Source organism: Odocoileus virginianus, chromosome 1 (assembly GCF_023699985.2).
Source record: "Odocoileus virginianus isolate 20LAN1187 ecotype Illinois chromosome 1, Ovbor_1.2, whole genome shotgun sequence".
Lineage (NCBI taxonomy): Eukaryota > Metazoa > Chordata > Mammalia > Artiodactyla > Cervidae > Odocoileus > Odocoileus virginianus.
Window position 1 is genome coordinate 66,587,955 of NC_069674.1, and position 69,728 is coordinate 66,657,682.

General features: G+C 39.3%; 2 protein-coding genes across 6 annotated transcripts; one reads left to right on the top strand and one right to left on the bottom strand.

Moving 5' to 3' along the window:
* Positions 1–8,655: 8,655 nt before the first annotated feature.
* On the top strand, positions 8,656–33,075 carry SLC26A3 (solute carrier family 26 member 3). The gene is made up of 19 exons (XM_020882731.2): positions 8,656–8,839; positions 9,313–9,452; positions 10,688–10,798; positions 11,294–11,466; positions 13,248–13,412; positions 14,942–15,094; positions 15,825–15,907; positions 19,606–19,753; positions 19,864–19,977; positions 20,084–20,161; positions 23,296–23,391; positions 24,596–24,702; positions 25,985–26,054; positions 26,143–26,235; positions 27,822–27,917; positions 28,233–28,466; positions 29,960–30,014; positions 32,665–32,807; positions 32,931–33,075. Exons 1-19 carry the CDS (start codon positions 8,709–8,711, stop codon positions 33,030–33,032), a joined length of 2,292 nt encoding a protein of 763 aa, XP_020738390.1. The 5' UTR covers positions 8,656–8,708; the 3' UTR covers positions 33,033–33,075.
* A 6,093-nt stretch (positions 33,076–39,168) lies between these two features.
* Positions 39,169–56,414, bottom strand: CBLL1 (Cbl proto-oncogene like 1). 5 transcript variants are annotated; one of them, XM_020882736.2, is made up of 6 exons: positions 56,213–56,414; positions 50,297–50,464; positions 47,267–47,367; positions 46,795–46,878; positions 45,721–45,794; positions 39,169–43,436 (listed from the first exon to the last, which is right to left on the bottom strand). In XM_020882736.2, exons 1-6 carry the CDS (start codon positions 56,259–56,261, stop codon positions 42,398–42,400), a joined length of 1,515 nt encoding a protein of 504 aa, XP_020738395.1. In that variant the 5' UTR covers positions 56,262–56,414; the 3' UTR covers positions 39,169–42,397. The 5 variants fall into 5 exon arrangements, with proteins under 5 accessions (XP_020738395.1, XP_020738397.1, XP_020738396.1 ...); XM_020882738.2 differs by lacking the exon at positions 56,213–56,414 and adding an exon at positions 55,177–55,291 and having other exon boundaries at positions 47,267–47,364; XM_020882737.2 differs by lacking the exon at positions 56,213–56,414 and adding an exon at positions 55,177–55,291.
* Positions 56,415–69,728: the final 13,314 nt, after the last annotated feature.

The following is a 69,728-nucleotide window of genomic DNA, read 5'->3' on the forward strand; positions in this document are numbered from 1 at the left end:
CTCTTGTGAGAGATGGTGGTGACTGAGGCCAGGAGGCAAGAGTGAGATGAAAATTTGTAATCTATTTTGGAGGTAGATTCAGCAGGACTTGGTGACGATGCATTGGCTCGGGGTTAGGCGAGTGTTTGCACGAGAAAGTAGCAACATGACTCGGATTCCTGACATGAGTAGAGGGGGTGTTCTTTACTAGAGTGGGGAAGATTAGAGATGAAGCAGATTTGGGAGGAAAGATCAAGAGTTCAGATCCACACGTGTCAAGTGTGAGATGCCTGTGGGACTTCCAAAGAGAGATTACTGGGTACACAGTTTAAATATGTGGATCTGGAGGGCTGAAGTTAGAAACATGAAAGTCCCTCAGAGCCATGGGACTCTCATTTAGAGTAGAGAGAATGACATGCGGGTGGGGGGAGGACCTGGAACTCTCTACAGAGAGCTTGCACTTGCACCTGAACAAATGCCTCCAAGTGGCAGAATACAAAGAAAAGGAACTAAAAATAAGTACATGCATGCACAGTTGGGGCAAATGATGAACAATAAGATACAAAGAAAGGCCACAAACCAACTGCCACTTCCAAGGTGCTGGGAATAAAAGCAGGGTACTACTATGCATGATCCCTGCAATAGCACCACCAACGGGGTGGGCAGACCACCATAGCCAGCCCTCTGGTCTGACCCAGATGCACCAACTCACCCCTGCCTTCACCCCACTTAAGGAACCAGCCCACCCTCCTCAGGGAGCAAGCAAAGGAACCCGTTATTTGTTCTCACTCCCTCGTGCAGCAGCACGAATCCCAGTAAAGTTTGCCTGAATTTCTCACCTTGCCTCTTATCCATTTCTATTGATTCCAGAGTCCAAGGACTCCAACTGGTAACAAGAAGAAAAGGGAGTCTAGGACAGAAGGGAATGACAAGCAAGGAGATGGATAAAGGTGGAGTTGGCAAAGACACATCAGCTGAAAAATGGAGACAGGTATGATGGAAAGAATTAACATTTTAAAAAGCGAGAATTCCTTGGAAGAGTAGTCAGTACAATCAAATACTAAGAAGAGGTTGAGTAAGATGAGGATTCAAAATACCCACTGGGTTCAGCAACGTAGGGTTTGCTGCTCTTAGTAGGAGCAATGGGCTGGACATATGTTAGAGCCAAAACAGAGGGCTGCTGCCTGGAGTTGGGAGAGCTTCCTAACAAGGGCCTTTATCACACCACAAGTTAGCCTGTACACCACTCTCTTGCAGCTCATGAACATTCCATGGAGTGACCCAGCCAAGAAGTAATACCTCTGAACTCCCATCCAAACTGCTAGGAAAAGTGTCAGGAAGATAACCCTCACTGAGATTTTTTTTTTTTTTAACTTCTACATACACATCTGCTGTGCAAATCTCTGCAAACCAATGAAATGCACACACATGCATATAAGTGCAATGAGAGGTATAATCTCACAAGGAACTTGAGAAAGCTGTTGTAATCATCCCATCTGCTGATCAGAGTCTCAAAGGTCAAGACTACATTGGAGTCTTTCCATTGTTGTAAAAGTTAATGAAAGTTAATTATTAAAGCTGACAGAAAGGTGATTTCCCCACTGCCTTACATAACCTATATATAGTCATCAATATACATATGGATGCATGCAGAACCTATAAAACTAAGTGGATGGACACTGCCTCTTAGAACTGGGCTATATTCCACCATCGCTGAAGGGCCTCAATGACTATGCATCAGGTAGGAAATACATTTATGATTATTTTACTCAAATTGGTTTTCTATTTCTTGCAAATGGTATATTTTCTGACTGAAACATATTCAAAAGTTAGGGTGGCATTCTTGAGTTAGTTTCATGATCAGGAATATTTTAAATCATACCTAACTATAGGCTTATGGATAAGGAAGTGGCAACACACTCCAGTATTCTTGCTTTAAAAATTACATGGACAGAGGAGACTAGCGGGTTGCAGTCCATGGGGTTACATGACTGAGTATGCATGTATGAGGAGGGTGGAGGTAGATGGGTTGGTAGCAGTAAACTGGTAGAACTAAAAAAAAAAAAAATTATACCTAACAATAGGCTTAAAAATGTTAGCCTGGAGCCATAGCAATGTGATGTAAATATTTAAGTAGATTTTGATATGACATTTGAGTAAACACTTGTATGCATTTTTAGGACTTAAAATAGCCCTTTCAATGATAGCAGGGTTTTTGTATTCGTTATTCCCATATTCCTTTTGTTCTACACCCTAATCTGATTTTATTAGTAGACCATCTGTTCTGCAGTTTAGCAAATAAAGCAAGCTTTTAGGAACGATTTTTCCAGGAGATAGGATGATCTATTAGAAGGTGTTCAGAGAAGTCTTTTGGTCCAGAAGTGAGGGTTTTAAGTGCCAAACTCCCCAGAAAGTCCAAGAAGGGAAAACGGGAGTTGAGCTGCTGCTGCTGCTAAGTCGCTTCAGTCGTGTCTGACTCTGTGCGACCCCATAGACGGCAGCCCACCAGGCTCCCCCGTCCCTAGGATTCTCCAGGCAAGAACACTGGAGTGGGTTGCCATTTCCTTCTCCAATGCATGCATGCATGCTAAGTCACTTCAGTCATGTCCGACTCTATGCGACCCTATGGACAGCAGCCCACCAGGCTCCTCTGTCCACAGGATCCTCTGGGCAAGAATACTGGAGTGGGTTGCCATTTCCTTCTCCAATGGGAGTGGGGGGGGGTGGTGCAAAATGGAAAGAGAAACAAGTAGGACAGATAGTAAAAAGGAAGAGAGAGGGAAAAAAATTGCCACTGGAAAGCAGCATAGTGTCATATGCCACGATTAATACTATACTGTGCAGCAGTATTTTTCCTATGGATTACCAGCCCTAACAAAAAATTCACTTCATTCTTTAAAATGTCAGAAGATTACACAATATTCTCCTAAATGTGAGCATGAGAAACAACTTGTTAAATTTCTGGGTTAAATAATTTTCTTTTCCAAAGAAAATTTGTCATTCAGAAAAGCAGTGTAATGAAAGTTGGCCACTTAAAGATCATTTTTACTGAGAAATGAGGAAGCAACTATTCTATTTCAGACAAAATTCGTTTTACATTGGGTTAGTTTTACAGTAGGTTAACACATATCTTGCCTCCTCCATCTTGATAAATGAATGAGTAAGTCTATAAATAAATGAACAAATGTCTCAATGTCTACTAAACAGCTTATATTTGACTAAGGAACAAAATTCACAAAATCAGAATGGATGTTTTTAAATTCTTAAATAAATGAGTAATAACCTGGTTCAGCTTCTCTCCATGACGGAGGTCCTTGGTTCTCCAAAAAAGAAGAAAAGAGCCTCCCTCCAACCTCTGTTTCGCTTTATTGGGGAGCGAAGGGGAGAATAATCAGGTTCACTTCAATGAGATTGAACTCCAGGCTACCCAGGCTCACATTTTGTGTATGTGATATTGAGAGCGGGAGCGTGGCAGAGGGGCTCTTCTGGACAAGGACAGGAGCACTGTATGTGTCTCATCTGGAACTCTGTCCTCTTGTCTCTCAGTGATTCAGGGCTCATGGACACTCCTACATCAAAGGCAGAGAAGAGCATAAGACCTGGCTTCTTGTCCGAGCCCTGTCACTTGCTTAGCTATGAAACTTGGGAAGTCTTCTATCTTCTCTGATCTCAATTTCTTGATCTGTAAGTTAACGATAATAATTTCTACCTCCTCTGCTCAAGGGAGAAAAGTGAAAGTGCTTAGAAAAATGCAAAGCCTTAGAGAAAGTCAAGGGATTCTCTTTAATTTTGTCAGCTTCATGGGTCTGAGATGCCTTCTTAACAACTTAACATTTTTCCTAATAGTTCATCCTTTTAGCCTACAAAATCCTCTGTTTCTGTATTTGTCTCACTGGTCTTTGAACATGATGTCTTAATTCTCCATTGCTTCCTTATCTCTTTTAAACTTATCTGTTCTTTAAGGTCTAACACAATTCCTAGATGAAATCTTTCTCAATGCCAGTGCACACTCACATCCCTTCTTCTTACAATTTGTTATCTGTATCACTCATATTGGGCACTCCTTCTATGCAAGTAAACTTTGGAATTTAGAACTACATCATTTCTATATCTTTTGTTTATAGTTCAATTTATCTCAAAAAATCTTCCTGAGTAATGACTGCTTTACAGGTGCTCTGCAAAAGGGAAAGATATGATTAAGTTTGGGCTTTGTCCTTGAGGAACTGAGTCTTACTGGCAAGAGAAACTTACAAACAAATAATGATGACACAGTATACTATGGGAGAGAAAAACATACCAGGTGTGTACAGAAGGAAATGATTAACTCTTTTTAGAGGATTCCATGAAGGCTTTACAGCATCATCTTATCTTATACAGTTATGTTAGGAAGTTTTCCTAACAAACAATAGAATAATAAATGCTTGTTGAAGGAACAAATCATTGGTCATTGACAGCCAAGTATTTTAAAGGATGAATTGGAATTTACCAGGTGTTGAAGGAGAAAAACACAGGTAAAGGAAATGGAAAGGAAATGGGGGGGAAGTGATGTTAAATATCATTTGTTTGTTAAGAAACTGCTGTAATTATGAAGGAGTGAAGAAGCTTGTGAGATAGGCCAGAACCAAAATACACAGGGCCTTGTATACCATGCTAGGAAGCTTAGATAGTTAGACACTTTAACATTACATTGAAATAAATGGATGAGAATGGAAAACTGCCAATTCTGGAGAAGTTCAGAATAAATATGAAGTCCTAGAAAAGGTGGTAGCACTAATGTTTTCAGACAGGTTCCAGCTGACTGTGTCATGTAGAGTCTACTGGTCAATATTAAACTCAGTCCTGAAACTATTACCACTTAAAGCTAAGAAGGCTCTCCTTAAACACCTTAATTTCAGTCTTTACAATGGCCCTTTGTTATTGTTGTTTAGTCGCTAAGTACTGTCTGACTGTTTTGCAACCCCATGGATTGTAGCCCACCACGCTCCTCTGTCCATGGCATTTCCCAGGCGAGAATACTGGAGTGGGTTGCCATTTCCTTCTCTAGGGAATCTTCCCCACCCAGGGATCGAATCTGCATCTCCCACCTTGGCAGGCTGATTCTTTACCACTGAGCTGTCTGGGAATGCCCCTACAATGTCTTACAATGCCCCTACAAGGAAGGTAATGACATCCCCTTTCACCATGAGAAAAACTGAAGATTGAAGCGTTTGCCCAGAGCAACTCAAACTATGGCCAAGTAATGATGTGAAGGCAGGTCTACTTAGCTGCCAAATTCTCACTCCTTTCTGCTGCACCTCCTGACTGAATTAGGCTTGACTTAGTTTCTCAGCAATAAGACTGATAATAATGATTGCCAGTAATCATTATTGGCAATAATAATAATGATCTGTCAATAATAATAATGTTTAGTGCCTGAACTAAGTTTCTAGAAGGTATTATAAGACCACTGTAAAGCAGTAACATAAGCGAACTACTTGACTAATACAGGATGCTCTTACATTCTTGCCCACTGAACTACAGTTGTGTGCATCATCCATATTATTTTAGCAGAAAAGACATCCAAAATATTTTTCTATAGCCATTTGCTTTGGGACTCTTTAGAGATACTGCCCCACACCCTCTGGATCCTCATTCCAGTCCCATTGCCTTTTTTTTTTTTTAAATAATATTTATTATTTTTGTTTGTGCTAGGTCCTCACTGCTGTGTGTAGGCTCTAGTTGAGGTGAATGGGGAGCTATTCTCTAGTTGGGATGCAAGGGCTTCTCATTGCAGTGGCTTCTTTTTGTTGCGCAGCACAGGCTCTGGGACGTGCAGTCTTTAGCAGCTGTGGCTTAGGATCAGTAGTTGCAGATGTTCCAGATTGCAGGCTCATTAGTTCTGGCGCACTGGCTCCTCTTTGGCTGTGGATTGGGGTCCCTCTGAAAGTGTTCACTGGACCCATATTCTGCTTGTTCTCCCACCTCTCACCCAGGTGTAGCTAGCAAGACACGGCTGTATTTCCCATTGTCCAACGACCAATTCATGAAATAAGGCTGGCTTACCTCTGGTTTTCCGCTGACTGGCACAGCGGTATTTTGAGATCTGGCTCAGGGTGGAGTCAATGACAGTCAACTTTGTGCAAGGGTGGTGGAGGTATCTACCGTGACTGGGGAGAGGCCAGGAAATATTCAGCACACCTGCTTGCCTCCTGGATTCAAATGACCACCAATTAAAGAAAAATACTAGCATGACTTATGCGCATCTTGGTTCAAATTAGTTTCCCACAGGAAGGGCAGACGCTGAAAGAATAGAACACCGAATGGATAAATGTATAAATGCTGAGATATGCAAAGCTTAGGGCTATGGACACTTTTCAGAGGAGCGGGGCAGGCAGCATGGAGGTGTCCAGGTAGCTGGAAGCCCAGTGGTGACACTTCGTTTTGCATAGCCCGTTGTGGATGGGTGGAGTTTAGGGGGGGTGGAGGGGAATTCCTATAAACACCAGTGTTATTAATAAATCAAAATAGTTAAACTGGAAAAAACTGAACTCTATAAAATAACCCCAGGACTAAATTTGTGCTTGGGGTGGGGGATTGGTGGTGTGGAACGCTGAGAAAGACAAACTTGTATGCCTAAGTCACAGGCCCAAAGAATGTAGATATATGTATATATGTGTATGTGTGTCTGTGTATGTAATCGGTATGAAATAAAAGCCAAAAAATTAAAAAGAACACATTATAGGGAAGGAGGTAAGAGTGGAAATGTATACAAATGAGACTTAAAGTTCAAAAATCATTAGGAGGAAAAGTGCCTGAGAATGAATTTCAATCCCCCAAAACCACTGACACCTTAACGAACCCGGAGAAAAATCTGAGGCATGAAGATAAAACAGAACATGGAAAGGTTGTACATTAATATGGGTGTCATATTTGAAACTGGAATTGTGACTCTAGGCACCAATCAAAAAAGTTTTCCAGGAATTTCTGAGGTAAAGGCAACATGTTCAGGTTGTTTTGTTTTTAAATTAAGGAAAATCACTTTTGAATTCCTAACTAAATTAGGTCATTCTCAAGAATCCCAGAAATGATGGACTGAGGAATGACATTAATTTATGAGTGTCAGGAGCTTTTTTCAGCAGAGGCACCACAGGGGTGGATGATTCAGCGGCTCAGATGGTTGGTTACACGTGGACTAAGACAGCTGCTTCCGGGAGCAGCAATGGCCGCCTAGGGAAGAACCACAAGATCGGAATTGTGGCCCTCAAGCTCTCTCACCCTAAATTCTGTAAAGATTTCTTAAGCAACCCTGACTCTTGCCCTCAAGCACTCCCTTTGTAGTCTGAGCCTTTGACCTACAAAAGAGCCAGACATGGTCCTCCTTAGGTAGGGAAGGAAGCTTCATGGAGATGGAGATGTAATCATATCTGCCATCCTTGTCACTGGCAAAGAAAGATTAGACCGTGACGTAACAGAAAGAAAACGTACATCAAAAGGAAGGAGGGGAAAAAAAAAAAACGACTAAGGGAAAGAACTAATGTGTTTCCGTCAACAACCTGGTGAAAATATGAGTAAAGCAACAAAATGGTGGCTTTTTGTTGTTGTTGTCCATGGCAGCATCTGCCATAAATAGAATGCACAGTACTTGAGTCATCTTCATTCTAAAGTTGGCTAGACTGGGGACATTCCTGGCAACCCAGTGGTTAAGACTTGGGGCTTCCCGCATAGCGGGTGTTGGTTCAATCCCCGGTTGGGGAGCAAAGATCCCAAATGCCTCGTGGGGCAGCCAAAAAGAAAAGAGAGAGAAAATTTATTTATGGGACTTCCTTCCTTGCTGCAGTCCACAGGGTCGCAAAGAGTCATACACGACTGACTGACTGAACTGAACAGAACTTGGTGGTCCAGTGGTTAAGACTTTGACTTCCAATGCCGGGGCGCGGGTTTAATCCCTGGTCAGGAAACTAAGAGCTCACATGCCTTGCAGCCAAAAAATTCAAAACATAAAACAGAAGGAATACTGTAACAAATTCAATAAAGATTTTTAAAATGGTCCGCATAAAGAAAGAATAGCGAAGCAGGTCTCACAGTCATAACAAAATTCACAGGGACTCAAATGCTAGAGGTCAAGCCAGAACTTGGGGCAGAAATGATAAGAAAATAACTTAAATGGGCAATATGCCTTGAATTTCACAGATTAAAAGCATTTTAAATGATACTACAAAAATTCTGATGGATAAAATGGAATAGCCTTGGCTCGAGTTAGCACCAATGAATAGACTTTGATTTTAAATCTTATCTGTCCCAGTACCCACATGCCATAACTTGGGAAACTTTACTGAAAAAAAAAATTGAGTAAATTCTTTTCTTGAGATCTTGCTTTACAAATCAAAAATGCACCAACTGGTTAGTAAACTGAGTCACTTCCTATTGTTCTTTGGCAATCTTTTAAAAATCAATCAATCAAAACCCTTGTTTACTTACCCAATGAATCCATGTCCAGCTCATTGCAGTAAAAAGAGATATCACTGTCACAAAACACGGTCTAGGTCCCTTAATCCAGCCTCTTTTGATCTCAAAAGGTGGTAACATTCAGTTCAGAGCTCACTCATCTGTAAATTGCATCACATTATCTCTGAGTTATTTAAGAAGCAAGCTCTGTTTGGTTTCAGGCATTTTAACCTGCTAAAGGCAAGGAGGGTTTGCCACATAATTTCAAAGGTCTTCCACTTACTACAACCGTCAGAGAAAGCAAAATGATCGAACCCATCGGGAATCAGTACGTTGTGGCCAGGCCAGTGTATTCTGCAAACGCTTTTGGGGAAGAACATAAGAAGAAAGAAAGACATCATAAGACACCTCTGGACCATCTCAAAAAGTTGTGCGGGTAAGATATTTTCTGAAGTACTGGCATTAGGACTAAGTGAAGCACTTTCTCTGAAATTTTTAAGCTTCCAAGTTCTTTCTAGTCCAGTCTCCAGAATCAGGCTTTTTCATCTTTGATTTCGAAACCTCCTACTCCAGGGCTAGAAAGGTAGTCTCTGAACACCATCTCAGCTCTCGACACAACCTTTCCGTATCAGACAACTGATAGATGAGGACAGAGGAAAATTTTCTGCCAAGTGCTGTACAAGTCAAGCTGAGGATGACAAATAAGTTCTATTGTGGCTAAAAGAAATATTTTTCTTAAGAAAACAAAAGTCCTTTGGTGGCAGTCAGGGCAGCTAGTATGTGTAAAGAGGTGAATATTAGTGGGAAGATTAGTGAAATGATAGCATCTTTACCCAATTTCCATCTACAATAGGTAGTAAACTTAAAATTGGATATTAATTAACTGACCTACGGTTTTCATTGTTTCAGCTGTTCTGCACAAAAGGCCAAGAAAATTGCCTTCTCTTTGTTCCCCATAGCATCCTGGCTGCCAGCATATCGCATAAAGGAATGGCTCCTCAGTGACATTGTTTCTGGAATCAGCACAGGGCTGGTGGCTGTGCTGCAAGGTAACTTTATTTTGAGATGTAATTTATATATCATAGAATTCATCCTTTTAATGTGTAAATTCAGCATTGGGTTTGTTTGTTTGTTTTGGATATTTACAAGGTTGTGCAACTATCATGGCTAATTCTGAGACATTTTCACCATATCCATCCCCCCCAAATCTCTTGCAAATCACTTTCCAACCTCCCTCCACCCAGCCCCTTGACAACAATTTTCTGTCTCATGGGAGTTATCTATACTGGACGTTTCATGCAAACAGAATCACAGAATATATCAGTCTTCTGTGTCTCGTTTCTTTCACTTAGCATAATGTTTGCAAGTTTCTCCCATGATGTACAAATCCTTCATGCACTTTTATGGATGAATAAGATCCTGCTCTATAGATACACCACATTTTGTTTGTCCATTCATGAGTTGATGGACATTGGGTTGTCTCCACCCTGTGGCTTTTATGAATAACATTGATACTATTATGAACACTTGCACACAACTTTTTGTGTGAATGTATGTTTTAATCCTCTTGGGTATATACCTAGGAGTATAATTGCTGTGTCATATAATAATTCACTAGCAATGGTGAAGATTCAAATTCCTCCACATCCTTGTGAACACTTTTTACTGTCTGCCTTTGTTATTTTAGCAATCGTACTGAGTATGAAATGGTATCTCTTTGTGGTTTTGATTTGCATTCTCCTAATGACTAATGACGTTGAGCATCTTTTCATGTGCTTACTGGCCATTTGTATATCTTTGGAGAAATGTCTATTTAAATCTTTTGTATATTTACAAAAATCTTTTGTATATTTTAAAATTAGGTTATGTGTCTTTTATTTTTGAGTTGCAATGGTTGCTTACACATTATGGATAATAGACCTTTATCCAACATATGATTTGCAGATAATTTCTCCCTTTCTGAGGGATGTCATTTCCCTTTTTCATAGTATCTTTGAAGTACCCATTTTTACATTTTGATGGAGTCCAGTTTATGCGTTTTAAATTTGGCCGTTTATGCTATAGGTGTCACTAAGAAACCCTTGCTTAATTCAAGGACACAAAGGTTTGTACCTAAGTTTTCTTGCAATAGTTTTATAGCTTTAGCTCTTACATTTACATCTTTGATACATTTGAGTTAATAAAACAAGTTTTAAGGTGCAATCTTAAATAGTAGAAGACCTTAATGAAAACTTCTATGATCCCTTTGCATGAAATAAAAACACTGATGCTTGTATATTTACAGGTTTAGCATTTGCTCTGCTAGTCACCATCCCCCCAGGCTATGGGCTATATGCAGCCTTTTTCCCAGTCATCATCTACTTTTTCTTGGGCACTTCTAGACACATATCTGTGGGTAAGTGAATTACTGGGCTGATTAATGCTCATTGCTTTTTCTTTATGAATGACATTAGCCATGCATTTGTGTATGCGTGCTAAGTTGCTTCAGTTGTGTCCAACTCTTTGCAACTGGACAAATGGACTGTAGCCTGCCAGGTTCCTCTGTCCATGGGATTCTCCAGGCAAGAATACTGGAGTGGGATGCCGTGCCCTCCTCCAGGGGATCTTGTCAACCCAGGGATCAAACCCACGTCACTTATGTCTCCTGCACTGGCAGGGGGTCTCTTCACCACTGGTGCCACCTGGGAAGCCCCAGTCATGAATTGTATCAGTTCCACATTGTGCAGCATCCAGAAGAGGAGTCATAACTTCTTGTAATCACAAAGTAGAACTGGGACTTGGGAAGGAGACCAGAACTCCAGATGGTAGTCCTTCTACATGCTGCATTTTGGTTGAAAGACAACTGTGCAATGGGGAGCACAATGACTACAACTCACCCTCTCTTTATTAGGTCCGTTTCCAGTTCTGAGTATGATGGTGGGAGCAATAGTTGTCAGATTAACCCCAACAGACAATACAGCTGATTCAGCAATCGCGAATAGCACAATGACTAATGATTCATCAATAGATGAGCAGAAGGTGATGGTGGCTGCCACAGTTACAATTCTTTCTGGAATCATCCAGGTGAGCATTTTGTCACATAATCTACCCTCCCCCATCTGTGTGCCCTGACTGGTACACATCTTTCTGGTTTTTCTCCTTCTTGCCACCCCTCCCAACTCTTTCTGTTAGTTTGTGTGCCTCCTTCAGTGGCCCACTGGAAATAATTTAAGAAGAGTCACTCATGGCAACCATAAGAGGAGGGACAGATTTACTTTGCAAAGAGGAATGAACGTGGGTCTGGAGAGTAGGAAGAATGAGAACATGGAGGCACATGTGATGACAAGTAAATGCTGAATTCAATAAAATACCTGGGAATTGATACACTCACAGTTCTTACTAAACAGAACTGCATGCAAGTAATAGAGAAACTGGCAGCCTGGAAATTTTTTCTCATTTCACATTGTGTGAGTGCTCAGTCACTTCATTTGTGTCTGACTCTTTGCCACCCCATGGACTATAGGCCGCCAGGCTCCTCCATGGGACTATCCCAGCAAGAATACTGGAGGGGGTTGCCATTTCCTACTCCAAGGGATCTTCCCAACCCAAGGATAGAACTGGTGGCTTCTGCATTGGCAGGCAAGTTCTTTACCACCGAGTCAACTGGGAAGCCCAATTTCTTATTGAAAGTGAAAGTGTTAGTTGCTCAGTCATGTCCAACTCTTTGTGACCCCATGGACTCTGTCCATGGAATTCTCTAGGCAAGAATACTGGAGTGGCTTGCCATTTCCTTCTCCAGGGGATCTTCCTGACCCAGAGATAGAACCCAGGTCTCCCACATTGCAGGCAGATTCTTTATCATTTCAGTCACCAGGGAAGCCCTGAAGCTTACCATCTGAGCCACCAGGAAAGCCCCAGCTGGTAAAGAATCTGCAAGGTAGGATAACTGGGTTCGATCCTTGGGTCGGGAAGATACCCTGGAGAAGAGAATGGCTATGTACCCCAATATTCTTAACTGGAGAATTCTATAGTTCACATAGATTAGGGAGGGGCTTAAAGACTTACTCCCAAGCCACACCCCCACCACCATGACTGGCTTGTAAAAAATGTACCTGTTCTCAAGATGTTAGATAGTGATAATGTCAAACTCTTCAAGGTGTTGCCTAAAGACAAAAGGGTAAAAAAAGTCAATTCAAACCAAGACATAGTGGTATGTCAGTTCGATGATGGGGTCCGAGTGCATCTCCGATTCTAGTGCTTTTGCAAACTCACAGCTCAGGTTGCATTCTGGTGACAGGAGTGGAGAGTCAGGTCAACTTTCTATATCCATTTACATTATTGCAAAATCCTAATTCTTTGGGGGAATGAACCAGTTTTGCTCTCAGTTAAAATCAAGCAGTTTTGATGTCATAAACAGTTATGTATTTTCCAACAAAAGTTGACCAACTTGTTTGAGGGAATCTGAATGGATGCTTGTCCATGCATTCGACAGCAACCAAAAAACTGAAAAATTTATGAGGGCTGGTGTTAGATAAAATTTTGCTATGAAAAGTTTATGGGTGAGTCTCCTAAAAATACCTTGCCTTCAAAAGAGGGAAGAAAAGAAACATGCTAGTTCTTGGAGGTGTACTGAAATGATGTGCTATTTGAACACCATGCAACATTTGGGGTGGGGGCAAGGATGAGGGACGCAGAGGGAGGTACCTTAATGGGAGGTGTTCCAAGGAGGTTGAGACACTTTTTTCTTCCAGACCCAAGAATAGAGGCTGAATCTCCACAGTTTGAACCATTTCAGTGGTTGATCTTTCAGACTGCCGAGGTGTATTGTGAATCTACACTAACAAGGCTCTGCCTTCTCTTTGCAGTTGCTGATGGGGGTTCTACGGCTGGGCTTCGTGGTGATTTATCTATCCGAGTCCCTTATCAGTGGCTTCACCACCGCTGCCGCTATTCATGTTTTGGTTTCCCAGCTCAAATTTATGTTTCAGCTGACAGTCCCGGCACACACCGATCCATTTTCACTTTTTAAAGTGAGTATTTTTTTTGCCTCAGAGATAAGGAAGGAATACATGAAATTCACTATCATGTTTCCCAAAGAACTTTCCTTTTGTGTCTTTGCTGCCAGGCTTATCTAACAACTTCCAGGAAATCAACAGGCTGTGAAATGTATTCATAGGAAGAAAAAAGTTAGTGGCAAAGAGAACAACCCTGAAAATCTATCACAATTCCCATGCAGCTGATGTAAACAACAGAAATTAAGTACCACTTCTTTTAGATTTGACTCTTCCGTATATTTTAAAAGAAAAAAAAATGATGGTGCACATGATGAAAAGCTTTGTCCCGAGTTTGAAAATCTTTCTTAAAATCTTATGCTGAAAGAAATGTGCTAATTGGATAGTACTGCTTCCCTATTCCTAAAAAAGCAGGTTTTGTTTTTTAGAATTAAAATTCTTCTGACTCTTATGTATCCTTGTTTATAAAGCAAAAGGAAATTGGCCAATATGTAAATAGAACAGTGGTTCTTCTCTCCTCTAGAGCATGTACTATAGAACAGTGTTATTAGCGCCTCTAAATTTATATATTTATGTCCTCACTCTTTTTTTTCTTTTGAGAGTCTAGCTAAAGGTTTGTCTCCTTTGTTTATCTTTTCAAAAAGCCAGCTTTTAATTCCATTGAACTTTTCTTTCTTTCTTTCTTTCTTTCTTTTTTCAGTCTCAGCTTCAATTCTTCCCCCTCTGTTCTTTGTTATTGCTTCTTTTTCCTGACTTTGGGGCTTGTTAGTGCTTCTATCAAGACAGTGTTTGGGAGTCTGAGACAAAACTTGCTCCAAGTTGGAACCAGACCTCTCTCACTCCCATTCAGAGCTATTCCAGAAGTATAATCTTTCGGGAGTAATTTGGGATCCTGTCTGGGCCTGCTTGAGCTGTCCAGATACCATAGGTATGGAATCCAACTGGCCTTGAGAATTAAGACTATAAACAGTGCACAGCTAGCCAGGAAACTATTTTCCAAAGTGACAGAGAGAGTCGATGAAGCAATATAAGGGGTCTGAACCTTAAAAAAAAAAGCCAGGGATTAAGGGGATACATGCTAAGAAAGACTATCAGAGGTGAAAGGTGACAGAGCAATAGTGTTGATTATGAAATTAAAAATGAAGTATACATACAGCTGATTCACCTTGTTGTACAGGAGAAACTAACAGCATTGTAAAGCAATTTTACTCCAATAATAAAAACAAGAAACAAAAAAAATTATGGCAATGAGACCTAAGAGTAGAAGAGACCAGTTATAAAAATGTGAAAAGCATTCCAGAAAATTTGACACTAGATGAAGAGCATCGCTAAACCAGTGTGATGATAATGCTATGCTAACTTCCTCTTCTCATCATCTCCATGCTAGTCTCTACAATTACTAGTGTTTAACATGAGCACTATGGCAATGCTATCCATCTATCAGTCCTTTCATGTCTTACATTTATTTTTATGTATTTGGAATTAACTGTTGTATCCAAATTACACATTAATGTAGCACTTGGGTTTTTCAATTTTTATACTTCCAGGTCCTAGAGTCCGTATTCTCACAAATAGAGAAAACTAATATTGCAGACCTTGTGACATCCTTGATTATCCTGTTGGTGGTATTTGTGGTTAAAGAAATAAATCAGCGCTTCAAAGCCAAGCTTCCAGTGCCCATCCCAATTGAACTCATTGTGGTAAGTGATCATCTTAAGGTTTCAGTTCATAATTCGTTTGCCTTGTGTTTTTTTTCTTTTTTTTAATTAACTAATTTATTTTAACTGTAGGCTAATTACTTTACAATATTGTGGTGGTTTTTGCAATACATTGACATGAATCAGCCACGGGTGTACATGTGTCCCCCATCCCGAACCCCTCTCCCACCTCCCTCTGGGTAGTCCCAGGACACGGGCTTTGAGTGCCCTGTTTCATGCATCAAACTTGGACTGGTGATCTATTTCACATATGGTAATATACATGTTCCAATGCTATTCTCTCTAATCATCCCACCCTCACCTTCTGCCTTGTGTTTTTCTGTTGAAAGCCCTTCCCTCTCTGTAAATTAGGAGGTTTTAGTGAGACAGGCGATCTCTCTGCAGTTTCTGGTATGACATTTAGTATGGTATTTCTCTTCATTCATAATTTAATAACTTGCTTTGATGATTTGGGGTTTATTCTTTCCATGTAAGGCAAGAGAGCAGCCCTCTGAGAAGCCTGGTGGTAGACTCATTGGAGTGAAGCTGTGGTTCTGCTTCAGTAGTACATTAGAATTGCCTTGGGACTTTTCAAAAAGTAGCCAAACCTGAGCTTGAGATTTCTATGTAATAGGTCAAAGGGTGGCCTTTGGCAATGGTACTTTTTCTTTTTTTTAAAGCAAGACTCCTAGTGACTTTTCCCATTTCTAACGGGCAATTTGCAACTTTGCAGACTGTGATCGCAGCAGGTGTGTCCTATGGCTTTGACTTCAAAACCAGGTTTAATGTGGCTGTGATTGGGGAGATGAAACCTGGGTAAGTGTCTTTCTCATGATGGCATCTCCAAGCACCAATTGGAGAGTTAGCAGTAGTGACAGAGGACTCTAAGTTGAAATGCATTAACCCAGCTCAGCACTCTCCCTGTATCTGGCATCCATCACATATCCAGGAGGAAGGCTCAGTTCTGTCCTAGGAATAAGTCACGAAGGACATCAGGTCTGCAGTTCTTAATATCAGAAAGCGTCTCCATGTGAAAGAACTCACAAATAGAGAAGGGACTCACATGCACGTAAAAGCGAGATAGTAAAAGTAGAAAAAGAGGTTAAACTTGTTTCTTCTCGTAAAAAAGAACCGAGAGAAACCAGATTTCCCTAGCCATTAATTACCATAAACATTATGTAGTGTTTTGTTTGAAGTTACTGGAGCCAAGTTCCAATAGTTCAAAGGAGACGCCGAAGGAATACCTGCCACAAACTGCTTGAGCAATCCAGATGGGCACACTCTGTCCTTTCTCAAGATCAAGTTCAAAACAAGCCCAGAGGAACTCGTACGGCTCCAAAAGTCTGGGAGGTGCAGTTTGTACAAGGAGTTTGAAAATGTAGCCCATTGCCTTTATTCAGTTGTCGAGGGAGATCCAGTTTTGTGCTCTTTCCTCTCTCTGCCTTCTGACCATCGCAGCAGTTTCTTCCAGCTTACTTACCAAGGAAACATTGTATTCCTGGTAATGAAACAAAATGAAAACAAACCAAAAATGAAAACCTTCCCTCCTTCCCATACCTAGGAATATTTAAGAATTATTCTAGGAATAAGAATTTATATGCATTGCATTGTTGACTTAAAAATAGCTAACTTCTAATAGAAAGTGAAAAGTGAAAGTGAAGTCACTCAGTCGTGTCTGACTCTTTGGGACCCCATGGGCTGCAGCCTACCAGGTTCCTCCGTCCATGGGATTTTCCAGGCAAGAGTACTGGAGTGGGTTGCCATTTCCTTCTCCAGGAGATCTTCTGGACCCAGGGATTGAACCTGGGTCTCCTGCATTGTAGGCAGATGCTTTACCATCTGAGCCACCAGGGAATTTCTATTAGAAGCAAATATATATTTTAAAGCAAAAAATATTTTTATCACCAGATAAAAACATGTTATACTTGTAATATTTAGATCACAAATATCACTTTATTTTTTATTTTTGGTTGTGAATTCTTTTTTTTTGTTTGTTTAGAAGTGTTTTTTAATATCAAGCATAAGGATATTTTATTTATTTATTTTTTGTCATACATTGACATGAATCAGCCATGGATATACATGTATTCCCCATCCCGATCCCCCCTCCCACCTCCCTCTCCACCCGATCCCTCTGGGTCTTCCCAGTGCACCAGGTCCGAGAGCTTGTCTCACGCATCCACAAATATCACTTTAAATGGTAGAATTAGGCTGAAGTTGAAAGACTGTTTCTAGGGTTTCTCTCCACTCTGTAACTTTCAAGTGATTATACTTTATCTTATCAGAAGGATTTGGGAAATAAAAGATAAACTTAAGATCACTGAGCTACAGTGACATTACTGAGTAAATGTATTTTAAATGTCAGTGGACCTCTCTCCACAGCATGCGTGGGTGAAGAAGGGGCTGACATATTTATAGATCATCACACTCTAAAGAGAGGCAGTGTAGCCCAGTAAGCAAATTCATGCTTTCTAGAGGCAGAGTGCCTGGAATTTACTCCAGACTCCCTTGCTGACCTTAGGCAAATAATTAAACTCTGTGACTTAACATCTTCGGCTGTATAAAATGGGGTAAACATAGTAGTTATTACATAGGATTCTTGTAAGGATTAAGTGAGTTAATACATGTGATGTCCTGAAGTGCCTGGCCACTGCAAGTGTTCAAATGCAGTACTGCTATTCTTACTTTATCACTTTACATGCTTTTTACACTCCCACTTTTTCTGAGTGATGATTGAGTGAACATTTTAAATGCCCAATGGTGTTTGCAAATAGAATATAAGTGAAAGATAATGATTATTAATTATTGCTAATATGCTATTAATGAATATGACATCTTAGAAGTGACTTTGTAAAGTCATGTACACTGAATGCAAATACTTGGCTAAAGGAGAGAGATCATTGAAATGTTCAACAGAACACAAAGGATATATTCAGATTCAGAGGGACACTGTAATAGTAGCTAAGAGGCACTTTGTACTTTACAGTGTGTGAATAGTATTCACATTCATTGTTTTATTTGACCCTTCCACAAAAATTATGAAGAAAAGGGAACAAGTGTTATTATCATCACTTTACGATTGAGGAACCTGGGTAAGTAATAAGTGAGGAAATCAATCCAGTTTTCGGACTGCAAATCCCCATCACATCATTCTGCCTATGGCATTTAGAGGCTAGAACAAAATAATAATAGCAGGCTTCTGGGTATTTTGGTATAAAATGCAAATTGTATCACTCATTTTATATTTTACATATATAATATTCCCAGCTAACTTTCTGATTTATAAAAGCTGCAGAATACAAAATAATAGTACTCCTTCAAAATTAGAGCTAAAACTGTATTAACACTTACAAAACATGAACAGCAATTAAAAAGAATTGAATGGACCCAGTTAACCCAGTTGTAATAAGTTTTACATCAGAAACAGATGTTTATAGGAGCTGAACATTTTAGTAAATATTATTTAACTGCTCTAAGTCCATGCAGACATAAACACAGACATATCATCTGTGACTTCAATGTTTCCCTGACACAATCTCACTTTAACTGAAACCCACCCTCCATCACAGCCACAGTTGGCTATAGCCAATAGTGGAGCTCAGGGCAGAGTCCAGCATTTGTTTGCTAAGAGTTTTCCGTGAGAGGTTATTGTTATCAATGGAGGAAAGAATATCTTGCTTTCCTTGTCTCAGAACTGTGTTTGTTCAAAGAGCCTTCATCCATGGATAACTATTGGAGGCATCATGAGCTTTGCTTTGTAACCCAATGTAACAATACAACTGGGATCTGAGATGTTTTGCTGGAAGCTTATATTGATCTCAACGTACACTGTAATATAGCTATCATAGCAAAATCATACCAGATTTATCACTATCATTAGACTAGTTTTACAATCTTTTATCAAATCCAGGCAGCATTGCTTTTCAACATTAAGATAAAAGATTGCAAGGTATTCAGTGGTGTTAAATTCTTGCTAGTCACACTTGAAAGGCACAACTCAGCCTAGAATGCATTCGTTCAATCACTGACTTGCTCAACAAATACTGACTACCTGATACATGCTGTGAAAAGTGTTTGTTTGATCATGATCATAGAACCGTGAACTAGTCATTGTCCCTGCTCTGGGTCTGGGTGGAGAGTTTTCTGCTGGAGGGAGGATGGAAAGAGGAGGTATCAAAAACTGGAGAAGCACAGACAATCTCGCCTAACCCTGACCTTAGGGATGAGAAATGACTTTCTGGAGGGAAGGCTGGGAATGAAGGGAATAGTTCAGGCAGAGGGAACAGCAAATTAGAAGCTTCCAAGGTGGGAGATGATGGGTGATGAGAAACAAAGGAAACTTGGTATAGCTGGAGTCTAAATTCTGAGAAATGGTAGCAATTAAGCAAGATGTGGGGGAAGGGGCCACTGGGGCCTTGCTAAGGAATTTGGACTTTTTCCTGAGGATACATGGATGCTGTCGAAGGCTTCTAACCAGGTGGGCAACATTCTGACTTGCTTAATTTCAATTTCAGGTTTCAGGCCCCTATCACACCTAGCAGGCAGACTTTCCAAGATATCATCGGAGACTGCTTTGGTGTTGCCATTGTTGGCTTTGCAGTGGCCTTTTCTGTGGCCAGCGTCTACTCCCTCAAGTATGATTATCCCATCGATGGCAATCAGGTAAGTATACAACTGACAATGGGTCTAGTTAGGCAATTTGAAATACTACTTTGCATATATAATATTGAGGTGCTGTGTCTAAAAAAGACTCCTCCTTGCTCTCCTGTCAGGAGCTGATCGCCTTGGGAGTGAGCAACATATTCGGTGGATCGTTCAGAGGATTCGCAGCAAGCACCGCTCTCTCCAGATCGGGGGTCCAGGAGAGTACAGGAGGCAAAACTCAGGTCCTGGAGGGTCTTCGCTAAGAGGCCCATCCTCGCATGAGCCACTGGGGGTTCGGAACCCTGGGGGGAAGTTGAGTTTGTGATGAGAATGTCCTCCTCTCCACAGATAGCTGGCCTTATCTCTGCTATCATTGTGCTGATTGTCATCGTCGCCATCGGATTTCTCCTGGAGCCTCTACAAAAGGTAGCACTCCCCGTTGGGCTGACATCTCTATCCTTTGGGTGATGAATCGAGGACCCTGGTCCTTAACTCAGGAGGCATAAACTAAACTAGGGAAAATGAGTATCTACAAACTCTCAAGTACTCTTCTTAGCCAATATTCTACGGGCCAAAAATATTTTTTTCTCTCCTGGCACTATTTTATAAATGTTAGGAATGCAAATACCCAACAACACTACTCTTAAAACTCTACACTGCCTTATCAGTTCTACTCCGCTGATCAACTCAACCCTTCAGTCTCTATGTGTTTACCCCAGATATGATTAATGTTTAGGTTGGAAGGCACCCTGGCACTGAACCTTCCATATGGGTTGACTAAAGTGAAGATTTTCTTAAAGGTCGATGCCATTGAGGCCTGTATGGAATTCAGAGAATGGTACTACCAACCACACAACTCGTTCTTAGGGTACGCCCTGCAGCTCCCAGAGTGTGGTTTGACTCCAAGACCAAAATTGTCAGATTGATGGATGCGAGCAAACAGATAGACTTTGACCTTGCACCTTTACCCTCCTGCTCCTCCGCCTGTTTCTCCAGAACTGTAATTTTTGAGGGTGTAGTTTTATGCTTTCTCCACCACTGCAGTACCTAGGTTACAAAAATAATAGAGGGCCCTAGGAAACACAGGATCTGTAGGAAACCAAATGATGGTCAATATATTGTTCTTTGTGGTGTTAATGTGATCATGAGGTAGTACAGAGGGCACTGGCTCTAGTCCTGTAGACCTTCTCCCAATCTTGCTCTGCTGCTTATTATCTCTGTGCTTTAGGCAGATTACTTAACCTCTCTGAACCTCAAGTTGCCCATTTGTAAAATAGAGAGGGAAATAGTACCCACTTCACAGAGTTGTTGTGAAAATTAAATGAAATAGGGCATGAGAAGTTTTAATATTTAGTCCAGGGTGTGGCACATGATAAACACTTAACCAATGATACCCTTTATTGGGAAGACTATTATTGTTGTTATTCTACTAACATCCAATCACACCTCTGACTACAGAGGACAGAGACATAGGACACAGTCCATCAAAGTCTGTTGGACTTTTTCTTTGTTGGTTGGTAGCTGGAACATGAGTTTTATCCCAGGTTTCTGGTGTCCTGATATGGTTATCCCAAACCTGGCCAAACAATGCACAGTACTTGTTGTCAAAACTATGCATTCTTACTATGCTAACCTGATTTCCAAAGGAATGGCATAAAAGGAGTCAAAAAGTCACCCCTGAAGAAATATTATGTGTAAGAATGTATATATCAATAAAAATAAATGCACACACAACCCCCCTACATAGAGAATTCAGCCCGGTGTACTTCTTCCTCTGTATATCCTTGGTCTATACTTCACCCACTTCAATTTGGAGAAACTATAAAAAAAAAAAAAAAAGCAATTGCCACTTAATTCCTCTCTCCTTCATGAATAAACAACACCAACAACCCTGGCCAGGATGTTAATCAAAGGCCCTACTTTGTAAAGGATCCATCTGACAATTACTTCTTCGATCACTGTGTCTATAATGTTTTTGTTTCATCTAAATAACTGGTCTGCTTTTATCATATGAAGGCAAAATAACCTTTCATGATAGCTAAGAATGAATACTCCTTTAGCACTTACTAAGTATCAGCAGAGTTCTAACGGTTTTTTTTATAGTTAATCCTTAGTATCAGTTACAGTCTGGAGAGCTGGTTCCTGGTAAAATGATCCCCCTTTTCCTGCCTATGGCTTCTCAATGCTTTGTAATCTTTATTTTTTTTAAGGAGTTATTGTGTATGTGTTTCATTGTAAACTGTTACAAATTTTTTTAACTTAGAAAAATTTTAATCGAAGTATAGTTAATTTACAATGCTGTGTTAGTTTCATGTGTGTAGCAAAGTGATTCAATTATACATATATGTTCTTTTTCAGATTCTTCTCCCTTATTAGAAGATACTGATATAGTTCCCTGTGCTATACAGTAGGTCCTTGTTATTTGTGGGTGTTTAGTCACTAACTAGTACTAAGTAGTTTAAGTCTGACTCTTTTGAGACCCCCATGGATTGTAGCCTGCCAGCCTCCTCTGTCCATCGGATTTCCCAGGCAAGAATACTGGAGTGGGTTACCATTTCCTTCTCCAGGGAATCATCCTGATCCAGGGTTCGAACCTGAGTCTTCTCATTGGCAAGCAGATTCTTTGCCACTGAGCCACCAGGGAAGCCCCTTTGTTATTTACCTAGTTTCAGATTTTGTTTTTCCATGGAATACTGACTAGGTACGAATGAAAAGATAAAAATAACATCTCTTTTGCAAGTTACACTTGACTTGTTTTATACTAAAGTTTCCCAAAGCAGGAGGTTTATTGTACAGAATTCTATGAACCCTTCATCCAGATCCCACAGAGGTGGCATCTTACACAGCTACACTGCAATATCAAAACCAGTACATTGACACTGGAAGGACAGGTGCTGAAGCTGAAGCTCCAGTATTTTGGCCACCTGATGCAAACAACTGACTCGTTGGAAAAGACCCTGATGCTGGGAAAGGTTGAGGGCAGGAGGAGAAGGGGATCACAGAGGATGAGATGGTTGGATGGCATCACCGACACAATGGACATGAGTTTGAACAAGTTCCAGGAGTTGGTGATGGACAGGGAAGCCTGGTGTGCTGCAGTCCATGGGGTCGAAAAGAGTTGGACATGACTGAGTGACTGAAGTGAAGCTTTGAATTCTATTCTAAGACCCCCAAGCTCCCTGAGGTTTTGTTTTTTTTTTAAACAAAGAGCAACACCCACTCCCTACTTCAGTAAATAGACACACACTAGACTATCTCTGATTAGAAAGAATTGCTTTCAGTCACAGGTCTTCAGATCTGCCTTTCTCTGTCTCCAGGTACAGATGAGTAAGTGCTATCAGATGGGCATGTCCCTGTCACTGTGGTGGAGGCAAAATCATACCTCGGGATAGGTCAGAGATCCAGGGCTGCTGTGCTGTGCATGGCATTGCACGCCGGAAAAGGGTGTGCTTTGATAGGCTTTGAGGCCCTTGAAAGGATTCACTATCTACAGCCTTCACCTTTGCTTCTATATGGTGATTGGATTATCTCAAAGTACATCTGCTCTTCTGTCTCCTCAGTCTGTCCTGGCAGCTTTAGCACTTGGAAACTTGAAAGGAATGCTGATGCAGTTTGCCGAAATACGAAGATTGTGGCGAAAGGATAAGTATGATTGTGTGAGTAGTGGTGATATTATCTGAGAGAGGAACTGGAATTGCATTTTCATGCTGATGTAAAATGTACATTTATATTGTAAACAAAGGGAAATTTTGTTTCTATCTACCTGTTCAAATAACCTGAGTTTGTTTCATTTGCTATCTTGAAACTGCACACTCTAATGATTATTCTCTGGGATTTTAATGTAAAAGGATGAGTTACTTACAAGTAGGAAATAGTCCATGAAGCACAAAGAGAGAACTTCTTAGATCTCTTCTAAAAATTCTTGTAGTCATCTCTAATGCCACAGAAACTCTCTGAATCTTAGGGTATTCATTGCTTCTATTCTTCATTACCTTATATGGCAGTGTCCAAAGAATCTATGAAGAACTCAAATTCTGAACATTCCTTTTGGAAACACTCTGTAAAGGCTCCGCTCACTCTCAACAAACCTTGCTCTGAGAAGCTGTGTCCCTAATTATATCAGGGTCAAAGTCTGTGGTGTAAAAAGGCTTGTTAACATAGCTTATGGTTCTTAACAAGCATAAAGTAATAAGCCAGGTTTAGTTTTGCTGCTGCAAGATCAGTGTTAGGGACTTTTACAGTTTTGGGGCATGCCAGGAGTCTGGTAGAGATGAAAGTGTTAGTCGCTCAGTCATGTCTAACTTTTTGTGACCTTATAGACTATAGCCCACCCACTAGGCTCCTCTGTCCATGGAATTCTTCAGGCAAGAATACTGAAGTGGGTAGCCATTCTCTTCTCCAGGGCATCTTCCTGACTCAGAAATCGAACCCTGGTCTCCTGCATTGCAGGCAGATTCTTTACTAGCTGGGCCCCCCAGGGAAGCCCCCAGCAGAGATAGTAGCCTTAATTAAATCAGCAGACTAAGTAAGATATTAGTCCAGAGTCTACCGATTGATAACAAACAGCAACTGATTCTGGAATTTTAGCTGGGACAGATTCAGTCATTCCCTTAACTGGTTCAGGGGTGGGATTAGAAAATGGATACACTCTCTTGGGATTTTTGAAAAGATTTGCTTGTGCTTCTGCAGCTTCTGAACCTGAGCCAGCAGAATGACCAGAAGGCAGATCCCTTCTGCTATGTACTCCTGACCTCTGCTTTAGCCCTAGAAGTTCATGCTTTCTTATAGCTCTGAACCCAGGACACTGTATTTGAATCAGAGTAGTAAATGGTAGTGTATGTGTTGCTTGTTTTTTGACAGCTAATCTGGGTCATGACCTTCATCTTTGCCGTTGTCCTGGGGCTCGGTTTAGGCCTGGCAGCTAGCGTGGCATTTCAGCTCCTGACTATCGTCTTCAGGACTCAGTTGTAAGTGCTCATTGTGGTCTGCATCCTTGCAGGCTTTGACTTGCCTGGGTCAGAGGAGAAAAATACCTGTCACTGGTTAGGGGGAAAGCAGTTTAGTTGATAGGTATGCAAATCTATCAAGACTGGCCAGAGGGGACTGCCCTGGTGGTCCAGCGGTTGACTCTGCACTTTCAATGCAGGGAGTGTGGGTTTGATTCTTGGTTGGGGAACTAAGATCCCACAAGCCTTACAATGCAAACCCCACCCCTCTAAAAGAAAAGAAAAGAAGATTGGCCAGTCTATTCTGCCTCACTCCAAGGCCTGAAGGCAAAAGATGGCCCAACCTTACATTAGCTGAATCCCACCAGTTGTTGGTCTGCTTCCTTCTTTGACAACAATTCAAAGAAATCATAAATCTCTGTTTACCCAGCTGTAAACTGGAAGTAATTCTGAGCAAGTTTACTGTCTTTGCCTCAGACTTGTTAAACACAGGGCAAGTGTTCCTGAGAAGATTCTGAGATTCTCTGTGTCCAAGGGAGGGTTGTTCCTCTGGGCAGGTTGTTAGATTGGACTCCCACCTGGAAATCATGGAGCTGGATTAGAGAACTTTTGAAAGGCCCCTTTCAACCTAAAATGCCACAAAAGTCACTTAGAAGTCTTGATTTTTTAACAGAATTCAAACAGATTTCCCATCCAAACACCTTCTGGATTCTTAAATCTGTTATATAATATCACCACCATGTGGTCACTCAGGCTTTGATGGATTATATGACGTGACAGAAAGAGAAGGCTTCTTGGGATCTAAGGTGTTCTAGAAGAGAAGGTGTTATCATACTTAAGTTTGATGGACTGATGGAATACATTTACATTGAGATGTTCCCACACTCTTCTATTCACTTATATTTTCATTCATTTCTTTGGGACTCATCAAACCTAAGAGACAAATTGAGTGGTTGTAGGCAAGTCATAATACTTCTCCATGTCCTCATCTATACAACAAGGTGATTGTATCTGCCTTATTTCACCCAATAACTGTAATATTCAGAATCAAAATGTCAAAGGCATATTGAAGTGCTTTGTAAACTGGATGTGGGAGATGGGAGAGGAGGCACAGTTTCGGAGCTGTGGGAGGGTCAGTCAAACAAGGTGTTTGCCCTCCAGGGCATGACGGCATGAGAATTCTCCAATCTTTAAATTTTGGATAAGTGAGCCTGTTTTGGGATGCTAGGAAAACACCAGCATTAGCCTTATAGGCCTAATAAATATGCATGAATGATTCACTTGGTGTTGATTTTCCCTACAGTCCCAAATGCAGCACACTGGCCAATGTTGGAAGGAGCAACATCTATAAGAATAGAAAAGATTATTCTGAAGTAAGGTTCATTTTTTCACTCTAATTTGCTAAGTAATATTAACATAAATCTAATGGGCACCATCTAATATGATTTATCTGCCTTACAGATATATGAACCAGAAGGCGTGAAGATTTTCAGATGTCCATCTCCTATCTACTTTGCAAACATTAGTTTCTTTAAGCAGAAACTTATCGATGCTGTAAGGTTTGGGGTTATTAATTTTTTTTTTAACTTCACTGAATAATTAGGAATGAAATGCTTGTTCTACAACAAGGAGGAGGGTCACTGATTTCACATATACTGCAGATGGTTAGTGTTCACATTTTTGTATCCTTTGTCCCAGGTGGAACAAGCAGGTGGAACTATCTTATAAGGGGTCCATTAACATGTTAGGAAATGAGACTTTTTATATAAGGTCCAATATAGAGACTCTTTTTGTTATATATTGCTGTAAAGTAAAAAGATTTACCATAAGATAGATGGTCTCCTATAGATTTGCCTTGGGAATCAACTTCAGAAACAATAGGAGTCTTTAATATTTGACTGCATCATTGAAGAGATTCAGGAAAGCAAGTGAATACTTATAAGAGAAATTAATAAATAAAATATAAATGAATATTTAACACTAAATAACAACTAGTGTCCCTGGTGGACTGGAAAGAAGCTGACAAAAAAGCAGACTTTAAGGTTAAGAAACAAAAGCTCAGCACTCTTTCACGTTCCTTCTGGTCCACTCTATCCCTCACATAGAGCTTGCCTTAAGCCCTAACTATTTTTAGTCATCGGTTATGCATCAATTATCTTTCCACCCAACTCTTTTTTTTACAAAAATGGGATCAGATTGTCTATCTGGCTTTAGATACTGTTCTTTTCACTTAATCTAGTATCTTTTCATTTCACTACATTTTTTGGTCAAGGGTTTTTTATTATATAATTTGATCCTCCTTATTACTCTGGGCTTCCCAGGTGGTGGTAGTGGTAAAGAACTCTCCTGCCAATGCAGGAGACATAAGAGATGAGGATTTGATCCCTGGGTCGGAAAGATCCTCTGGAGGAGGAAATGGCAACCCACTCCAGTATTCTTGCCTGGAAAATCCCATGGACAGAGGAGCCTGGTGGGCTACAGTCCATGGAGTTGCAAAGTCAGACAAGACTGAAGCGACTTAGCACGCACACACTTATTACTCTGGAGCTAAATATTACTGCAGTAAGACCACATTTGTTTTGGAAAGGAAAAAAATGAAGGTTACCCTCAGATCTAATACTAAAATTATAAGAGTTCATATAATAGATATTATAAAGTATAATTGTATAAATTCTAATAGAATAAAAATATCTAGAAGCAGGATACTAATTAGATTCCACTCATATTTAACAAATGGAAAAAAATAAAGTGAAATTCCCTAAGGGTAGTGCGGAATAAAAACAAAAACTTCAAATACAGTTTAGATCCATTTGTGGATACTCTAGGGATAAAACCTGGATGGTACAGAGGTTTTTGAATGTTAGTTAACTGCATACAGAGTAGCAGACCATGGATAGGTCTGGTACAATGCCCTCAACGATGATGTGAAATTTTGAATTTCAATGCAAATTTAAATTTTAATGTAAATATCTTTCATATATGTCCCAGTCCCTCAACCCATCCCATTTAATTATGCTATAATTATCCCATTTAATTAAGTGGAATTATGCTATAGCTAGAATTAGGTTATATGAGTAGAATTATGCTATGCAAGTAGCAGAATATTCAGCATTCTTGTAACACAGCAATGGGTTTTTCAGATTGGCTTTCGTCCACTTCGAATTCTTCGCAAGCGGAACAAGGCTTTGAAGAAAATCCGAAAACTGCAGAAGAAAGGCCTGCTACAAGTGACACCAGTAAGCTTCTTTCCCACATTTCTACGTATTACAGCTAAAAGCTGAGTAAAATGTAGTTCAAGTGGTTGGTTCCATTCCTTTTAATGAAGTGGCAGATAAACATGGTACTTCGTGTATCAATTAGTGTCACGTTTTTAGGGGTCTCTTTAAAATTGTATTCTCCAGGGAAAATTTTTATTCTCCAAATAAAAGAATTTATAATCCCATCACTTGAGCCAACTTTGGCTCTATGTTTCAGAAATTCACTGGTTAACCTTGACATTCAGTGCTTTTCTTGGTCAGAGTTTTTATGCATGTTAGTATCCTCTCTTGCAGAAAGGATTTATATGTACTGTTGATGGCTTTAAAGATTCTGATGAAGAGCTGGACAATGATAGGATAGAAGAGCTGGATCAGCCCATCAATACCACAGACCTGCCTTTCCAAATAGACTGGAATGCTAATCTTCCTCTCAACATTGCGGTCCCTAAAATCAACCTCCACAGCCTCATTCTTGACTTTTCAGCAGTGTCATTTCTTGATGTTTCTTCAATGAGGGGTCTCAAAACGGTAATTTCTTTTTTCTGAATGAAAGCAATGAATCAGTGACTAAAGGTTAAAAAAAAAAGTTGTATTTGTGGATGGATGATCCTTTAGATAACACATGCATGCTCAAGCAGAAATAAAATTTAATCTTAGAATATTTCATGGAGGGAGTGCAGGTGGGGTGTGTTTGGCCAACACTTTAATAGTGCATTTCCCATGAGACTGCATATAATTTCTAATATAGACTTATAGACAATACTGCTCACATATTAAATCACATATAACATCTTCTCATACTATTAAATTCCAATTCTATTGTGCTTCAAATCCTTGTGGGTGTTCTATCTAAACTGTCCTGAAATAGAGATCTTGCAAGAAAGTAGAATAGTGGTCCTTTTATTTTTATCCTCATCTGCCATAAGCCAATGAACTTTAACTTGGCTATATAACAATTTGTCTTTTTTTTTTAAGTTAGGTATATGAAAGAATATATGTCACGTATGATTTTAAAAAACAGAACTATAACAATCTGGTTGCAGGCTGTTTTCTTACCACAGGTTTGTCAACGTTTCTAAAAGAGTTTTTAACAGACATGCAGAAATAGATATAAAGAAAATTTAAGAACGCCACATCCCCCTCTTTTGCTTTTTTTTAAAAACAGAAATCTGCCTACATAAAAACTGAGCTAAGATCTATTAAGTATAGGTGAACTGGATATAAAATTAGAAAACAGGATTAATTTCATCTCCTTCAAAGTTAAATTTTTTAAAAAATCTTAGTATCACATGACCTTTGAGACTGTTTTCTTTGCTTTTGTCTATTTATTTTTGTTTTGGAGGAGAAAATACACATAACATTTCTTTTTTGATCTTGGCATATAGCACAAAGGACAGGGACTCTGCCTTAGGTTTCCTGAAGGTCCTAATTCTTACTTCAGCCCAGTAGAGCCTCCAAAAGTTTATACTGATGGTAATAGTGATATTAATGATCACTACTGATATTAATGTAAATGGGACAAGCTACTTTCCTTACCTTTTATAACCTTACTCATATCACCACTGGCATTTGTTCTGAGCCTACAGACCAGGAAAATGGATAAAGGTTCTTTGGTGCTAGACACATTCAGGCACTGTGGACAGAAATAATGAACAACATATGGGTTATGGGTTTTTTAAACTTTTTATAGATAGAAAGCTCTAGTAAAGATCATTCCATAGAAGAAACTTTAAAAATTACATCAGATTTCCTCTGGTGAGTCAGAGCAGACATTTTTTCATTATACTTCCTTCAAGAATGATTGTCTTTTTAACTTTTTACTGAAGAGGAGAGTTCTTTCCTTTAGATTTCTGTCATAGAGCCTTGTTATTAATTTTAGTATCTCTATAGTATTATCTCTTTTCAAAATGTAAAGGGCTCTGAAAGCAACATATTACCATAAGACACAATTATGATAGTTTTCTTTACGTTTCTGACAAGTGAAATTGCTCCGTAAGGAAGATCTGCTTTCTTTTTAACAGATTCTGCAAGAATTTATCAGGATCCAGGTAGATGTGTATATTGTTGGAACTGACGGTAAGTTGTTTTATTTTTATTTTCTGACAATCCCTTTACTGCTAGCTCTCAATCTAGACAGCTTCTCCAAAGAACAGGCATTTTTTATGACCACCAAGGTCTAATTTGTAGATTTCCAACAGGAATCTCCAGGGAAACAGCACCTTTATATTTGAGTTGTGTTGACACATAATTAACTTTACAATTTGAATCCTAGTTTAACAGGCAGCAAAGGAGTGAATATGTAACCACAGTTTACTCTAAACTTCCTAAAAAAGTAGGTTTGTTTACTCTCTTCCTTGCCTCCATTGAATTAGCAGCCCATAATTACCTGGTTTCCGCTTCACTTCACTGATGAGGCTGCCCTTGCCAAGGTCATCAATGATATCCCCATTGTCAAATATCAACCACCCCCATCCCAGCCTTATTCTCTTTGCGCTTTAACAGTGGGCTCTTTCTTTGGCCTCTGTCTCCCTGACTTTGGAAAGACCTTTCTTCTGAGTCCCTTCTCACCACTCTCAGAGTTCTACAGTATCTCACATTGGTTCCTATCCACACTGCTATCTATATGTTAATGAACCCACAAACTGTTATCTCCAGCTCAGACCTTTTTTCTGAGCAGCAGACCCATGTATTCAACCATCTGTATGTCCTCCTTACCTAAGATACACACATTCTAAACTAAATATATACATCCCCCCAACTACCTCTCCTTTTCTATCTTGGTCACTACATCTCCACATACCCACCCAGTTGCCCAAAGTACAAACTTTGGAGCCATCTTTAATCTCTCCTCCCCATTCCTCTATATTCGGGGAGTCACCATTAATATTTCATAGTGAATCAGTCTCTTCCTCTCCATTTCTACAGCCTTAATCCAGCTCCTTATCATTTCTCATCTAAGTCCTCTGAAAGAACTAATCAGTGTCCTTGTCCATCCCTAGAATGTTCTGCCATCCCATTTTCTGACTCATCCCATTAATCTTTCTCATGAAGCTTATAGTCCAGTGGGAAAGCCTGGTAATAAACATAGATATTTCAGGTAATGATAAATGCTGTGAAGAAAAAAAATCAGGGTTGAGACATAGAGCAACAGGGGTAATGCTGTTTTACAAGGATGTCAAGGATGTCCAGAAACTCAACATTTGAGCAGAGATTGGAATGAAGTGAAGGAATCAATCGTGACAGTGTCTTGGGAGGAAACATTTTAGGGAGGGGAGGACAAGTGAAATTGAGGGAGGTGTGAAATTGGCATTAATTTTTGCTCTGTACTGGCTCCTATCCATAAAATCTACAGATATACTCTAGTTTCAAGGGTTCCTTATAATTAAAAATATCCTCTTTCTCAGTAATCCTTTAATCTTAAACAATTTTACTCCTCCATCATCCCAAGTCTCTTGAAAGCATCTCATCCTGCTGCCTCTGCTGCCTGGCATCCCTCTGCTGCTGCTGCTAAGTCGCTTCAGCCGTGTCCGACTCTGTGCGACCCCATAGACGGCAGCCCACCAGGCTCTCCCGTCCCTGGGGTTCTCCAGGCAAGAGCACTGGAGTGGGTTGCCATTTCCTTCTCCAGGTATCCTTTTAGGTCCTTAACTAAGATCATCACCCTTGCTCACTGAGTGCCCCCTGTATCCTGACAACCACAATTCCCTCATCTCCCTCCACTGCAGCTATTGCTAGGTCTTGTCCATGTTGAAAGTTTCCCTGTGAACAGACTTCCCCACCTCCACGCTTTCACACCTCTTCTTCCTCCTCTCCTTTCTCCAAATCCTAGGCATTCTTTTAAATGGTATCTGCTTCATTAACTTTCCCAGAATCCTGCCAAGAGGAAACAATCTTTACCCTTCTCTCTCTAAATTTCCATAGCACATGATCTGTGCCCCTCTTATTCATTTGACAACAATGTGAGGACCTACTATATGCTAGGCATTATTTTAAGAACCAAGAAGACATTAATTTAAAAAATTAGATTGCTTCCTGCCTCTGAGATTCTACAACACTTTTCATTAAGATAGTATATATGTGCTCTGTGTTCCTTTTTTTTTTTTTTCTGTCTTCCTCAAGGGCAAGATTCATGTCTAATTTATCTTTTGATCCTACCCAGCCAGAGCTTTGCATATAACAGACATGAGGCAATAACTGATTGACTGATCTGAGCCAACGATGATGGTTAGTTCTTCCAAGAATAGTAATTCCTCAATTACTGGAGAGGTAATGGAGGGAGCCAAGGAAGATGTTTTCCGATGGTACCCAGAAGCTTTGGTAAAATGGACTACAGTAAGCTAATTGGTAAATCCAGAGCCATGACATTGGTCCATGACTATATGTTCTATTTTGGCAGAATCTCCATTTTTAGTGATAAGCCACCTTTGAAGCTCCAGTTATTAACAAGAGAAATTAACCCACAAGGCTCCTGCCTAAAACTGTTTCTCATTTCATCCTTTTTGTTTACATGAAGGTATTCTACATGTAATTTTATTAGAAAGATGCCCTTCAGTTCCAGAAGACATTCTACTAATGGTGCACTAATATTGTACTGCTGCAACTCCCACTTTACAGAACATCAGTGAAATGCACATTTGCAAATAGAAGTTCAAGTCCCCAACCTCAAGGAGAAACCCATGGTCAAACACTTAACTTCTTTCTGTTATTCTTTCTTTCCTCTCTTCAGATGACTTCATTGAGAAGCTTACACGGTGTGAATTTTTTGATGATGAAGTCAAGGACTCAATATTTTTCTTAACAATCCATGATGCTGTTTTGCATATTTTGATGAAGAAAGATTACAGTACTTCAAAGTTTAACCCCAGTCAGGTATCAACTTTTTGGCAACTTTCACATTTGTATAAATAACCACCTGTACTTCTTAAATTTCTCTTTATTTTTCAACATTAAAAAGCATATTCCTAATTCTTAATTCCGTCCTGGTTTTCTCAGGAAGTAGAAGCAAAATTTGATGATTTCACCATCAATACAGATGGAGGATTACGTAATCGGGAATGTCAGGTAAGAATCTTCAGCAGGTTTATGTATACATAGACAGTATGACGATGAACTTTCAAAAATGCTGAGGCCTCTTCCAGCACGCTACAGAAAGTCCAGGACCTGTTTGAGCCTCTGTGCCTCATTCCGAGAAAACGGAAGCAATCCCAATCTAGTAGGGACATTGGGGGAAAATAAACTCAGATCAATACAAAAACAGACGGAAAACAGTGATACTAGACCTCTTAGTGTAATACTGAGCATATAGAGAGAGGATGTTTTATGTTTTCAAAGTATTTACAACCAAGATCTTATTCTGGTCTTGTCATAATCCATGATGCAGAGAAGGAAATAACTATTTCTACCTACAGATGAATTCGTGATGGAGCTGAGAAGCTAAGTACACCTCCTGACCCCTAGAGGCATGGGAAGCCCCTAGCCAGTATCCTAGCTCAGTGCTGAATGTTAGTTCCTTCACCTCCTTACTAGAAAGAGTTGCCGAATCATTTAACTGTATAGTGCCATTTCATTCTAGAACATTCATTTCTAGAATATTCGGTCCTTTAAAGGTCTGTCCCTAGTTTAGGAAAAGCAGAACTACAAATCAAAATGAGTATCCCCTATAAAGCAAGTATATGGTAGGTACATTACATTCATGATCTCAATCTTTACGACATGCAAAGAAGATATCTTCATTTCACAAATGAGGAAATTAGAAGGGCTCAGAGAGTTAAACTAATTTGTTTAGGGTCATGCACCAAATTGACAGGAACAGGATTTGAAGCAAGATCTGTCTGATGTCAAGATCTATGCTCTACAGACTATATTATACTGGCTCTATCCTTTGGTGAAAAACTATCAGAAGTGAGGGTCCCAAGGAAGAATCCAATGCTTTTCTTCTTCTCTCATATGAAGAAAGGTCTAAGAAGAGTATCACAAAGGAATTTAAATTAGAAGCAATGTATAGCATAAGATAACCCTGCATGATTATTTAGAGTTCAAATAGAAAAACCTTAGATAAAAAAGGCATTCCAGAAATTTAGACATACCTGAGGGGTGAGGGGAACCATGATTCTGCTTCCCAGGCCTGTTTTCCAGGGAAATGCACACCTAGCACCTTGTCTGAGGACTCTATAAAGACAGCCTCACCAGAAACCCTCTGCCCAGCAGCTGGACTCAGAATTGTCACCAAGTTTTAAGGGATAAAGTAAAGGAACAGAATATCAATCCAATGTCTGATCAAAGCTTTAGAACCAACTGTCAGACAGAATGTAGTCAATACCATCCTGTATCTGTTTCCCTATATTAAAACAAAAACAAGCATTTAACACAAGCCCCTTGCATTACTTAGAGGAAGATAAATCGACGGTTGTGGTTAGGCCACCAGTGGTGATTCATGTAAAAGCTGAGTGTCCCTGGCCAGCACACATAAGCCCTTGGAGTTTGTGTGGCCCCTGAAACAAATGTGAAGAAATAATTATTACAACACATTATATTATTTTGGTTAAATTAGGCCTTTGAAATATACACTTCTACAACAACATAGTATCACATGGGTCTACATTAATCAAATATCCCTGGAAGATGTTTGATCATTAAAATTGAAGACAAATTTGTTGGTGAATCTGGTAAATTCTAGCCCCCAATTTTAATCAGATTTATCATATTTACTCCTTTTAAATACAAGATATGATTATTAAAAGGGAGAGAACTTAACAAGTCTTTTAAAACATGAACTTTCTCTCTTCTTCCAGGTATCAATTGAAACAAAATTCTAAACAAAATATAATTCAGAGAGATCCTCATCTGTCACATAAAGAAGAACTTTATACCCAGAAAGTTATTGATAAGTTCATACATTGTATGAAGAGTATTTCTGACAGAAATTATGTTTCAAACTTTGGAACGAGATTGTTCTAGCATGGTATATTTTTCACATATCTAGTAACCAATTATGTAAATACTTTTAATTTTCTACCTTGTAGATTTATCAAAAGAAAATTATTTTGTTTATAAGTATTTTTATAGCACTGACAGATTTCCATCCAAGTCACTACTTCTGTGCCTATTTTGCAGTGCACTTGCACCATTGCTTTGAATCTTGTAATTTATATAGTTCACACTAATATATATTCATTTTAAAAAATCAATTGTATAATAGGTGTGTCTTGCTTTATTAAGTTTCTTATTAGCTTTCTGATACATGCTTGCTGAGTCCTCTTTACAGTGATCTGACTGGAAACCTGCTACATGAGAATCCTTCTAACCTTTCTGCAATGAGACTTGTATTTTATAAATCTGTTATTTATGTAACAGAAATTAAACATCATCACCAACAGTAAAGGATTCAGTGGCCTCTGTTCAACATAAAGCCACTCTGTTAATGGGAAAAGTTGTCCCAATTGTTTTAGATCTCACTTCTAATGTTTATTGTCAAAGTACTCTTTCATCCTTTATTAATAGTCTTACTGAGAGGGCTTGTCTACTTAAACCAATTACAGGAAGATAAAAGAAAGGATTATTTACATATCTTCTCTTAATTAAAAACTAGAATCTCAGCACTGTTTACAGCAACGTATCTTAAGCTTTTTGAGTCATGGACATCTTATAGAGTCTCATGTACCCTATGAACTTTGGGGAAAAAATACACATACACATTTGTGTATGATGCTCTATGAATCTCAGGTTAAGAGCTCTTCCTTTAGAGAGGGAGGGAGTAGAAATTGAAAACATGAGCCTATTTAATTGATCATTTGCCTTGGGAGTGGGACAAATGCCTTACATAGAATTGACATAATGTCTGCATCTTCCCAGGTAAAGGTGCCCTCTATGCTCTACTTGCCAACCAAAATATCATAGAGAAGGAACAAGCATTCCAATTACCACACCCCCATCACAACCCATTCAACCATAACATCCTGAGGTTCACTTACTTCATCCTTAAATGTTTTATTTTTTCCAAGGCCTCTAAGGTGAATATGCTTTGAGTAAGGGGTATGCATGGAGCCAGGCCTTGACTTGCCTGCCTCAGAGCAAATACTGGAAATTGACTAGGATAAAAACTCTGATCTTTGGTTTAGGAAGAGGCCAAGAGATTGGTGCTGGGAGATAAAAATAAAACTTACACACACACAAAAGAAAAAAACAAAACTTACACAAATCAGAGCAAGACTGAAGGGGAGAGGACATCCAATGATCAACTGGGAGACAGAACCACTTGTCAAGAAGCAGCTGTATTACTGAAATCAAGAAAGGTTGGACCTCATACATGCCAAGCAGGTTTATCTTCAAAATCATTTTCTAATACTAACTTGTGTATGTGATACATATTCTTGTTTAAACACAGTAATTTCTCACTGAGAAACATAATGTCTTAAATGTAAGCTTGACCACCCACTGCATAAACAAGAACAGAGAAGAGGAATATTTCATATTTACCTGCCATCTTCACCTGGACATCTACATGCCAAAACTGATCTACTGATCTTCTCCCCCTCATCACCTCTACTAGCATCTTTCCACCCCAGTTAATGCCAACTCCACAGTCTTCCAGCTGGTCAAGCTGAAAAATCTGTCAGGAAACTCAACTGACTCTACCCTACATCTAGAATCAACTCATTTAATTATCAAAAAAGTCCCCATAAGGTAGGTTCTATGTTTATCCTCATTTTTCAGAAAAGCAAAATAAATCAAGGCTTAAAGATTAAATAATTAGTCTAAATTGCATATACTTGCTAGTTCTATAGGTAGTAGAACCAGAATTCAGTCCAGACAGTTTTGACTCCAGAGCTCAGGCTCTTAATCTTTAGGAAATATCTCTCCAGAGAAAACAAAAACTTATCTAAAATCTGATCTAGCACAAGGCAGGACTAAACTCAGGAACAAAATAGATGCATTCTACAGATATGTTCCAAAGTCACTTATTTAGCATTGCACAATTAAATATACCCAGAAAAGCAATTAGAAAACATTAATTCCAGAATCAAATAAATTATATCATTATGGTTGTATATATGTAATATTACATTTTTGTTTTTTTTCAACCTGGACACTGTATTTTGAAAAAGAACATAAAATTTTTTGAGGAAAACTGAGGGGCTACTAAATGTAGGGGTTAGAATATAAGCTCCTAATTGGCAGGGGTCATATCTATTTTGTTCATCATTATATACCCATGTCCATCATATAGGTGTTTAATTTACATGTAGAAATTGAACCTGATCATTACATTCCTTTGCTCAGAACTTCACAATGGCTTGCTATGTCAGAGCAATAACGTCCAAGTCTTTACAATGGCCTAGGAAGCCTGAGATGTTTCCATTCCGCTGTCATTACCTCTGACCTCTTCTTACTACTCACTCATTTCAGTCCAATCTCCTTGCTATTCCTCAGATAATGCCAGGCTTCTTTAAAGCCTTCATAGATTCTGTCCTCTGCTTGGAAAGTTCTTCCACACATAATATATGTGGTTAACTCTTACCTACTTCAAATCTTTGCTCAAATGTCAACTTTTCAATGACTTTTATCCAGACTGTTCAATTTAAAATCGCAAACCTATCAACACCACATTATTCTTACTTTCACTTTATTATTTTCCTGACAAGTGTGATTTTACCACTTCTAGCATGTTACATAATTTAATGAAATTTATTGGTCATCTGTCTCTAAAGACTTGTGCATCCCAAGTGACTAGAATGGTGTCTGATCAAATATCACACATATCATGTATCACTTATATGCAAAACCTAAAAATAGAAAAAATGAATTTATAAATCAGAAAGAGAACAAATTTAGTTACCAGTGAGGAAGGGCAGTGAAAGCTGCTCAGTCGTGTCTGAGTCTTTGCTACCCCATAGACTATACAGTCCATGGAATTCTCCAGGCCAGAATACCGAGAGTGGGTAGCCATTTCCCTCCTCCAGGGGATCTCCCCAACCCAGTGATTGAACCTGGGTCTCCCGCATTGCAGGCGGATACTTTACCAGCTGAGCCACCAGGGAAACCCAGGAAGGGTAGGGGTACGTACAGACTGGGAGCTTAGATCAACAGGTACACACCGCTATACTTAAAACAGATAACTAACGAGGACCTACTGTATAGCACAGGAGCTCTGCTCAACATTCTGTAATAACATAAATGGGAAAAGAATTTGAAAATGGATATATGTATATATGTAACTGAATCACTTAACTGAATCACTTTGCTGTATACTCAAAACTAACGTAACACTATTAATCAACAATACTCCAATATAAAATTTTTAAAATTTGAAATGGCATCTAGTATATAATGAATGAATATATTTCACATGGTGGATGTTCAGTACATATCTGAGTATAGGCCACAAAATACTACGTTTACCATGGATTATTAAGGTGCTTAACCAGAGCATGAAGCCTATTATTTAGTTGTCAGCTCTGCAACTAACATGATTTGTACACCAAAGTTTTAACAGGGGTTATCTCTGGAAGGGAAAATTGTGGTAGTGGTCAAGGGGGTCTTTATTTGTAATATGACATATTTCTCCCCAAAGCTTACTGCTTTTATAAATGAAATGAATAGAAATTTTAAAACAAACCAAAAAATTAAAAGATTTTGAAAGCAACACATAGGAAGAAAAGCAAAAGGGAGTAAGATTTTCCAATCTGAAGACAGAGAACAATTTCAAAGGTAGATTAATAGGAAAAAGTGAAAGTGTTAAGTCACTCAGTCTGTCCAACTCTTTGTGACTTCACAGACTGTAGCCCACCAGGTTCCTCTGTCCATGGGATTTTCCAGGCAAGAATACTGGAGTGGGTTGCCATTTCCTTCTCCAAGGAATCTTCCCAACCCAGGGATTGAACCTGGGTCTCCCGCATTGTAGGCAGACTCTTTATTGACTGAGCCACCAAGGAAGACTAGATTAATAAGAAACGGACTTAAATACAGTATTAAAGTTAGTGCTTACAACTAACTTAGAATAGAACTAAGATATTCTGAAGACATAGGCTAGCTTTTTAGAAAGACTTGGTCCTGCCCAAGTGATAAAAACTCATGACCCATTTAACTCCTGTGATCCTGTAATGCCTAAAAATTCAAATGGGAGATGAGGAAATTAAAGTTTAATATTAAAATGTTGCTTTAACAATTCTGCCGTAACGCTTTTCCCCTCAAAAATAGAAAACTGAAGGGGCATGAATCAAAACAAAAAATGTTTGAAAATTCAAATGTTTTTATTAGTATCATTACCAAGTATTTTAACTGGCTTACCTCTCTTTCCCCTTTAAGTCTAGTATATCCAATATTGCTTTATTAGATTGTGCATGTATTATAGTAAGTAAAGTCTGCTTGGTCTAGGCCACAACTGAACAGATTACAATTACAAACCAGTAAAGAAAAATAAATCCACTTCAGTTAGAATATAGTATGATTGTGTCAAGCCTCAATTAACATCAATATACCAAATTTGATGGTTAATCTAATAATCAGAAAAGTGTATTTTTGTTTCAGGTACTTGAGATTTTTCCACATACTTTTTTTTTCCATTAATACTTTTTCAAAAATAAGTTTACATGGTTTTTCCAAAAAGATGTATGAAAGATACTCTTCCAGTACATCAGAACAAAGCCAAGAGCAGGTCTGTATACTTCATATCATAAAATGGCCTATTTCAAGTTTAAAAATATGGTCAAATTATCTTTTCCATTTGTATTTTAGTGTTAGTCTCTTATACAATAACTTGAGCAAGTGGTTTTTTACAGGGCAAAATGAATATTAAGTAGTTTCTTACAATCTTTGCAGCTGATAATTTTCCCCAATACTATACATTATACTCTGAACAAGCATGTCCCTTTAGAAATATTAATGTTCACCTTGCTGGTTTTAATCTCCAAATATGTGAAATTTTGCTGTAGAAGTTGTATCGATGTGAAAAATTCTGCATTCTCCCAAATGTGTCATCATTAGGTAAAAATTCATCTAGGCAAAATAGTATTTATGCTTTCATTTTATTGTTTTTAAGAATTAAACTGCCACCTCAGTAGTCTTTTAAGAGCAATATAATGAAACATACATACATTTAATTTAGACTTATGTCCATCATAGCTTCAAAGGCTTCCCTGAAATAAGGCTGGGATTCACATCTTTTTCCTTAAGGAAAGAAACACTAACAATAATTTTGTTATCCTTCTACCCACCCACCCTCATTCAAACAATAACTGGATGAATTCAAGTCTAACACCATTTTTAAAAAAAACTGTCTGCTACAACACATTCATCTGAACTGCCTCCCTGCGTAACACATATTTCTTAAACCTAACCAAAAAATTTTAAAGCCTACGAGACTTAACATGTGGAATTTTACCGTGATAACATTTTTTGTTCAATACATTCAATTCTAGTGAATTTCATTTAAATCAGGTGAGCTCTTCATAAATAGCTGAGAAGCTTTAAAGTGAGTTTTGTTATTTCCTATTACATGAAACCAAAATATTGGTACTGAATTTTCAACAATATTTTAACAGCTCCTAAAGAGGGCCATTAAAGGTAATCAAGTTTGCACCAGTCCAAGTACCTACAGTAATATGATAGACACACTCACCACCATTTCACACTATTTCACTCCTATGCATCTAATAACCATTTCTCATTAGAAACACCGAATTAACACTGAACTCTCAAATTGCTAGGTGTGAAAAATCACGTACTTTCACTTAAAAAAAAAGTGTATTATTTTCAGCTGGTCATGGTTGAAAGGGCCATTTATATTATTTCAGCTCTAAATTTATAGATGACTTTGTATCAGATTATCCAAAGTGAGAAACTGCTTTGCCTGTTCCTGACAGAATTAAATGGTAAATTAGCCATCAGTTCACCTCTTGTCAAAAAGAAATGTTCTAAAATTTATATACTACAAACTATTTAATAATAAATGGTATCTGTATACTACACATTTCATGTTTATGTTATGCACCATTTTAGGGGGGAGGAAGTACTTCACAGGGGTGTATTCAAAGGATATATAGTAATATCCTAAGAATGTTGATTTATACATATGAATTCTGTATAAACTGTAAGTGGTCATCTTAGCTGGACTGTAACAAGCCCCTATAATGCAAAAGCTGACTCTGAAGGCACCTTATAATGCACTGAAATTCACAATTTAGACATTACTTTTCTCTTCAATACAAAATCATCTGGTAGTCTTCACTGTTGACTCTATGCTAAAAAAACGTTCCAAGTTTTAGACTGCTTAACCAATAAAAGAAACAGGAAGTCAGTAATAGTTTTTAAATGTCAAGTTAGAGAAAAACACCTTATCATACAGTAATGAAACCTGAGCAATGCAAGTATGTGATTACAAGAACATCCTTCATTAATACAGTATTCAAATTCCTCCATGGCATTCAAATTATACTTTAAAACCCAATAAACAAGAAACCACTTAAGCACAGGATCAAATTCTACCATGAAATGAGGAATTACATAAAGCCTATTCAACCCTAAATATTTAGTTTCAGACAATGAGCAGAGAGGAACACACTTCATCTAAAGAATACCACTGATACAGTTCTATAAAATGTTACTTAAGGTTAATAAGTGTGATGCATCATGTGACTCCAACCATTCAGTAAAAAGCATTAATGAGTAACAGCATCCCCAACAGCTTGGAGCCTATAGAGTTGATTACTTTGGCCCTATCTTTCCAAAAATACAAGCAATGCCTCTTAACATTACAGACATAAATATTTTTAGACTGGAATTTCAATGTATTTTGGTGCTCCTGAGGCTGCCTATAAATGAAAAGGCATCCAAGTGAAGTGCATTATATACCTAATATACCTCAAAATTTCAGTGCCTAAAATGTGAAATAATTTTCTACCATTTAACAGTCTGCCTTACAGTTAATTCTATTAGATTTTTACTTTTAGGATTTTATTGTAACTTTGGGAAATTAGTGGTAAAACATATGGTTTAAAAAACAGTATGTGGCTGCACTTAAGTTCACATAAAAATAGCATTTTACAACCATATTGAAATTTAATCCTTTTACACAGGTTAACAAAATGTATCACAAGAAAAACTTAAACATTGGGTTTAACAAAAGACGTACTTTTGAAAGTGGAACGATGGAAAAATGTTTTCAATTTTTTTTTTTTTTTTACAAACGGTCACCTCTGGGTCAATTTACCACACTAGGGGAACAAAGTTCTTAAAATATAGCCGTGCTCAACCGAGCCACTTCACTGTGCTACAGTATAGTACTTGAAATCAATCCTAAGGTCAAGGTTTAAAACCATTTTAGGAGACAAGACCCTAAGTGTTGTACAGCCACCTCAGCAAGAGGTGCTTTTCCTTCCCCGAACAGTCAAAGCTTAAAGAAAAGATTGACTATACGTATAAGTTTTGTTTCCTCATCATATCATCAGTTCAGAATACTATTATCATTGGTAATACGGTCTGTATCTTGTCTGATCTGGATGATGTGGTCCAGGTAGTGGGGTTTGAGAAGGCGGACCCTGCATTCGTGGAGGAGGAGGTGGCCCTCTCGGCGCAGGCCATATACCAGGACTCATTCCCCCTGGCTGTGTAAATGGAGGGCTCAGAGTTCCTTGATCTTCAGTGAACTGGGGTAAAGAGTTGGGGTTGTAATGGTGAGGAGGGGGTGCAGTTACAGGTGGACCACCATGCTGAGGTGGGGGAGGTCCTGGAGGAGGATGATTCATATAAGGTGGCATCTGGGCAATAATATGTCCAGGGGGAGGGGTAATTGGTGGTGGAGCAGAGGTCATTGGTGGAGGTGGAGCCTGGCTGTACACCAAGTGAGGAGTGCCTGCAGCCTGGGGAGGATGTGGCATTGGATGGCTTATTGGTGGTGGAGGAGGTGGGGGTGGTGCATAATGTTGCTGTGGAGGCATAATATGATGAGGGTGCGAGACCACTGGTTGACCCTGATATTCAGGATGATGGTGAGCAGGTGCGGGGGCAGGAGGTGGTGGTTCTCTAGCACCTGGATTTGAGTCATCCTGAATAGGGACAGTTATTAAATTGCTGTGTTTTCTTGTTGAAATGCGAAAGGTTTCCTGACTGACTGAGCGAGGTGGAGGTGGAGCCATGGACAATTCAGCTGGAGGAGCACGAATATCCTCATGTGGCTGATTATAGTGCTCGTGGGGCACATGTTGCAAAGGAGGAGGTGGCATCATGATGTGCTGCTTTGGCGGAATATGGCTCATATGGTGCTTGTCTGGCGGCATGATAAAACGATCGGGGATTTCAGCTGGTGGTGGGGCAATAGGAGGAGGATGAACATTTTCAAGTGAAGCCCGGGTAACAGGTTTTCCAGCTCTCATATGGCGGTGGTTGATATGAGCCTGTAAGTCTCTCTGAGACAAGTATGTTCTCTTGCACCCTTGAACAATGCTACACATGAAGAGAGAACCTCGTGTACACTGCTCAATTCGCTGCACAGGATCACTACAGCTAAATTAGAAGGGGAAAAAAGTTTGATTTACTAAAAACAGACTATAAAAAGAATGCACTAAATTTCAAAGATGACTAGTTTTAAATTTTATTATGGAAAACACTGTAAAAAGTTCACAATTAAAAGTTATAGTTAATGTAAGTGAACCTTTAATCTTTTCCACTTTGTGGTCTGTTTGCTATTAAGCATCAGCATTTCTGTCAACATCAAAACTCTTAAGAAAAAAATTTAAACTGTTTATCAAACAGAGTATGTTTGAAGCAAAGACCTTTTCTTACCAAGATAAAGAACTTATCTGATTTCACAAACAATTCTATATTTTGCAACCCAAACAATTCTACATTTTGCATCCATGTGCAAAAACCCCCCAAAATCCAGGAAGGGTAAACCAAAGGATCTGTCAGGATCAGAGAATGCAAGCTTGTAGAATATTTATTGACTAGTAAGCAATTTTCTGAGCAAATAATACTAAGTAGAAGATACTAAGTGAAAGGTGTTGTAAGAACTACAAAAATAAACAGCATCATCCTAATCATCAAGGTTCTTAATATTAAACAATATTTTAAATTCAAACCATGAATGCCAAGAGTCCTTTCAAGGAGGGGGTCTTCCTGAATTGTCAGACAAATTTACTACTACAAAGTATTACTCACTCCTATTTTTCTAAATTAAAAACACTAAATTTAACTCAATTATTTTCTGAATGAGTCAGGATCAAATTGTAACTATTCTCCTTCATTCACTGTTTTTTAATCCACTTTTGCCTTTAGAAGGCTTCTTGAAACAGTAGAAAGAAGACTGAACTAGGAATTGGAACTGGGATCTAGTATTGGCTCTGAGATCTTGAAGAAGTCATTTAAACTTTCTTTATCTGTAAAATGGGTCATAACATCTAACCTAACTCATAATTTTTTATACACACTTCAGCCTACTTAAAAGAACATTTGAAACATCAAAGAAACAGTGAAAATGACAGGACTTAATGAGTAGTTAAGCACTAAACATGTATAAGCTATCATCATTGAATATGTGGGTCAGGTCATATGCCCTGTATCAAATGGCTCCATATTCTTGATTTTGAGTGGTGGCTGGTGTTCCTTCCTCACTGTAGGCTGGTACTACTTCTTCATACTTGGGAGGCTTCCCTTTAGTGGCCATTTGGCACACTTCTCATTTTTTGCTTCTAATTTGCTGTAAACTCTGAAATAGTTTACAGGATGGCAGGGGGAGAACATTTCTTTGGGTGATGCTTAAGCATTAGTATAGAATATTTACATTAATTTGGATTGTCATTTCTTCACTTGCTGATCCAGCTCTATTAATCCAGATAAGCTTATGTTTTAATATACCTAACAGCCAACCAGAGATATGCTTACTGAAGTTACACTGAAAAACTTGAAAACTAAATTCCCTTTTATATGCTAAGACAAGAATTAGTTCTTACTGGTTTGTTAATTCATTCTCTCCCACAGATGCCAATCTTCCTACACCATAAAAGAAAATTATCCCTTACAACTGTCCACAATTTTGTTATCAACTAATACTACAACCCTTGGGATAGGTTTTAACTTAGGTTATAAGTAACGCAGAAAGCGTACAGTTGTTCCAAAGAAGTTTCTCTCAAAGTTTTTCTTAAATCTTCTATCAGGGGTTCTGAATTGATATAAAAAGTCATAGTTTATTCTGGATCCTTTAAGACCATCCCCAAATAGATCACTATCAATCAACACCTCCCGATGGTCTTAACTTGTCTGAGCCTGTCTTAGACCATGAAGGTGTTCTAAGATGTACTCAAGACATAATCAGAGTTTATACTTACATAGTACTTGCTATCTGCTACTCATTTACTTCTAATAACAAGCCAGGGAGGTAAGTACTATTATTAGCTCCATTTTACAGATAAAGAAATCGCCTATGTGACATAGCTAATAAATCACAAAACAGAGATTTGAATCCAGGAATTCTAATTCCAGAGTCTTTGCTCTAAATCACTACATGACACTACCTCTCTAGCATCCCATTAAAATAAGAAAATATTTTTGGATTATAATGCTAACTTTGTGATGTGTTTATTATTGTTATTTTGGCCAATGTAAATTAACTGATAATAGCTAATTAGCCCCATCCTAAGGAGAAGGTCACAGTCAACTCTAGGCTCACACATAAACATTAGTCAGGTCTACACACTTGCCATCTTGCCAATGGTCTATATCATATCATCACCTTTAACCTAGATTATAAATCATTATATCACAATCCTTAAAAATTTAAGGATGATCTTACCCTGGACACATCTTATCTCCCTTTTTTTCATGTAAAATAGCACAGTCATAGCAAAAAACATGCTTGCATGGAATCTGTGAACAGAAACATGTTACAGTTAAGTATTCTAGAACAAATTAAAATACTTCTATAAAAAGCAACAGTAAGCACAGTGACCTAGACATAGAAGGCACTTGAGAACTGTTTGTTAAAATGAACATTTATTAAGTACTGATTACATAAAAACAACAGTTAACCTTTTTCAGTCACAAAGCTCTTTGTGAGAATGCAATGAAAACTTTGGCCCTTTCCCCCCAAAAAACATACACATGCACATTCATGGTCCCTACAGGTTAAAAGCTCCTGAAGAATACTGTACAATGTTTTATCTAGTCCTGTTATCTTCAGAAAGTATTTCAAGGCAGTGAAAGAACAAGTATCTTCTACACTTAATACAAGTAGCCTTCTTCCCTGGTAGTCTTAAGTTAATGAACTTACAAATATTTAAAAATAAATCAGAGGACACAGTAAAGTAATGCTACACTATTTTAAAACTCACAATTCATTACTGTTTAGTTATGCCACACAGCAAAGCGACAGTGCAGAATCCACGGCTTCTACCACAGATCAGTGAATTCGATTTTTTTCCAACCAAGATGTAAAACTATCTATTTATATATCAAAATTACTATAAAATTACAGTTAGCGCTGTATTTTAAGTGCTTAGAATTCAATTCTCAGAAATCATAAATAATATTTAATTCAGTTTTATATTAAAAATTTTAGCCTTTAGAAATAACTGATTTTATTCTGTTGAAGAAAAATAATTTTTTTCCTTAAGGATCAAACCATCCAAAGAAATTAAGTTTTCACAATTAGTTTCCTTAATTAATATTTTACAAGCAATCCAAGAATCTGTCAAGATAATTTTATTAAATGCATATTATCCCCAAACTTTCCTTAGCTATTTTATACTTATTTGCTATAAACTTTATTGTTAAACAATAATAAATCTATCTACTTAAATTTCAGAGTGCTCATCTCTACACAAATATATAAATTTATAAAAACAGAATTTAACTTAGTTATACTTACCATTCGCCCATAAATTTTAATAGGTAATCCACATTTGTCACAGAAATGAACTGGAGTATCATCCTTTTCACCTAAGATGTTTATCTGTTGAAAAGATATAATTAAAATTTCCTTAAGCATTTCTAAAAATTATGTCTATAAATTACACAATGAATTAGTTAGTATAAAAGTTACCAAAACAATTAGAAATGAAGGTCTCTTGATATAATTCCCACATATGCCACATTATTTGAGCCACCATCAGTTTTGGGGTTTTTCCCCCTTTGACAGTGTTATTACTTATTGATTTTACTTGATGTCACTGAAAATTACTTCAGATTATTTTTGGAAACAGTGAAATAGGGCATTACAAATGATTTATGGGTACTGAAAGATATAATAAAAGTTCACACTATTCTTTATGCAATCTAAATTGTCCTAATAAAGTATTTAAAATATCTTATTGTTCTAATAATTTTATTTTTAGTTATACCTGAAAGTCCCAAAAAAGGTGTCCAGGAAATCTTCGTTGATTTCCAAACAGTTCACCCCCTTTACAGTCATACCGTTCCTCTTCATTATAATCAAATCCTTCTGAGAAAACAAAATGTTACCTATTAACTTTTCACATCTCAAATTTCATTTTGGAAATACAGGTACATAGACCTGTATTTCTATTTTGTACATGGACAAAATAGACCAGTTCACTGACACCTTTCAAAGCTCCTCTAAAAACAGTATAATCAAGTCTTACTAAACAGCTGCCAGAAATGATCCTGGGACCCATGTAGTCCAATTCTCATGCCTGAGAATACTGCAATATTGGAGACCATAACAATACACAGAGGTTGAGCTAGGAAGGGATCTCTGATCTCTTCACTCCTATTCAAGAGCTCATATTAACCCACCAGACCATTTCTGGTATAAAACTACTAATAATTATCATCATGATTATTACACAAAAGATACTGATTGTCATTTATTCTGATCATGGTATAAAAGTGGTATTAACATTGTAACTGGTATTAGTGCCAAAGGATTAACAAAGAATTCTGCAGGCCTTCTTCTTATGACTTAGAAAATTAGGTAACCTCTTCTTCAGCTTTAAACTGAATCTGACTTTAGAAACCTCAACATACTTATACCTCAACATTTCAATTAAAACCTTTCCCTGATTATTCACCCAAACAGCAAAATTTATATCATATCTACAAGTCTCCTCCCCTACACTGTACGTATCAATATCAATAAACTTCAAGATGAAGATCAAATGGGCTCAATTTCTCTGACCTGATTAAAAAGTTGATGGCAATCCTCTCATCTTATACAAAAGAAAAGAAAATCAGTGAACAGTTTGATAGGGATTCTAAGTAGAATCCAATTACCTAAGGTAAAGCTGAGAAGACAAATCTATCCCTCCAATATGCCAGGCTTCTCAGGACTTTTGGCCCTAGAACTGGTTAATATCTGCAGACAGACACACAGGCACAGATACAATAATTTCTTGAAGCTGATACTGATACACTGGTGTACTGCTTACCTAATTACCAGCAACACAAACATAGAGTTCTTCTAAATTATATCTGAGTGACCCTAGGCTCTTAGTTGGCCCATTTATGCCTTATAAAAGCTGCTGTCACCGAAAACTCAAAATAAGGAAAGTTAATTTTTCTACTTATCTAAAACTCAGAAAATTATTGAGCAGAACAAGAGCCAAGAAAATCATGAGCACATTATCATTATCCAGAGTGGTTCAGCCTATCCTCCCATCATTAAACTATACATATATCTGTAGAGATAACAAAGCAGCAGCTACTGCTCCATCAATAACCTAAGGTACTCTGTCTTTGGCCTTTCTAGTTTTAAAATAATTTTTTAAAACTATAGAGTAATGTATAAATAAATTATTGTTTAACAGTAAAACAATGCAAAAAAGCTAAAATCCCCTTTCTAGCCCTTTCCTCTCAGATATCTCTTCATCCCCTCCCACTTCAGGTCACATCCCATTTTTAACAACCAAATATACATCCATAAAAGTTCCAAAGCAGCGATCAGCAAACTTTATCTGCCTAAAGACCAATTAAGTAAATACTGCCATACCTGCAATTACTCAACTATGCCAATATAGTGTGAAAGCAGCCATGTGTTGTGTGCCCTAAGCTCAGTCATGTCCAACTCCCTGTGACCCTATGGACTATATACAGCCCACCTGGCTCCTCTGTTCATGGGATTTTCCAAGCAAGAACACTGGAACAGGTTGCCATATTCTATTCCAGGGGATCTTCCCAACCTAGGGATCGAACCTGAGTCTCCTGCATTGGCAGGTGGCTTCTTTACCAATGACCCACCTGGGAAGCCCGAAAACAGCCAGACAATACTTAAAAGAATGGGCATGCATGTGTTCCAATACAACTTGATTGATAAAAAAACAGCACTGGATTTGGCCCATAGGCCATAAAAACTGTTTTATACTCACGAAATGGCAAAAGGCCTTTCTAAGGATGACATAAAACTCAGAAGTTCAGTAGAAAACACTGAATGTCTGACTACAAAGAACTGACAAGCTTCTCTACAATAAAAATTTTATACATAAAATTCAAAAGACAAATAGGGAATATACACAACATATAACAAAAGCCAATTTTGTTAATCAACAAAGAACTCATAAAAATCAAGAGAAAGACAATCAAACAGGAAAAAAATGGGAAAAAGATATGAACAGATAGAGCCTAGAAAAAAGAAATGACCAACACTATGAAAACATACAGCACTGCTCATAAATTAAAGAAATGTGTATCAGTACAAAAATCCTATCCTTTACGGAAAGGATAATAGTACCAACATTGGTGTGGGAGTATAAAATGATGTACCATTTTTTAAGAACCATTTGACAACATCTATTAAATTCTAAAATGCATAAATTCTAAATCCACCAAGTTCTAAAATGCCCAAATTCATGCAAAATTTAAATTTCAAAATATACATACTAATGTGTGTATTCTACAAAATATACATACTAAATAAATAAGGACATTTACTGCAAAACTGTCTTTAACAGCAAAATGTTTTTTAAAAATTGTTAAAATAAATTATGGTATATCCATAAGTGAAATACCTAAACCCATTTTCTTAAATAAGATACATCTGAATCTACTGAGAAAGCAGAAGCTCACATGCATCTTACAAAATAAAAGGGGGCAGTTATAAAGCAACTATGAAAAAGTCATACCAGGATTTGAGGGGAGAATAAAAGTGGGAGGAGGGCAATTTTACGTTAGTATTACGTTTTCTGCGATACTGTTTAGATTTTTCTAAACAATAGTGTTACTTTCAACAACAAAAGAAAATAAATCAAAAATATTTATAAAGGGAAAGTAAACTATGCCAAAATGAGAGGTCAAAAGACTGAAGAAGAGAATATTTAAGATAAAAAAAGGGGTGGCTAAAAGTAAATAAAATCACACTGCTTATTTGGTGGAATCAGATGTAAAAGAAAGACTTTTGGACCTGTTAAACACATTACCTTCATCACCAGCTGGAGCCTTTGCAGGCATCCTGTTTATAGTCCGTGGAGTTCGAGGTGAAGCTTTGGCTTTGTTCCCTTGTTTGGAGATGAGCTTTATAGGAATTCGTCTTCGAACATCAAGACCACCCAACGATCCAGAACTATTAGTGCCTTGTAACTCATTGTCTATGTTAGGAAAAAAAGTTGTAATTTCTTTTAGGTTTTCTTTTTGAAGGTTATTCTGCCACAGGTATTAAAGCAATATACCCAACATTATGAAGGGCTGAGTATATGATTTTAAATACTATGCTATGTAAGTTCAAGTACTAATTTTCTCTATTTTGGATAAACTCTTAAAGCAATGCTTTTGACATGGAGCCCTTTAAAAAGTTGACAGAAGTTATAGAACCTCTCCCTAAGAGGCTGGACAATAAGTTTTCCATGTAATTCCAGAGCGGTTTATAGAAACATAAAATCCTTCTGTGTAACAACTGTAAGATTTTTTTTTTTTAAGAAGGAAAAAAAGGTAAAGAAAGAACAGCAAAAAGAAAGAAAACCATCATTTCAATCAAGCATGCAAAGTAGGCACTCAATGAATTTAGTAATCTGCATCTACATCAGGGCAATCAAGAATACTGGAAACACAAAACCAACACTGACAATGGTAGAATTAAATAAATAATGCCCTGAAAATGAAGTTAGTTTTAGGGATGTGATTATCCTCTTCGGTGTAAAACAGTTTTTCTAAAAAGCATTCAGGAATACAGTAAAAATTACCACACTATTTAGCAGTAAACACACACATTACTACACTAGAACATTTCTAGATGTACAGGTGACTGCGTTATTCTTAGTCAGCACTGTAATGGTAAATTATAGGTGAGGAGGATGCAAGATTTCTGTACTTCCAACTAGGCCTAAATAACTGACACTTTCTATGTCTCTGTTATTAGCTTACGAAATAAATTTACTCATATACTATGAGTAATACAAGCATTATTTCATAGACCTGACTCTATTTTAAGATTAAAAGCCACCTTTTTTCAAGTCCATGACGACACAATACAATCTAGAAAATATTTACCTTTATCTGCTAAAAACAGAAAAGGAAATGCCCTAAAGTAGGAAATGCAAATAATTTAAAATAGCAACATTTTAAAGATGATAATTAGTGAGCACACTGTGTAACTGCCACTGCAGGAGACAGCACAATCAGAGACATAACCAAACTATCCACATTAAATTCACTAAAGTCAAATTTGGAAGTAGTATCCTACCCAGCAGTAATGATCTCCAAGGATTCTAGAATTACACATCGTTTGCACTCTTTCTCAATAATACACAGAACAAAATTCAAAATCGGTCCTTAGCTATTAATTTAAATATCTTTCAGTCTGCTTTCTATTATTATTTTCATAACAGCTAATCTGCAAAAAAAAAAAAAACCACAAGAATGGGAATACATGGACAGTTAAAAGTCTTAAAACTAGGATAAATCTATCTTGACTTAACTCTCAATGCTTCACAAAATGTATCAACAATCAGATAATGCTTTCATCTGCTTTCACTCTAGCTGCTTACTTAGTTGCTAAATATCTACAAGCAATGAAACAGCAAAAAGATAATGTATTTCATCTGCTTTGACTCTAGCTGTTTAAAATACCTACAATGTAATAGCAAAAAGGTATGACAGAATGATTTTTTTTTTTTTGCTTAGAAGGTATTCCTGACTTTTCAATAAATTAAAAACTGAATTAAAAAAATAGCAAGTTATCAGAGACAGTTCAATGACGTCTTTCCAACAGTAAAAGAACTCTGAACAGTTTTACCTTGGTGAACATTTCATTACTACAAGCCCTTTTCACACTACCCTAGACACCTGAGGTCACGATTATGACTTTCAAGAGCCTGCTGCCCTCTAACTCCTGCCTCAGACTCCAAGTACAAAGCACAGCTTTAATAGTGACATAACTCTGGGTTTATCTTGGGGCTTGGGGGGGTTTATTAAATGTCAAAATATACAGCACAATTTCCTTTTGAATATCACAACTAAAAACCCTAAAGGCCTAACAACGAAAGTCCTTGGATATTATAGAAAGTGAGAATTAAGGATGTAACTGCCCATATGAAGTGAAATTCACTGTAAAAGGCCTAATATAGAATACTGTATTATATAGGTTTTAAAAAGATTTGTGCAGAATTTTATCTTGAATTAAAGGAATCAAGAAATATTTTTACAACATTTAGGTTACAGTTACAACTAAGTGCTAATTTTTAGAATGGCCAAAGACTCAATCAAGTATTAGGAGTTTCTTGGAGTAATTTTCTATTACAATACTACAGGATAGCCTTCATTTTACGACTGACAATTTCAGCACGTACACAAAACCAGTCATTTTTGCATAACATTCAAGCGTTCCATCAATTTCCCCACGGGCCTCTTTTAATCCTTTGATATTAGAATTTTCCTTTTGAGATGCCTATCCTTACCTAATGTCTTCAATTTATTGGCTATCTGGCACATCCTCATTTCCCAATGATTTTATTTGTGATTCAAACAATTACCAAATTCACATTTATGAATATGATGAAAACTTGAATATTGTTTAAGGTTTGTAATCACAATCAGTGTACAACATTTGATACCATATTCTGACATGAAACTGGTAAGGACACTGCCTTATAAGGAAATTTTTAAAAAAAGAAACAGAAAAGAGGCTCGTGTTAAGTATCTGGGATATCTGAGTAGGAACTATTTTTTCAAGTGGTCAGTTCATTAGTGAATATTTCCATGTTAGGATGACTTTTACTTTCTTAGGCAAAATTTTAACTTAGAAAACTAGGATAATAAATACTCAGATACACACCAACCCACATTACAATTTCCTAACGTAACATCCTTAAACTGTGAAAAGTGCTTGACTCCCAATTCCAGTAACTGGCTCAAATGAGAAATATTTCACTAATGTGGCACGTTTGCTTCTCTAACACCAAGATTTCATGGTTTAAATTCTATAAAACTTCCAAACACTAGAGTTCCCTACTGCTAGGCCCTCTGCTCTACTATTTTCCCTTTCTTTAAGTGATCTCATCCATCCTCATGCCTTAAAATCATTATATGGTACCAAGTCCCAAACAAATTGCCCTGTGATTTCCACTTGACAACTCCCCTTCTATGTCCCAACAAACACCTCACACTTAGCAGTCCAAAGTCTTGTTGCCAAATTCCCATTTGTCACCTCTACTCCATTTCTAAAAAAAAAAAGGTATTTTTCTCCCAAGTCTTCCAATAAAGGACACCACTCAAACTAGAACCCTACACACCTTTCCTTTCTCTAACATGCCTCCAAACCAATCCACCAGGGCCTGAGTGGTACCAGCAAAAGATTCACTGAATCTGCCCATTCCTGTTTTTACTAAACCAAGCCACCATCACTAAACCAAGCTTCGTTTCTGGTCTAGTGCAATCACTTCCTAAATTTTCTATTTATCTTGCCTCCCTCTCTTACACCATTCTTCATACAATAACCTATTATACTTTAAAAAGAGACTATGTTCCTACTCCACTTCTGTTCAATGGCTTCATATTGCACTTAAAATAATACTCAAATCTTTACCATGGACTTCAAAGTCTTGCACCACCCAACTCCTGCCTTCCTTACCAATTTATCTTAGGGCTCTTTCCCGCTACCTAAGTGCAGCTGATTGGTTTTCTCTATATTTTCCTCCCTCAGAGTCTTAGTACGTGCTATAAATGCTTTCCACGTGATTTATGCCAAGCTGGATTCTTCTCATCCATCAGATCACAGCTTACAAATGTTACTTTCCTAAAAAGACTCTTCCTGACCACCCTCTCTGAAGCTTCCACCTTCCACAGCCCCATATGTCTTCTTCAAAGCCCTCATAATAATCTGTATTTCTAAAAACTTGTTCTTTGTGGTTTTTCCAATAGAACGTAACTTCCATGAGGACAGGGACTCAGTTCATCTTGTTTACCATTCCACCTCCAAGCCTAGGAGAGTATGTGTATATACATACGTGTGTGTGTGTGTGTGTGTATATATATGAAGTTAAGTAAACAGTTGATGACTGAGGAATCCTAACTAATACTTGATACTGGAGAAAGTCTTTTATCACCCTACTAGTAACACGGCTGATACAACTGAACGGAGCAGTATCCAACTCCAAATGCACTCATTCAACAGCCAAAAACTGCAAGGAAGCAAAAGACAAAAAACACTTAAGAAAGAGTGGAGCCATTCTTACTTGGAGAAAGTAATGAGAATATCTTGATTTTAACCTCAAGACTGATGGTTAAGGACCACAGCTGAAGCGCGGGGCATGCTATAGGCTTAAGCAGAAAAGCTGCTCCCGGTATCATTCCAAAACCCTTATCTGACTCTCTTCTCCCACCTCTAGTCCAAGAAAGATCGGAGAGACAACAACGACAGGCAGTGACCAATGCAGCACCCGCCCAAAGCTGACTGAAACAGCAGGAAGTCTCTAACCCACTGTAGCACATCGACTCCCAGCGTAATGAGACTTCCCAGACTTTCTACCCGCCAGTCCCCGTAACATAGGGCAGAGCGCCCAAAATGAGGGAAAAAACTGCCGGCGCTCTCTCCTCTCCGCGAAGCCCGCGCTCCCCGCGGTGCCGGCTCCGGGCACAGAAGGAGCTGCCGTTGCCGGCACGGAGGCTGTAGGTACCACATCGGAGGGTAGGCCAGGAAGTAGCAGGCCCTGGCCGGACACGGGAAGGGGGTCTGTGAGATTCCTTCCTCGCCGCCACACCCCAGGGCTGTAAGGCGAATGTAACCCCTCTATGTTCGCTGGGCGACTAGTCCCAGGCCGGCCAAGGGGGCATGGAACCTGGACCCCCACTGCCTCCGCCTCCTTACCAGTGTGATCCATGATTCGACTCGCAGGGCACAGTGGGAGCGGAAGTCAACCGCTCCGGAGTCGCAGGGAGCGCGTGCGCGGTACCTTCCGGAGCCCGGGAGGCGGAAGTGTGACCAGGTGGCCCAGGTTGGTGCCTCCAAAAGTTCCCTTCTCTTGCGTCTGCTAGCAGACTCCGGTGAGGGAGTCAGGCTCAGTTCGGCGCAGAGAGAGAAAAAGCGAGTATGCGGGGAGGGTCAGTGTAGAGGCTACTAAGGGTTCCTCTCATCTGCTTCCAGAGGAAGTAGCCTTTTAATATGGAGAGGACACTGACGGGAACGGGGGAGGGGAAGAGCCGGTAGAAACCGGAGGACTAAGCTCGCGGCAGGTAAGGCGGCCGCCGCGCCCCCCGGCACACCCCAACTCCGCGCGGAGCTTAGCCTTCTGGGACTTGTAGTGCGCCGGTACCCTGGTGCCGACCTAGCCCAACTGCGCAGGCTCAGCCGTTGGGCTGTCCCCACCCCGGCGGGCGGAGTAACGGTTTGGAATCCCCCAGAGTCCGCGAGCGACGTTCTCCGGCACCCCCGGTCCAGGAAGAGTGTAAACACGCGCGCTCCGGAAAGCGTCCTCCAGCGGGAGGTTGCCTAGGGGATGGTTGAGCTGTGTAAGGCTCCCAGCTAGAGAGAAAAGCTCTGTGCCTATATGTCTACATTTTGCTTTGTCGTGATGAGCTGCACAGACCCACGCAGAGCTGACTTGGGTATCTACCCCGGTTCCCACCTCTCAAGTTGCTAACAGTTGAAACCCATTTCTAACGCTTGATTAGCATTCATTTTCTAGAGAAACCTCCCCCTCCCCCTCGAACACCTGTCTTAAGGACTGTACGCCGGGCCAGGTGGAGGACGGATGCAGCGCAGCCGCCTCTTACAAAGGTCAGCGGGGACTCCAGTGCGGAGTAGAGCTGAGGATGGGGAGAGAACGTTAGGGCTAGCCGCGAGGGAGCCGTGAAAAAGCGGAAAGGCCTAAAATGAAGAGACAAGTTACCGCCACGGGCAGTACCTAGTTCCAGTTCTTGGTCCCAAGGGTTGGTGGTTGCTGTAGCTTTCATCGTCCTCAGCCGAAACAAAAGACAAGTGCCAAGGAGTGATTCCTGAGGACCTTCCGGGCCGTCTCCACCTCGCGACCCTGGCGCATGTGTCCAGTCCCTTCTCCAGCCCTTCACACTTGATGCTCTCGAATGAGTAGAAAGGAGCACAATTAGTGGAAAACACAAGCTGGGGAGTCAAGGGATTTGGGTTCTATTCTTGTCGTCCCTCGGTGACGACATCATTACCTTGTGTTATGCACGCTTTCAGTGCCAGAGTTCCTAGATCAATTGAAGATTATTGTGTCAACCTCTTAGAGAAGCGGTTTCATGGTGCTGAATTCGGAGTCAAGTATGTGTAGCGATGTGCTCTGTCTGTATAGTTAACCAGTGAGAGCTTGGAATAATATGATGAGTAACACTGTAAGTGTTCTGTGTTATTTGGTGAATGTTTTGGTGGGATCTTTTAAGACTTACCTTTTGTGCAGCTTTATAAACAAGTTTTTATGTGCGTTCACAACTAAGGACAATTGTGATTCAGAGTTAGTCCTGCTTTTGTTAAAATGTAAGTTTCTGTATCCCTAAGTAGTTTTCAAGATGTTTTCAATTGCTGGGCATTTTTTGTGTTTTGCAAATTGGGGGAAACAACCTTTCTTCCATACCTCCCTGTTTCTGTAAATACAATACTTTATATGAAAATCAAGCATTTTCCACCAATTTTGTGTATAAAAGTAGTTGTCACCTAGAAAGTGTTTTTTTTTTTTTCCCCCAATTTTTTCGATCCTCATATTTAACCTGTCAACCATCCTTCAGACAAGGTCAGTTGCATTCAGGGTGGTATGACTGTAGAGTCAGCCATACTTCAGATTGATGCAGATCCAGGTTCAGAGTAGTAATATTACTGTCTGCTGGTGCTAATATTTAGAGAAGAATTTTTAAAGAAGTCTTCAAACTGTGTTTTATGTAATTTAATATGTAAGTCAGAAGTTATGGCAGCATTTTATGGTGCATCAAGTTATGAAAATTTACTAAAAGGAAACTCACGTTTAGATTTCTTATTGCTAAAATGTTAGATAAACATTTAAATTATTTGATTTGACCTCATGCTTTTATGCATTGCTATAGCATCTGAGCTCTATATTCACTTTCCCCTTAACTATAGCCTCACTTTACTAGTACAGTGGCAATATGACAAATTAATTTCTTCCTCTAAATGATAAGAGAAACTGTATATAACATTTTATTACTGCCCTCTGGTATCCATTGTTGCTAACCTTTGTGCTGTAAGCAGTCACAGTTTTACTGAAAGTCAACATTTATACTTAATTTATAGCTTGGTACTGTCCTAAGGTTTATAAAAATGAAACATCATGGTAATGGACAATCAGAAGCACCAAGGTATATATCATGTTTTCATCTTATTGACAGACATCTGCTAGTCAGTGCTCTTCAAGGTGTTTTGGACCTTGCATTTAAATACATAGCACTGTTTACTTACAGAAAAATAGGATGGGTATCAGAGAGCTTGAGACTCTCAATACCAGATCAAGGGCAATAACTTTCATTTCTTTAATGCTTTTTTTTGCCCTCACCGCAGGTCTTATGGAATCTTAGTTCTGGAACCACATATCAAATCCTGCCCCCTGCAGTGAAAATGCCGTCTTAACCACTGGACTACCAGTGAGGTCCCTCCTTAATGCTCTTTTAATTGTAACACTGTAGTGCCTAAGACCGCAGAAGGAAAAAAACATATAAATAACAGTTCCTATATGGAGAACCATATAGCCTAGCATTTATAGAAATAATTAAAAACATGGAATTACATTCTGTGTCTTTGAGGAGAATGCAGTGCTACCTACATTCAGAGAAAATTATGAGCAGTAGAGCTGAGGGCAGTCAGGTAGACTGACTTTATCTTGATGAACAGGATAGCATTTGAAGGTGAGGAGAGAAATGAAAGAGGCACATCAAACCAGAAAGAGCAAGGTCACAGATGTCATAGCTTCTATAGAGAATAGTGATCAGCTTCACTTTGGTCCATGTTTGGGAATACTGAAAAATAAGGTTTGATTATAGAGAACCTTGAAAAGAAGATTTCAGAGTAGCAGTTCAGAAAGAGCATATAAACAAAACCTAGCATGATATGTTTATGAAAACAACACAATTCAGCAAGGTAGATTCAGAAACAATAAGCAGATCTTAAGTGTGGGTAGGAGGAAGTCAATACTATTAACCTGTAAGAACAATTGACCAGGAAGCCTGAGACTCCCCGTGATGGCCAAAATGCCAGCAAGTGTGAGTGATCTGTTAATAAGAGAACTGATCAGGACAGTGTCCACTAAACGTGAACAAGTTTGATAAGTAGATATGAATAGGAAAGGTAGTGGACTATAGTGATAGATATATGGACTTGGACGTTAAAAACTGGATTCCAAGCCCAACACAGCTGTGAGACTTTAGGCAGATTACCTAATCTTGTGGCTGACTTCATTTATAAAGTGGGGATGGTAATAGTATCTACCTCTAGGACTACTTTGAGAATTAAATATTTTCTATCTAAAAGCATTTAGTACCTACTGGCATCCAGTAAGCCCTCATAAAATGATAGTTTTTATTACCAGAGTAGTTACTATAGTCATTGCTTCATGAGGTGATTAAGTGAGATAACAATATAGCACCTGGCTCATTATTAAATGAGTGTTAAATGTTAGCTGTAGTTTCGTTATTGCCTATAAATAGGGATTGGAGATAGGTTTTGAAGATAGAGTCAGTAGGGCAGTTTTAGACCTCTTAGCATACTGATGCACACACCAAGCAAGCCTGATGTTTAGCCAAGGCTCTTTGACTTTTGTTTATTGGAGTAAATTAAGTGATCGGCTTTCAAGCGTCATTAGCAGACTTAACTAACTCCAGCCTCTCACAGTCCCAGCTTCCTTCTCTCCCTCCTGCTGCTGCTGCTACTAAGTCTCTTCAGTCATGTCTGACTCTGTGCGACCCCATAGACGGCAGCCCACTAGGCCCCTCTGTCCCTGGGATTCTCCTGGCAAGAACACTGGAGTGGGTTGCCATTTCCTTCTCCAGTGCATGAAAGTGAAAAGTGAAAGTAAAGTCGCTCAGTCGTGCCCGACTCCTAGCAACCCCATGGACTGCAGCCCACCAGGCCCCTCCGTCCATGGGATTTCCCAGACAAGAGTGGGGTGCCATTGCCTTCTCTGCCTCCTCTCCCTACCAGCTGCTGGAATGGCCCAAACATGCTACCACAGCTGAGCCTTATTAAGTGTGGCCCCCAGCTTTCCAAAAACTCAAAAATTGGGCAAGAGACAGATTTGGGGAATAAGAAGGAAGCAAGACCACAAGGACTGAACATTACTGATTGAAGGCACTTCCCCACTCTGTTCTTTGGAGCCTAGCGATGTATTTACCCCTTTGGATGGGAACGTTTGTTCTAGAGAACCTCTGCCACCTTCCTTCTCTTCTGAGGACAGTTTTGCAGTGGATATCCTTTCAGCTGATAGGCTTGCTCCTCCCAACTGCTCCTCCACTAAAAGATTTTTGTCGTGTTTTTTCTCTCCACGTCTCTGTTCAGCTCACACCTAAGAGACTGTTTAGTGGTTTTACACTACTCTGAGCAAACAGTGTATCATACTAGGGCATAAAACAGTTTTTTGACAGATTTAACACCCACCTGTCCCTCAGTTGAGAAAAATACTAGGCATGAATTTGTAGTTCTTACTCCCACCTTAAAACCTACCTACCCATCAAGGTTTCTGTTCATATGCCATTTTTCCCATCAAGGCTTCTCTGACTCATGCTTCCAATAGGTAATATATGTAGTAGAGAAAGAGCATGAGCTTTGAAATCAGGCAAAATGGGGTTCAAATCTCAATTCTTGCTGTGTGATATTGGAAGATTACTCAAGCTTAGTTTCTGTGTCAGTAAAATGGGGACAATAACATTCCTTGGAGAATTGGTCTGAAGATCATAAGAGATACATCTGTGAAGGCTTCTTCAGTTCAGTTCAGTCGCTCAGCCGTGTCCAACTCTGCAACCCCATGAACCACGGCACGCCAGGCCTTCCTGACTATCACCAGCTCCCGGAGTCCACCCAAACCCATGTCCATCGAGTCGGTGATGCCATCCAGCCATCTCATCCTCTGTCATTCCCTTCTCCTCCCACCCTCAATCTTTCCCAGCATCACAGTCTTTTCAAATGAGTCATCTCTTCGCATCAGGTGGCCAAAGTATTGGAGTTTCAGCTTCAACATTAGTCCTTCCAATGAACACCCAGGACTGATCTCCTTTAGGAGGACTGGTTGGATCTCCTTGCAGTCCAGGGGACTCTCAAGAGTCTTCTCCAACACCACAGTTCAAACGCATCAATTCTTCAGCACTCAGCTTTCTTTATAGTCCAACTCTCACATCCATACATGACTACTGGAAAAACCATAGCCTTGACTAAAAGAACTTCAATGACAAAGTAATGTCTCTGCTTTTTAATATGCTGTCTAAGCTGGTCATAACTTTTCTTCCAAGGAGTAAGCGTCTTTTAATTTCACCATCTACAATCACCATCTGCAGCAATCTTGGAGCCCAGAAAAATAAAGTCAGCCACCGTTTCCGTTGTTTCCCCATCTATTTGCCATGAAGTGATGGGACCGGATACCGTGATCTTTGTTTTCTGAATGTTGAGCTTTAAGCCAGCTTTTTCACTCTCCTCTTTCACTTTCGTCAAGAAGCTCTTTAGTTCTTAACTTTCTGGCATAAGGGTGGTGTCATCTGCATATCTGAGATTATTGATATTTCTCCCGGCAATCTTGATTTCAGCTTCTGCTTCCTCCAGCCCAGGGTTTCTCATGGTGTACTCTGCATATAAGTTAAATAAGCAGGGTGACAAAATATACAGCCTTGATGTACTCCTTTTCCTATTTGGAACCAGTCTGTTGTTCCATGTCCGGTTCTAACTGTTGCTTCCTGACCTGCATACAGGTTTCTCAAGAGACAGTTCATATGGTCTGGTGTTCCCATCTCTTTAAGAATTTTCCACAGTTTATTGTGATCCACACAGTCGAAGGCTTTGGCGTAGTCAATAAAGCAGAAATAGATGTTTTTTTGGAACTCTCTTGCTTTTTTGATGATCCAGCGGATGTTGGCAATTTGATCTCTGGTTCCTCTGCCTTTTCTAAAACCAGCTTGAGCATCTATAAGTTCATGGTTCATGTATTGCTGAAGCCTGGCTTGGAGAATTTTAAGCATTACTTTACTAGCGTGTGAGATGAGTCCAATTGTGCAGTAGTTTGAGCATTCTTTGGGATTGCCTTTCTTTGCGATTGGAATGAAAACTGACCTTTTCCAGTCCTGTGGCCACTGCTGAGTTTTCCAAATTTGCTGGCATATTGAGTGCAGCACTTTCACAGCATCATCTTTCAGGATTTGAAATAGCTCAACTGGAATTCTATCACCTCCACTAGCTTTGTTCATAGTGATGCTTTCTAAGGCCCACTTGACTTCACATTGCAGTATGTCTGGCTCTAGGTGGGTGATCACACCATTGTGATTATCTGGGTCATGAAGATCTTTTTTGTATAGTTCTGTGTATTCTTGCCACCTCTTCTTAATATCTTCTTCTGTTAGGTCCATACCATTTCTGTCCTTTATTGAGCCCATCTTTGCATGAAATGTTCCCTTGGTATCTCTAATTTTCTTGAAGAGATCTCTAGTCTTTCACATTCTGTTGTTTTCCTCTATTTCTTTGCACTGATCCCTGAGGAAGGCTTTCTTAGTTCTCCTTGCTCTTCTTTGGAACTCTGCATCAAATGGGTATATCTTTCCTTTTCTCCTTTGCTTCTTACTGCTTGCTAAATAACAGGCCCTCAATAAATGTTCATTTCCTTCATTCCTCTTGGTAATTACTGCTCTTCAGATCTACGTTTAAGACATCACTGTCTTAATTCCTATTTTAGAAACATATTTTATCCAAGTATGCCCCTAGAGGATAGCATCTATTAGTAGTTCATATTTGTATAATATACACTATTTAGCAGAAGGCGCTCACAAAAATATTTGTTGACTTACTGAAGAATGCCATCAAAGATAATATGACCCTGTCAAAAAAAATTTAAACTTTTGACCACAAATGGATGTGGCAAACAACTGGATAAAACCTTGCAATAAAAAAATAACTGCAATAGGATGGAAATGACCACTAGAATTATAAAGAATTAGTGACAATTTATTACACCAGTTTTCACAGTTCATTCAATAAAATGAGCAAAGAACATTTAATGCCAGAAGATAACAACCCATATCTGCCAACATGAAGAAACTCAAGCAGTACAGTGAGCCTGAAGTTTTCTTGAGTGAGAAAAAAATATATTAAATAGTAATGCATATATAATCTAGAAAAATGGCACAGTTAAACCTATTTGCAAAGTAAAAATAGAGATGTAGATATAGAGTACAAACATATAAACACCGGGGTTGGGGGCGGGGAATGAACTGTGAGATTGGGATTGACATATGCTATTGATACTGTGTATAAAACAGATAACACATGAGAAACCGGTGTATGGCACAGAGAACTCTACTCTGTGCTCTGTGGTGACCTGAGTGAGAAGGAAATCCAAAAAAGAGGGGCTATGTGTATTCATTCAGCCGAGTCACTTTGCTTTAGAGCAGAAACTAACATAACATCATTAGGCAGCTGCTGCTGCTGCTAAGTCACTTCAGTTGTGTCCGACTCTGTGCAACCCCGTAGACGGCAGCCCTCCACTATACTCCAATAAAAATTAAAAAACCAAAACTGTAGGTGTGTGCTTGTTTAAACATATACATGTTTTGTTGTTGTTCAGTCGCTCAGTCATGTCTGACTCTCTGCAACCCTGTAGACTGCAGCACGCCAGGCTTCCCTGTCCTTCACTATCTCCCAGAGTTTGCTCAAACTCATGTCCATTGAGTCAGTGATGCCATCCAGCCATCTTATCCTCTGTCATCCTCTTCTCCTGCCCTCAGTCTTTCCCAGCGTCTGGGTCTTTTTCCAATGAGTCAGCTCTTCACATCAGGTGGCCAAAGTATTGGCGCTTCAGCTTCAATATCGATCCTTCCAATGAATATTCAGGGTTAGTTTCCTTTAGGATTGACTGGGTTGATCTCCTTGCTGTTCAAGGGACTCTAAAGAGTCCACTCCAGCACCACAGTTCGAAAACATCAATTCTTTGGCACTCTGCCTTATTTATGGTCCAGCTCTCACATCTGTACATGACTACTGGAAAAACCATAGCTTTGATTATATGGACCTTTGTCAGCAGAGTGATGTCTCTGCTTTTTCATATGCTTGTCTGTGTTTGTCATAGTTTTCTTCCAAGGAGCAAGTGTCAAGTGTCTTTTAAGTTCATGGCTGCTGTCACCATCTGCGTTGATTTTGGAGCCCAAGAAAATAAAATCTGTCACTGTTTCCATTTTTCCCCATCTATTTGCCGTAAAGTGTTGGGAATGGATGCCATGTTCTTAGTGTTTTGAATGTTGATTTTTAAGCCAGCTTTTCCACCTTTAATTGGTCCTAGCTGTATGTCGGTTGTCGCAGGAACCAGGGGAAATGCAGTACTGATGGAGCAAATTTAGGGCAAGAAATGGATACACAGGCCTTGCATTGAATATAGGCTACTGTATTGTCTTTATGAAAGTATTGCTACTGATCTACTAGGTGTAGAGAGAGATAGCTGAGCAAGCTGTTCAGCTGTATTAATAATAATAATCTCTGTATAAACTGATATTGATTGATTCCCAAAATTTTGTCCTTGTATTTTTTTTGTATTGTTGGAAAAGTTTTAGTTGGAATTTTAAAAAATTTGTCATCTGTATAGTTTGGTGAGCTGAATCATTAACGAACATAAGTTGAAAACCATGGTAAATTTAGGCAGAGTTCTAGAATTATGAACATACAGTGTTCTTTAGTATTATCACCATATCACAGTATGTTAACTTCTGCAGTTGATAAACCTTCTGATTCCACTCAGGTAAGAAGTTTAAATCTGAGGTCTATTAATTATCCACTGTATTTTTGTAACAGCGTTTCCCCTATTGGTCAATATTTCTGTACAAATCTCTAAGAGATAAAGTCACAATGCCATTATCATGCCTTAGTCTCTTGAGAAAGTCAGTGTCATGGGGGGAAAAAAGGGATAGGACTTTTCTAGATTTATAAGACTAAGGAACTATAATAACTAAATGCAATTCTTGCAGCTTCATTGGATCCAAACTCTGGAAAACAGCTACAAAAGATATTAGGGAAGTTTTAATATGGATTGACTGGAAGATGACATAAGGGAATTATTTTCTTTTTGGGGGGAGGGAATTATTTTCTTCAGAGTAATAATGGTATTCTGATTAGGAGATGCATGCTGTCATAGTTGGAGACTGACTATCATGTCAGCAAGGTACTTTAAACATAATATATAGCTAATAGGCATAAAATCATGTAGATAAAAATATAAGTTGGATAAATGCTCTGGAAAGACTCATTTGCAATAAAAAATAAATGTACACAAAAGAAATTAAAATATCTGGTACTATGGACTGAATGTTTGCATCTTCTCGAAATTCATATATTGAAGCCCTAAACCCCAATGTGATGGGGCCTTTGGAAAGTAATTAGGATTAGAAGAGGTCATGAGGTTGGGACCCTGATAATGGGATTAGTGCCCTTGTCAGAACGAATCCACTCACCAGTGCAAGAGCTGTCAGTCCCTGGGTTGGGAAGATCCTCTGGAACAGGAGATGGCACTTCACTCCAGTATTCTTGCCTGGAAAATTCCATGGCAAGAGAAGCCTAGTGGGCTACAGTCCATGGGGCCGCAAAGAGTCAGGTGTGCCTGAGTGACTGAGCAAAGAAACAGCTGAGAATTTGTCCTCTCTCTATTCGTATGCACACCCCAAGGAAAGACCATGTAAGCAGACTGCAAGAAGGCAATGAGGTAGAGATCTCTCAGCAGAATCCACCCATGCTGGCACCGTCAGAGACCTCAGAGGTCCAGGCTCCAGAACTGTGGAGAAATAATTTTCTCTTATTTAAGCCACCCTGTCTAGGTGTCCTGCTGTGGCGGCCCAAGCTGTCTGAGATTGAGCTTGGTACCAGTGAGTGGGCTGCTGCTGTCACAGATACCTACAGTTGTAAAAATGGGTGATTGGAAGAGGCTGGAAGAGTTTTGAGATGTGTACCTAGGCACACAGACATTGAGAGGAAATGTAGAATGTTATTGCAGAAACATGCTTACAGGAAAAGGCAGTCCTCATCATAAAATGGTAAAGAACCTGGCTGCACTGTAGTGCCTCGTGGAAGGTAGAACGGACGTTTAGCTAAGGAGATTTCTAAGCAAACCATTGAAGGGGCAGCTTGGTTCTTCCTGACTCATATAGTAAAATGCAAAAGGAAAGAACTGAATTGAAGAAGGAATTGTTAAGCAAATAAAGGAGCCAGAACTTGAAGATTTGGAAAATCTTCAGCCTATTCATATTGCAAAAAATGAAAAAGCTTGTTTCTGAAGAGAACACTAAGGCTATGGCTGAACAACCATCTGGTAGAGTCATGGACTCAGTCGGCCATCTCAACAGGAACCATGCGGAAAGATGGGATTATACAGCAGAGACTGCCAGTTTGAAGTAAAACGAATAGAGAAGATGGGATGGAATGAAGGAAGATTGTTGGACTTGGATTTCAGAGGGTGGGACCATGAAACTATCCTTCAAGAAGCAAAAAGGACCCCTTAGGTGACCACACAGATTCTCAAGGCTGCCATGCCCATCACAGATCCAGTGCACCCAAGGCAAGGCTGAACAAGGCAGCAAGGCCACCTCCATCTTGGTTTCAAAGGGCAGGACTGCTGCTCAGCAGAGCTGCATAGACAGGTCCCTCCCAGAGAGGCATGAGGGCAGGCTGTCCCACTGAGCTGTGGGGCTGGAGGGCAAGAGCATCAAACCACACAGCCGTAAGATCTAATGCAGGGAATTCCCCGGTGGTGCAGTGGCTAAGACTGTGCTCTCAATGCAGGGAGCCCAGGTTTGCAGTGACTAAGACCCTGTGCTCTCAATTCACGGAGCCCAGGTTCGATCCCTGGTCGGGCAACTAGATCCCACATGCTGCAACTAAGAATTCTGCATGTCACAACAAAGACCCGGGACAAATGAAATTTGCCTTGTGGAGTTTTGGACCTGCTTGGTCCTTCCTTCTTAACTATTTCTCCCTCTTGCAATGGAAGTGTCTCTCCTATGACTGTCCTACAACTATATTTTGGGAGCAGTTGTTTGGTTTTACTGCTGGAGAGGAATTCTGCCTCAGAATGAATCCTGTCTACAGTTTCACTTAGGTTTAGATGATATTTTATTTAGATGATACTTAGGTGAGACTCTGGACTTTAGACTTCAGAGTGAGAAGTGTACTGAACTTCTCACTAAGAGGCTAGATAGATATATGCTCTTCCTTCATCAGGAAAAAAAGAGTCCAGATGGTCAGGGTAGAATCTGAGCTTTCTAATTGGATATGGTGGGAGGGAAAGTGCCAGTCTTTGCCCTACTTCAGCTATCCCATTTATTGTGTTTGTTTATCTCTTGCAATGAAAGGCAATAAAAGTGATGGCCTGGCCCACCTGTATTCTTGCTTAGAGCACCAGAGGAATTCAGAATGAACCCTGTCTGCCCAGTGTCCAGTGCAGGACATATCTGTAGTCTCTTTGTATTGCCCCAGGGGATAGCTGAGCTGCTTTCTTGGAAACTATCAGTCATCTCCCAGGTGCTAAATCACACCACCACAATCCACTCAACTCCCAGTGTATTAACACATGGACCCTGAAATTTATTTCCTGAGCAGCCTCAGTCTCCATAGTCTGCACAATGGTGTTGGCTGTTTCCAACTAATAAATGATAAGCATGTGGTGAATGTTATCAAGATCTTCATCACCACCTTTGCCAGGGAGATAAAAATCCTGAACTCAAAGCTGTTTCAGAGATGATGTCCACTAGATGGCACTAGTCACAGGTAAATAAAGACACATACTGTCTTCATCACAAGTTTGGAAGTCCTATGGAAAGAGAAATAAAAGTGTGGTAATAATAATAAAAAGTGTGGTAATAAGGCAATGTACATACATAGTGCCCCCCAAACTAAACATTTGATCCATAATAATTATTAAAGCAGCTGTCCAAAATAGTTACAGGTCAAAATGTGTTCTGGTTTTTGATTCCCAGACTCCAGAAGATTCTGATGCAGTGTATCAAATCTCGACTATTTGAAAGATAATTCTCTTCATTTAGCATCTTGTAATTGCTATCCTCTCCTTTCTTCTGTTTGCAGCCACAGTTCTAGAAAGAGCAATCTCCCTGGCTCCCCTTCCTCTCCTCTCTTTCTATGCCCTCCGTGCAATCAGACCATTTTGCCAACACCCAATTGCAAATGTCCCCACACAGGTTACCAGTGAAATTCCTCATGTCAAGATCTTTGGGTGGTTTTCAGTGCTGATCTAAGGAAGCCAGATGCAATATTTGCAGCTGTTAGCATTTATCCAATAATTACCTGGCACCTGCTATGCATCTGACACTGTTCTAAGCACTATGATGTATAGCTCGATAAGTCTCTGTCTTGAGGGCACAGCCAGGTTAGAACCTTCATCAGATATCTGGCCCTGGGCTTGGGCAGGGGAGCCCCACTATTTGGATGAATAGGACAGCAAGCTCTGATAAAGGTGCCCACTTTTAACTCACTTCTCTGCTTTGCATTGAAATCTGCCTTTCAGACCACTTGCTCAAGTATTATTTTCATCACATTCTTTTTAATATTCCTTTTATTTATTTATGTATTTGGCTGTGTCTGGTATTAGTTGTGGCACACAGGATGTTCGTTGCAGCCTGTGAACTCTTAATTGCAGGATCTAGTTTCCTGACCAGGAACTGAAGCCTCCTTTCCCTCCACCCCTACATCGGGACCATGGAGTCGTAAGCCACTGAACCAGCAGAGAGGTCCCTCATCCTATTCTTAACAACTCTCCTATCAACATAGCATCTTAAAATTGCTGAAAATATGATATTTTAGGAGGCAATGATCACTCCTTAAAGAGATCCCTTTGCCCCTTCCCCCATGTAATAACAGTGAAAAGGCACCTCTGTGAGCCGGGAAGTGAGCCCTCACCAGACGCTGACCCGCCAGAGCCATGATCTGTGACTTCCCGGTCTCCAGAACGGTGAGAAATGAATGTGTGTTGTTTCCACATTACTGAGTTTTTGGCGTTTTTATGACAGCAGCCCAAACAGACTAAGACAAACACCTATGGCATAGGGAGAGCTGCTTTACATAGTACGGACAAAGAAGGCCTCTGAGAAGATGCCCTTTAAGCTGAAACGTAAAAGTTGCAAAAGAGTTAATCTTTAGAAGACCCTGGGAGGAAGCCTCCAGGCAGAGGGAACAGTAAGTACGAAGGCACCACAGAACTTGGAATGTTGGGAGACCGAAAGGAGAGCCATTTGCCTAGAGGTTAGTGATGACAGTGGCTAGAGGAGGCCTTGTTTTATCAGAGGGGATATCTCACTGGAACATGTCTAAGAGCTGACAGAATTGATTCAGTAAAAAGGAATTGAGGTACAGAAGGGGTGGGGCTCCATCATGAAAGTGGAAGCATTTGCTTTGATAAGAGCAGAAATGTGCATACTTTTTTTTTTTAATGTTTAAAGAGAACTTTATTATGACAGTGAGTTTTGACTTGAAAACATTCTGTGAAGTGGAAGTGAAAGTGGCTCAGACGTGTCTGATTCTTTAAGACCCCTTGGACTGTAGCCTTCCAGGCTCCTCTGCCCATGGGATTCTCCAGGCAAGAATAATTGAGTGGGTTGCCATTTCCTTCTCCAAGAAATGTGCATACTTTTTAAAGCTTTTAGTCTCCTTTCCAGACCCCCCTTTAATTTTCAGTGTCAGCAGGATTCTGCCAATGACTGTCTCCCAGTCATCCTCTCTGAATCTTCCTTATGTAGACACTCTCATGCCTATACCACTCTCGTGGACTTCTCATATCCAACTGCAGGTAGATATATTTTAATCTCTCAAATTATAGCTCCAGCCCAGACCTGTTCTCTGACCTCATTTAGCTGCTGATTTGACATTTCCACTTGGATAGAGGTATCTTTAATGTATGCAAAATACATTGGGGTTCCTGAGTGGGTGGGATTCTTCTCCATACACAGCACACTACAGAGAGTCGTGGGTGCTCACTGATGACCCAAGTTACCTCTCCTCTGACCTCTACCCCCATTCTTCGATACAGATCTTTGAAGTGATTTTATTCTTATGTAACATACAATAGTAAGCATTACTAGAGTCACCAGCACTTCTGGCTCTCCTTCCTTTCCTAGACATCATATTTATTCTTATAAAAGGATTATGTTTATCTACCTCCTTGAAGGTAGACTTAGCTCCGGCTCTTATGTTAGCCACTAAAATCTGGTTGAAAATTACAT

Bases quoted from the DNA above. Each gene is read 5' to 3' on its own strand.
- SLC26A3 (XM_020882731.2), top strand. From the start codon at position 8,709: ATGATCGAACCCATCGGGAATCAGTACGTTGTGGCCAGGCCAGTGTAT. The intron at 13,413-14,941 runs GTGAGTATTTTT...TTATACTTCCAG, and splicing joins ATCCATTTTCACTTTTTAAA to GTCCTAGAGTCCGTATTCTC. The intron at 30,015-32,664 runs GTAAGTTGTTTT...TCCTCTCTTCAG, and splicing joins GTATATTGTTGGAACTGACG to ATGACTTCATTGAGAAGCTT.
- CBLL1 (XM_020882733.2), bottom strand. From the start codon at position 54,800: ATGTGCTACAGTGGGTTAGAGACTTCCTGCTGTTTCAGTCAGCTTTGG. The intron at 46,879-47,266 runs GTATAACTAAAA...TCTTTTCAACAG, and splicing joins ACCTTTTTTGGGACTTTCAG to ATAAACATCTTAGGTGAAAA. The intron at 43,437-45,720 runs GTAAGATCATCC...CTTCTAATTTAG, and splicing joins GGAGATAAGATGTGTCCAGG to CTGTAGTGATCCTGTGCAGC.